Source organism: Moschus berezovskii, chromosome 7, assembly GCF_049115385.1.
Source record: "Moschus berezovskii isolate FMDL1 chromosome 7, NW_MosBer_1.0, whole genome shotgun sequence".
Taxonomy (NCBI): domain Eukaryota; kingdom Metazoa; phylum Chordata; class Mammalia; order Artiodactyla; family Moschidae; genus Moschus; species Moschus berezovskii.
The window spans coordinates 90,437,761-90,498,708 of NC_142466.1; the positions used below are offsets into that span (position 1 = coordinate 90,437,761).

At 41.3% G+C, this 60,948-nt stretch overlaps 1 protein-coding gene, 1 non-coding gene and 1 pseudogene across 2 annotated transcripts; 1 reads left to right on the forward strand and 2 right to left on the reverse strand.

Annotated features, from left to right (window-relative positions):
• Positions 1–17,353: 17,353 nt before the first annotated feature.
• Positions 17,354–60,283, reverse strand: HSD17B3 (hydroxysteroid 17-beta dehydrogenase 3). Its single transcript, XM_055427935.2, has 11 exons — positions 59,860–60,283; positions 54,931–54,977; positions 34,787–34,862; positions 32,917–33,024; positions 32,282–32,349; positions 30,952–30,987; positions 27,683–27,717; positions 26,272–26,353; positions 25,671–25,736; positions 22,334–22,483; positions 17,354–18,009 (listed from the first exon to the last, which is right to left on the reverse strand). The coding sequence occupies exons 1-11, from the start codon at positions 60,011–60,013 to the stop codon at positions 17,899–17,901; spliced, it is 933 nt and encodes a 310-aa protein (XP_055283910.2). The 5' UTR covers positions 60,014–60,283; the 3' UTR covers positions 17,354–17,898.
• Positions 35,634–43,751, forward strand: LOC148777398 (CDK5 and ABL1 enzyme substrate 2 pseudogene; annotated as a pseudogene).
• On the reverse strand, positions 36,540–36,642 carry LOC129557701 (U6 spliceosomal RNA). Its single transcript, XR_008686291.2, has one exon. It is a non-coding gene; the product is annotated as a U6 spliceosomal RNA (small nuclear RNA).
• Positions 60,284–60,948: the final 665 nt, after the last annotated feature.

Genomic DNA, 60,948 nt, shown 5'->3' on the forward strand with positions numbered 1-60,948 from the left:
AGAAGATATGGTACTTATACAATGGACCATTAATCAGACATGAAAAGGAACATAATTAGGTCATTTGTAGGGATGCAGATGAACCTAGAATCTGTTCCGTTCCGTCGCTCAGCCGTGTCCAACTCTTTGTGACCCCGTGGACTGTAGCCTACCAGGCTTCTCCATCCATGGGATTCTCCAGGCAAGAATACTGGAGTGGGTTACCGTTTCATTCTCCAGGGGATCTTCCCGACCCAGGGATCGAACCCGGGTCTCCCGCATTGGAGGCAGACCCTTTAACCTCTGAGCCACCAGGGAAGCCCCAGGATCCATTATACAAAGTGAAATAAGTCAAAATGAGAAAAGCAAATATTGTATAGTAATGCACATATATATATATATATATATAATCTAGAAAAAATGGTACAGATGAACCTATTTGCAGGGCAGGAATAAGGACATACACATAGAGAATGAACATGTGATTACAGGGGAAAGGGAGAGTGGAACGAATTGAGAGAGTAGTATTGACATGTATATACTTCCATGTGTAAAACAGATAACTAGTTGGAAGCTGATGTATATCTCAGGGAGCTCATCTTGGTGCTCTGTGATGACCTACAGGGGTAGGATGGGAGGTGGGTGGGAGGGAGATTCAAGAGGGAAGGGATAAATGTATACATATAGCTAATTCACTTTGTCATACAGCAGAAACAAACACACATTGTAAAGCAGTTATACTCCTATACATAAAATTCCTTGGGATTCATTTTAAAAAAATAATGGGCAAAATTATGATGAGAAGTAACAGGCTATTTGCATAGTCTCAAAGTATTTTTCTACAAGATAATTATTAACTACAATGAGAAAAATAGTGCTTTTATGGTTACCATCTTAACTACTGTTCAAACTTAACATCACCTATCATGAGATATTGTGGGTCTTCTGAATGCTGTCCCAAAAGCAAATATTTCTGTGGTTATTGATATTCAGTTGCTAAGTCATGTCCAAGTCTGCAACCCCATGGACTGCAGCACACCAGGCTTCCCTGTCCCTCACTATCTCCCAGGAATTTGCTAAAATTCATGTCCGTTGAGTTGGTGATGTGATCCAACCATCTCATCCTCTGATGCCCTCTTCTCCTTTTGTCCTCAATCTTTCCCAGCATCTGTACATGACTACTGGAAAAAACATAGCTTTGACGATACAGACTACGGTTGGCAAAGTGATATCTTTGCTTTTTAACATGCTGTCTAGGTTTGTCGTAGCTTTTCCTCCAAGGAGTAAGTGTCTTTTAATTTCAGGGCTGCAGTCATTTTGGAACCCAAGAAAGGAAAATCTGTCACTGCTTCCACTTTTTACCCTTCTATTTGCCATGAAGTGATAGGACCAGATGAGATGATCTTCATTCTTTGAATGTTGAGTTTTAAGCCAGCTTTTTCACTTTCCTCTTTCACCCTCCTCAAGAGGCTCTCATCACTTTCTGCCATCAGAGTGATATCATCTGCATATCTGAGGTTGTTAATATTTCTCCCAGCATCCTTGATTCCAGCTTGTGATTCATCCAGCCTGGCATTTCACACGGTGTACTCTTCATGTACAATTTCTGGCCTTTATCGAGCCCATATTTGCATGAAATGTTCCCTTGCTATCTCTAATTTTCTTGAAGAGATCTCTAGTCTTTCCTATTCTGTTGTTTTCCTCTATTTCTTTGCATTGATCGCTGAGGAAGGCTTTCTTATCTCTCCTTGCTGTTCTTTGGAACTCTGCATTCAGATGCTTATATCTTTCCTTTTCTCCTTTGCTTTTCACTTCTCTTCTTTTCACAGCTATTTGTAAGGCCTCCCCAGACAGTCATTTTGCTTTTTTGCATTTCTTTCCATGGGGATGGTCTTGATCCCTGTCTCCTGTACAATGTCACGAACCTCCGTCCATAGTTCATCAGGCACTCTATCAGATCTAGTCCCTTAAATCTATTTCTTACTTCCACTGTATAATCATAAGAGATTTGATTTAGGTCATACCTGAATGGTCTAGTGGTTTTCCCTACTTTCTTCAATTTAAGCCTGAATTTGGCAATAAGGAGTTCATGATCTGAGCCACAGTCAGCTCCCAGTCTTGTTTTTGTTATCTGTATAGAGCTTCTCCATCTTTGGCTGCAAACAATATAATCAATCTGATATCGGTGTTGACCATCTGGTGATGTCCATGTGTAGTGTCTTCCCTTGTATTGTTGGAAGAGGGTGTTTGCTATGACCAGTGCATTCTCTTGGCAAAACTCTATTGGCCTTTGCCCTGCTTCATTCTGTGTTCCAAGGCCAAATTTGCCTGTTACTCCAGGTGTTTCTTGACTTCCTACTTTTGCATTCCAGTCCCCTATAATGAAAAGGACATCTTTTTTGGGTGTTAGTTCTAAAAGGTCTTGAGGTCTTCATAGAACTGCTCAACTTTGGCTTCTTCAGCATTACTGGTTGGGGCATCGGCTTGGATTACTGTAATATTGAATGGTTTGCCTTGGAAACAAACAGAGATCATTCTGTTGTTTTTGACATTGCATCCAAGTACGGCATTTCAGACTCTTTTGTTGACCATGATGGCTACTCCATTTCTCCTAAGGGATTCCTGCCCACAGTAGTAGATATAATGGTCATCTGAGTTAAATTCACCCATTCCAGTCCATTTTAGTTCACTGATTCCTAGAATGTCGACATTCACTCTTGCCATCTCCTGTTTGACCACTTCCAATTTGTCTTGATTCATGGACCTAACATTCCAGGTTCCTATGGAATATTGCTCTTTAGAACATCGGACCTTGCTTCTATCACCAGTCACATCCACAGCTGGGTATTGTTTTTGCTTTGGCTCCTCCCTTCATTCTTTCTGGATTTATTTCTCCACTGATCTCCAGTAGCATATTGGGCACCTACTGACCTGAGGAATTCCTCATTCAATTTTGCCTGTTCATATTGTTCATGGGGTTCTCAAGGCAAGTATACTGAAGTGGTTTCCATTCCCTTCTCCAGTGGACCACATTCTGTCAGACCTCTCCACCATGACCCGGCCATCTTGGGTGGCCCCACCCGGCATGGCTTAGTTTCATTGAGTTAGACAAGGCTGTGGTCCATGTGATCAGATTGACTAGTTTTCTGTGATTATGATTTCAGTGTGTCTGCCCTCTGATGCCCTCTTCCAACACCTACCGTCTTACTTGGGTTTCTTTTAATTGGTCATGGGATATCTCTTCACAGCTGCTCCAGCAAAGTGCAGCTGCTGCTCCTTACTTTGGATGAGGGGTATCTCCTCATGGTCACCCCTCGTGACCTTGAATATGGAGTAGCTCCTCTCGGCCCTCCTGGCCTGTGCAGCCGCCACTACTTGGATGTGGGAATGGTATGGACCTAACAGAAGCAGAAGATATTAAGAAGAGGTGGCAAGAATACACAGAAGAACTATACAAAAAAGATCTTCACAACCAAGATAATCATGATGGTGTGATCACTCACCTAGAGCCAGACATCTTGGAATGTGAAGTCAAGTGGGCCTTAGAAAGCATCACTACGAACAAAGCTAGTGGAGGTGATGGAATTCCAGTTGAGCTATTTCAAATCCTGAAAGATGATGCTGTGAAAGTGCTGCACTCAATATGCCAACAAATTTGGAAAACTCAACAGTGGCCACAGGACTGGAAAAGGTCAGTGTTCATTCCAATCCCAAAGAAAGGCAATGCCAAAGAATGCTCAAACTACCACACAATTGCACTCATCTCACATGCTAGTAAAGAGATGCTTAAAATTCTCCAAGCCAGTCTTCAGCAATACGTGAACCGTGAAATTCCAGATGTTCAAGCAGGTTTTAGAAAAGGCAGAGGCAGTAGAGATCAAATTGCCAACATCCTCTGGATCATGGAAAAAGCAAGAGAGTTCCAGAAAAAAAATCTATTTCTGCTTTATTGACTATGCCAAAGCCTTTGACTGTGTGGATCACAATAAACTGTGGAAAATTCTTTAAGAGATGGGAATACCAGACCACCTGACCTGCTTCTTGAGAAATCTATATGCAGGTCAGGATGCAACAGTTAGAACTGGACATGGAACAACAGATTGGTTCCAAATAGGAAAAGGAGTACGTCAAGGCTGTATATTGTGACCCTGCTTACTTACTTATATGCAGAGTACATCATGAGGAACACTGGGCTGGAAGAAGCACAAGCTGGAATCAAGATTGCTGGGAGAAATATCAATAACCTCAGATATGCAGATGACACCACCCTTATGGCAGAAAGTGAAGAGGAACTCAAAAGCCTCTTGATGAAAGTGAAAGAGGAGAGTAAAAAAGTTGGCTTGAAGCTCAACATTCAGAAAACTAAGATCATGGCATCTGGTCCCTTCACTTCATGGGAAATAGATGGGGAAACAGTGGAAACAGTGTCAGACTTTATTTTTTTGGGCTCCAACATCACTACAGATGGTGATTGCAGCCATGAAATTAAAAGATGCTTACTCCTTGGAAGGAAACTTATGACCAACCTAGATAGCATATTAAAAAGCAGAGACATTACTTTGCTAACAAAGGTCCGTCTAGTCAAGGCTATGGTTTTTCCAGTGGTCATGTATGGATGTGAGAGTTGGACTGTGAAGAAAGCTGAGCACCAAAGAATTGATGCTTTTGAACTGTGGTGCTGGAGAAGACGCTTGAGTGTCCCTTGGACTGCAAGGAGTTCCAACCAGTCCATTCTAAAGGAGATCAGTCCTGGGTGTTTAATGAAGGACTCCTGCTAAAGCTGAAACTCTCCTCATGCAGAGAGTTGACTCATTGGAAAAGATTCTGATGCTGGGAGGGATAGTGGGCAGGAGGAGAAGGGGACGATAGAGAATGAGATGGCTGGATGGCATCACCGACTCGATGGACATGAGTTTGAGTGAACTCCAGGAGTTGGTGATGGACAGGGAGGCCTGGCGTGCTGTGATTCATGGGATCGCAAAGAGTCGGACATGACTGAGCGACTGAACTGAACTGTTCAGGTAAGTTAAATAAATAGGGTGAAAATATACAGAATTGTGTTATTCCTGTTTTTGTCTGTTTCATTTATCATTATAATTATTCAATGAATTAAAAATTATATAAACCAACAAAATCTTGTTATGAAAAGAAAGATGATTATTAATATTATGAAAACTAAGGTTAGTGCTTTGGCAAGACTCAATAATGGGAAATCAATAAAAAAAAATTATCACAGTAGAATTAGATGTGGACAAAACATCTGTGAAATATTGTTGGGTGTATTTTGAAACTTCAGAATGATTCTGCACTCAGATTGCTTCTAAATGTCAAGTTCTCATTCCCCTTTAAAGAAATAAAATCTATATGCTGTAACTGATGCATTATATGAGTGTGATTTATGTAAGAAAGACAAGTTGCAATTCCAATCAGCGTGACCATATTCAAAAGAAAAGACTTGGCCCTATGTCAAAAGATTGCCAAAGAAATATACTTTTACAAGTGTATTGGAAAACCAAACGTCCATCAGGAGAAGAATCGATAAACAAAATGTGATATGTTCTTATATGAAATAATATCCAAATTGAAAAGGAATGATTGAAAAAACATAGGTGAAACTCACAGATGTGATACTGAGTAGTCAGCCACAGAAGAACCAAGACTATATGATTCATTTATATAAAATTTTAGCACAGGCAAAACTAATCTATACTGATGGAACTCAGAAAATTTTCTGGGGTAATGAAAATGTTTGATAACTTGACAAGATCGTGGATCACACTTGTCATTTTCAAAACTGTACAGTTAAGTTTTGTATATTTTAATGTATGTAAATTTAACCTAAAGAAAATGGAATTTAAATATTCAAATGGAGGATTGGAAGAAGATGAAGTTATAGATGAAGCAAGAAGAGTATTGATCATTGTTGAAAAGTATAATGAGGGTGGCTTAAACTGTAGTGATTGCTTTGTGTTTGGAATTTTCCATAATAATTTTTTAAGTTAAAATGTTTAATGTATGTATTATCCTTCCTGATTCCCAGGTTTAACCAATGTTTCTGATGAGCTTCCCAACTCACTGTCCCACTTGGCGGCCTCTGTCACAGATTCCTGTGAGCTCTCTTCAAAGGGTGAGTCACAGTTCTGGCATGAGGTTGGCACATGGGAGCTTATAAGACCACAGCTAGAATGGCGGCCTACTGCTCTCTGACACATATTCTAACACTTTAAAAATATCTGCCTTGTTTTATAATTGATTCATGTCTTGGTATCTCATTAAAACTTTAAATGAAATGTGACGTGATATAATAGAAATAACATGAATTTTGTTATCAGAGAACTAGGGGCAAATCTCAGGTCCGGCATTTATAGATGTCCCTGAGGTTCCATGTCCTTATCTCTAAAAAGAGAGCAAAAACTATGCACAGACTGCTGTTCTCTCTCTATTTCTGTTATCCTTTTTTTCACGTAATAGAAGTCTTGAGATTTGCATGTGTTGTCACAGAATGTCATTCTCTTGCAGCTAGTTTCTACCCATGGGAAATAAAAGAATATAGCTTTTACTACGTAATAGGAATACAACTTCTATTATATAATAAGAATGTTTCTTAAAATAAAACTGGCATACACTCTTTGTTCCATTTTTGTCATCCCTTTCTTCCATTTTGCTACCAAAATGTAGATGGCATTTAAATGTGTGAGATTCAGCCACCAACTTGGACATCTTAGGAATAGAGTAGTAATAAGCTGTCAGGAACCTGGGTACACTGAGACAGACACTGCGGGGAAATTAACAAGATGGAGCCAGTTAGGCTCTCTCGCCCCAGCTCTCATGCTCTCTTGCCCCATGTTCTGTAAACAATGACTTTGCGTGGCTATGTAACAGCTGAGATCACTTACAGCATTGGGCATGCACATCATGAGGTACTCGCTTGGTCACGAGCTACCCTGTGCATTACACCTGTATGAGCTCCACCATGAAAGCCCTGGCTGCTGCTGCATTGGAGCTACACCGCAGCGACACCATGGTTACGTTATGTGAGGTTATGTCGTGGCGGCTGCTACAGCTGCTGCCACAACCAGGAAAGAGGCTGTGTTATGGCTGCCATGCCAGCCAGAAAGGAATAAGCATATCTGCCGTTCCTATGGCTCCTTGCATCTTCTTCCAGCCTCTTAGCTCGAGTCTTGCCTAACCTGGATTCAATGAACAGTGCAGACAGTGTGAACAGCAAGACAATTGGCTATAACTGTGCATTGTAGGATGCTTAGAAGCACGCTTGGCTTCTATTCATAAGAAATGCCAGTGGTATCCTCCTTCCCTGAGTTCAGATAACCAAAATATCTCCAAACATTGAAAAATGTCCCCAGGGAGAGAAAATCACACCCATGATTGAGGACCACTGCTAAAGATGGAGGTATAAATTTATGCAATTGTTCTGGAAACAATTGGTAATAAACATTAGGAGTTTGTATTTTGTTGTTGTTGTTTTTTAATGCTTAGACCTTTCCCTCTAGAAATCCTACTTCAAAAAATAACCAGGAATGTAGATTCATACACACATGAGATGCAAAGAGCTGACTCGCTGGAAAAGACTCTGATGCTGGGAAAGATAGAAGGCAGAAGGAGAAGGGGATGACAGACGGCAAGATGGTTGGATGGCATCACTGACTCAATGGACATGAGTTTGAGCAAGCTCTGGGAGATAGTGAAGGACAGAGAAGCCTGGAGTGCTACAGTCCATGGGGCCGCGAAGAGTCGGATATGACTGAGTGACTGAAAAACAACAACAACATTTAAAAATGAGCAAACAATCTGAGTAAACATTTCTCCAAAGAAAATAAAGAAATGGCCAATAAACACTTAAAAACTGCTTGATATCATTAACCACCAAGGAAATGAAAATCAAAACCACAATGAGATATCATTTTAAATCCACTAGATGGTTATAGTTAAAAAGATAGATAATAACAAGCACTGGTGAGGATGTGGAGGGCCCTTAATACTTAAACCCTTAAACACTGCTGGTGGTGATGTAAAAATGGTATTATCACTTTGGAAAACAGTCTGGCAGTTCTTCAAAATGTCAAACATAGAATTACCATACCACCCAGCAATTCCACTCCCAGGTATATACCCAAGAGAAATGAAAACACATGTCCACACAAAAATTTGTACAAAATGATCATACTATCATTATTTATAACAGCTAAGAAGTAGGAATAACCTAAATGTCCATCAAATGAGCTGACAAAAGGTGTTATTATTCATAAAATAGAATATTATTCAGCAATAAAAAGGAATGAGATACTGATATCTGCCACAAGATGGATAAACTTTGAAAACATTATGCTAAGTGAAAGAAGCCAATGAAAAAACCTACATTTTATATGACTCCAGTTATACCAAAAGTCTAAAATAGGTAAATCCATAGAGACAAAAAGTAGTTTAGTGGTTGCCTAGGGCTGGGGAGGGAGAAGGTAATGGCACCCCACTCCAGTACTCTTGCCTGGAAAATCCCATGGATGGAGGAGCCTGGTAGGCTACAGTCCATGGAGTCGGGAAGAGTCGGATACGACTGAGCGACTTCACTTTCACTTTTCCCTTTCATGCATTGGAGAAGGAAATGGCAACCCACTCCAGTGTTCTTGCCTGGAGAATCCCAGGCTCCTGGAGGAGCCTGGTGGGCTGCCGTCCATGGGGTCGCACAGAGTCGGACACAACTGAAGTGACTTAGCAGCAGCAGCAGGGCTGGGGAGGGGGCATGTGGATTAGAGAGTGACTGCTAATGGGTATGGGCTTCCTATGTGGGGTGATGAAATGTTCTAAAATTATTCTAAAATTAATTGTCAGCCACTGCTCATCTTTGTGAATGATTTACAGTCTAATAAATACCATCTTATGGAAAATCCCAGATGAACCTTTTGGCCAATCTATTATACAATCTAATATACAATATTGTTATAAGTTATTTATAAAATTTTAAAAATCAGAAAAATCTAAATGCAAAGCAAAAAAATGATAAAATAAATATGTTCAGTCATATTAAGTAACCATTATAAATCATCTTTTGAATACTGATTAACACAAGGAAATTCCATGCTATAATCTTAAAGGGAGATGCAGAATGTAAAGTCTGTGTCTCAGACACACACAGAAAGAAAGTGTAGAAAAGAAAATCCTTAACCAGTAAAGAATGGTTAATACTGGGTGATGGGATAAGTGGTGGTCTTTATTTTCTTCTCTTTCTTCTATAGTTTTTATATTTCCTACACTGCATATATTTTACAGTAAGGAAAATTGTCTTTTAAAGATTGAGAAAAAAGCTTATTTTCAAAACTTACTTGAGATGTATAGCCTATAAGAGCTGAATAGGAAATTATAGATCATGTAAGAAGATCTTTCTAATTTTATTATTGAAGTAATTTTACTGAAAAGGCTAAGTGCCTTAGCCCAGCGGTCTCCAGTCCCTGGGTGGGTAGACTGCTACTGGCCCTAGGCCTCTTAGGAACCTGGGCCCATGGCAGGAGATGAGCAGCGGGCAAGCGAGTGAACTCCCCATCGCTCGCATTAAAGCCTGAAGCACCCCCTTCACTCTCCTTCTCTCCCTTCTACCCGCTCTTTCTCTCTTGATGAAACCCTACACAGATACACAAGCACACACATTCACAAAACAGCTTAAAAAATAAATTGAGGGCTAGACCTTGAGGGCATTATGCTAAGACAAGCATGAGACAGAAAAGACAAACACAATATGATCTCATCTATATGTGGAATCTTTTTTCGAAAACCCACTTTCATAGATACAGAGAGCAGATTGCTGGTTAGCAGAGGCAGGGTACAGTGGGGGAATAGGTGGGGGAGGGTGGCCAAAAGGTAAAAACATCCAGTTATGATGTTATCATATCCACAGACAAGCAAGTCCTGGGGATATAATGTGAAGCATGGCAACTAAAGGTAACAGTGTGCACGCAGGCTCAGTTGCTTCAGTAGTGTCCAGCTCTATGCAACTGTACAGACTGTAGCCCCCCAAGCTCCTCTGTCCTTGGGATTCTCCGGCAAGAATACTGGAGTGAGTTGCCATGCCCTCAGGTTTGAAGGAGCGAACCTGCCACCCTTACATCTCCTGTATTGGCAGGCAGGTTCTTTACCACTAGCAGCACCTGAGAAGCCCAAAGGTGACAATGCTATGTTATATATTTGAAAGGGGCTTCATGGGAAATAGACAGGGAAACAGTGGAAACAGTGTCAGCCCTTATTTTGGGGGGCTCCAAAATCACTGTGGATGCTGATTGCAGCCATGAAATTAAAAGATGCTTACTCCTTGGAAGGAAAGTTATGACCAACCTAGATAGCATATTAAAAAGCAGAGACATTACTTTGCCAACCAAGGTACATCTAGTCAAGGCTATGGTGCTTCCCGTGGTCATGTATGGATGTGAGAGTTGGACTGTGAAGAAAGCTGATCGCCAAAGAATTGATGCTTTTGAACTGTGATGTTGGAGAAGACTCTTGAGAGTCCCTTGGACTGCAAGGAGATCCAACCAGTCCATTCTGGGGGAGATCAATCCTGGGTCTTCATTGGAAGGATTGATGCTAATGTTGAAACTCCAATACTTTGGCCAACTCATGCGACGAGTTGACTCACTGGCAAAGACTCTGATGCTGGGAGGGATTGGGGGTGGGAGGAGAAGGGGACGACAGAGAATGAGATGGCTGGATGGCATCACCGACTCGATGGACATGAGTTTGAGTGAACTGCCGGAGTTGGTGATGGACAGGGAGGCCTGGCGTGCTGTGATTCATGGGGTCACAAAGAGTCAGACACGACGGAGCGACTGAACTGAACTGAACTGAACTGAACTGAAGAGACTAGATCGAAAAAGTTCCCATCACTAGAAAAAAATGTTTGTGACCATGTGTGATGATGAATGTTAATGAAACTTATTGTGGTGAGGATTTTGCAATGTATATATGTATTGAATTATGTATAATGTTATTTCAAATATTTTTCATAATATGATGTTATATGTCAATTATGTGTGTGCATGCTAAGTCACTTCAGTTGTCTCTGACTCTTCGCAACCCTAGGGACTGTAGCCTGCCAGGTTCCTCTGTCCATGGGGATTCTTCAGGCAAGAATACTGAAGTGTGTTGCCATGCCCTCCTCCAGGGGATCTTCCCCACCCCTGTCTCTTATTTCTCCTGCACTGGCAGGCAGGTTCTTACCACTAGCACCACTTTGGAAGCCCCTAGGTCAATTATGGGAGAAGGCAATGGCGACCCACTCCAGTACTCTTGCCTGGAAAATCCCATGGGTGGAGGAGCCTGGTAGGCTGCAGTCCATGGGGTCGCGAAGAGTCGGACACAACTGAGCGACTTCACTTTCACTTTTCCCTTTCATGCATTGGAGAAGGCAATGGCAACCCACTCCAGTGTTCTTGCCTGGAGAATCCCAGGGACGGCAGAGCCTGGTGGACTGCCGTCTATGGGGTCGCACAGAGTCGGACACGACTGAAGCGACTTAGCAGCAGCAGCAGCAGCAGGTGCAGCAGGTCAATTATACCTCAATTTTTTAAAAAAAGAACTAAAAATAATCTGAGAGATTCCTTTCCCCAAATTGGATTCTGTTCTACAACTCCTACAGGATTATGGAGAAAAACCCAACAGTGCCTGTCCTAGACCATTAGAGGGCAGTCACAAGTTAAAACAGACTGAGTCCTCAGCACAGTGGATAAACTACAATGAGAATAATCATCATTTTTTGGCATCAGAAGCAGACAAACATGATTAAAATCATGCTGACCTTGGGATGACCGTCTTCAGCTTTCTTTGGCAAGCACTGGCTAAAAAATCTTTTTGAAGTAGGGCATTCTGGTTCCCATCCCACAAGAACAAGAAATGAATGATGCCTGAGGGAACTACCCCAGCGACAGCTCCCAACTTTTTCAGAGCAGCAGCCCATAATCACTTCATTTTCCTGCTCCAAGTGTTGTCAGAGAGATTCTTCCGCCTTTGGCATCTAGGGAGGTAATACAGATGGAAGGCTGGAAGGATGACCAGCTGCTAATGCTGTTCCTTGGGGTCCTAAGCCCTCCAAACAAAAAGAAACAAGAGTCCAGTACTACTCAGCGGAAACAAAAGTTCCATGAAATTTGGCAAGCCTCCCTGTTCCCAAATGATTCCCAGATGATGGTAAATTTGGAAAATGGTCAGTGTTGAAATCAAGACACGTGGGCCTGGTTGCAAAGCCTGATTCCGCCTCTCTCTCCACGACATGTGAAAGTGAAAAATACAGAGCTAGGGGCAATGTTCACTCCTTGCTATTAATTCAAGTTAAAGAATCTTATCCAGGCAGGAAGAGCTGTAGTGTTTTAGCTGTACTGTAGTGTTTTAGCCTACAGACATTGGAAGAGGACCCATTTCAAATCCCAGCTCTGTCACTAACTGATCAGGTGAATCTGTACAACTTACTCAACTTTTCTGTGGCTTACTTCACTGTGGCTCACAATTAACCTTCCTCATCTGTAAAATGAAGGTAATGATAATGTGATTTCTTACTATTTCCTAAGTTATTGCATAAGAAGAATTTACATAGTCCTGACACATTATGGCATCTGGTCCCATCACTTCATGGCAAATAGATGGGGAAACAATGGAAACAGTGACAGACTATACCTTTTTGGGCCCCAAAATCATTGCAGAGGGTGACTGCAGCTATGAAATTAAAAGATACTCGCTCCTTGGAAGAAAAGTTATGACCAACCTAGAGAGCATATTAAAAAGCAGAGACATTACTTTGCCAACCAAGGTCCGTCTAGTCAAGGCTATGGTTTTTCCAGTGGTCATGTATGGATATGAGAGTTGGACTGTGAAGAAAGTTGATCACCGAAGAATTGATGCTTTCGAACTGTGGTGTTGGAGAAGACTCTTGAGAGTCCCTTGGACTGCAAGGAGATCTAACCAGTCCATCCTAAAGGTAATCAGTCCTGAATATTTGTTGGAAGGACTGATGCTAAGGCTGAAACTCCAGTACTTTGTCCATTGATGTGAAGAACTGACTCATCTGAAAAGACCCTGATGATGGGAAAGATTGAAGGCTGGAGGAAAAGGGGACGACAGAGGATGAAATAGTTGGATGGCATCATCGACTCATTGGACATGAGTTTGAGTAAACCCTGGGAGTTGGTGATGGACAGGGAGGCCTGGCATGCTGCAGTCCATTGGTCACAAAGAATCAGACACGACTGAGAGACTGAACTGAACTGACACATTATTAGTACTCAACAAGTTATTATCTTGTGCTAGTGGTGATGGGAATAAAGATCTTAAAATACAGAATTTTTCTACCCTCATTTCATCTAGTCCAACATCTTAAGACTTTCCTATGAAGAAATTCTCTCTCAAAAACCCTCAAAAATCTCATTAGATAATCAGTCCTTCAAATCAACCCAGGATTAACACACCAGAAAAACCCCTATTTCACACAGCTAAAAATTACATCTAAAATCTGGCCCTGGTTTTATTAGCTGAACTGCATTCCTTTTTTCACCTAAGCTACTGGTTGTATAAGTTCTTCCCCAAAGGCAAATTTACCAGGGATTGAAATAAAGGTTTAGAAACACAATGTCTACACTTTTATAAGTTGCTCCATTGATAGTTGAAATGCCAAGTTATTTTCCATAATTGATACAGGCCAGGACAAACTTATAATAAAATTAATTAGTGTGGCTCATTTTCCAAAGATGGTCACAACAATATTTCCTATTACATGTGATACTTCTCCAATCAAGAGGTGGAGTTCATGTTCCCTCCCATTGAATCTGAGATGGCTTTCAAATAACGCCGTGTGACTTCCAAGGTTAAGTCTTATAAGACACTGTGGTTCCCTCCTAGTTTTCTTTGGGATGTTCATTCATAGAACCCAGCCACCATGCTGTGAGGAAAACCAAGTAGCATTTAGAGAAGCCATGTATGCATTTCCATCCCACAGCCCCATCTGGGGTCCCAGGTAACAACTCCCATCAGTTGTCAGACATGCAACCAAGCAACACTTCCAATGATGCCATCTCCAGAAACTGAATCATTTCCAGTCATTGAGTCTTTTCAGCTGAACTCCCAGACATCATGGAGCAAAATTAACCTTCTCATTGTGCCCTTTCTGACCCCCAAAATCCATAAGCACAAGGAAATGGTTGTCAGTTTATGCCACTAAGTTGGGAAGTCAGTTATTACATAGCAGTAATAACTGGTACAGCTAGCAAGAGAGATTGTCTCACATTTAAGTAGATGAGCATTTAATGTCTGTAAAATACCCCCCACTTTGCTGATACCATAAATTTCACAATGAGATACATAGTCTTTTGGCTTAAAGTTTTACCCCCTTTGAAACATAGAGTGAAGTAAAGTAAGAAAAGAAGTTTAATATCCCAATCTAGGTACTAGCAACTATTAATGGTATGACTTTGGGAAATCTTTTAATATGTTGGACATATATTGCAACCTTTTCCTCCAGATCCAGTCTCTACCCTTCTCCCTCCCACCCACACCTTGGTATCTAAGGAGATTGATCTTATGAAATACATCAATGAGTTTGCAGTTGGATATGTCCAGTGGGAGGCACTAGCTGGAGATTCAGAAGAGAATATCTGATATTTGGATATCATTCCAGTAAAGGAAAAACACCCCTGTTTTTCCATTTATCCTTCTCGCTACTCTCAAGTAATTCTGATCATCAGCTGTGTGGGGAGATTTTCCCACACCAGGCATTTCTTGGACACCTGCTGGATTTCCTACAAGTCAACTAAATTCTGACACTATCTGCCTGAAGATAGCATTAGATCCCACAGGTTCAGGTCTCAGTCCCTCAAGACTGCTTCCACTTCATATGGGAATTGAAGTTCAGGCTGTTACCTGGGCTTCTGACCAACTGGTTATAAATCAGGAGTTCCTACAACCCCCTCCTCAGGTGTGATCGTTTGCTAGAATAGGTCACAGTTCTAAGGAAAATAGATTACTTACTAAATTACCAGTTTATATACAAAGGAACACAACTCAGGATCAGCCAGATGAAAGAGATGCATAGGTCAAAGTATGTGGGAAGGCACTTGGAGCTTCCATGCCCACTGTGGGCACGATACCCTCCCAGCACCTGCACTTGTTCACCAACCTGGAAGTTCTCAAAACTCCATAATTATAGTTCATATTTTGTGGAGGCTTCATTACATAGTCATGATTGATTAAATCTTTGGTCATCGGTGATTGAACTCAATCTCCACCACTCATCTCTCCCCAAAATTTGAGGAGTGGGGCTGAAAGTTCCAACTCTTAGGTCCCTTGGCAAACAACTATCATCTTTAGGGGCTTTCTAAAAGCAACTTCATTAACTTAAATTCAAGTGCAGCTGAAAGGGGCTAACTATGAATAACAATTGACATATTTATAGATCTTAACATTTAGGAAATTCCAAGGAATGGGAATGAAAATGAAATATGTTTCCTACTGTAAATCACAACGCTGCAATTTGCCTCTGCCTCTCTATGGTGTGGCCACAGCCTAGTAGCATCTTTCAGTTGAGGTCACAGCTCCTCTGAGAAAGTGCCTCTTATACAATGCCCCTCTCTCTCTCCTCCCTCCTTCCCAATCTTCCTAATATTTCCTCCTTTCCTAGCCCTTTCAGACCTTGGGGTAGTAAAAGCACCCCTCAATCACTAGCTCAGGTGACTTACCTAACACTCTCCCCACACATTTGCAATTAATTCCACACATTTCTCAATCATGCCTTCTGTTTCCTCTTGGGATACTGGCTGATAAGGAGATCTGATGCTTCATCATAAAAAAAGAGATTCCACACAACCAGCCTGCCTCATAGATAGAGCAAGATAATCAATGTGACAAATTAGGTCAGGTCCATTCATAGGCTTCCCTGATAGCTCAGTTGGTAAAGAATCCACCTGCAATGCAGGAGACCCCGGTTCGATTCCTGGGTCAGGAAGATCTGCTGGAGAAGGGATAGGTTATCCACTCTAGTATTCTTGGGCTTCCCTCTTGGCTCAGCTGGTAAAGAATCCGCCTGCAATGTGGGAGACCTGGGTTCAATCCCTGGGTTGGGAAGATCCCTTGGAGAAGGGGACAACTACCCACTCCAGTATTCTGGCCTGGAGAATTCCATAGAGTGTGTAGTTCATGGGGTCACAAACAGTCGGACAGGACTGGGTGCCTTGCATTTTCAGTCACAGTTATGTCCAGTCACAAAAAACAAAAACACTGTTTCAAACAGAGAATTTAAGAGAGGGAATTGGAAACCCCAAAGCTGAAAGAGCCAAAAGAGGATACAAAGTAACTCAAATATCAGTAATTGCAGAGCTGGTGGACCCAAAAGGAAGAGGTGATGTTTCTGGGAACTGGATGCTCAGAGCAGGACCCCTGCAGGGTTAATGCTCAGATTCCTAAAGAGAGCTTTGTGGGGCTAGTGCTCAGATCCTTACAGGCTGCCCCTTGGTTGATGCTGAATCTGGCGAAAGCTGTTCTCTCTACAGAGTGATGGAAACAGAAGTGCAAACAGGAAGAAGTTTCCTTAGCCCCTTCTATCTTTTTCACTCTTCCAAATTTGCTTCCCCTAGGCAGAATCTAACACAAAGCCAGCTGGTGTGAGCATCTTAAGACTCAAGTTTGAGTCTTTCCCAGACCATCATCAGTGATCACAGTATAAAAGGTGGAGCCTAGGACTGAAAGACCCCAGGTTAATAATTAGTACATTAAAATGTTCTGTTTATAATTATTATTGTTATCCATAACAGAAAATATCTATAGATATCTATACTTTCAAATGAATAAACTTTCCCAGTCTTTTCCTCAGAGCAGATTTATAGTTCACTTTCTAAGTTTACCAAGGTTTTAAATGTTCTATCCTCTGCTTTCCTCCAAAACACCTAAATGTACCATAAATTCCAATCAAGTCTCCAAGACTCCTTTTATAACCAGAGAAGCAGCACATAATCTTTGCTCACACCACAAATGCAAATGACAGTCTCAGAAGAGATAGATGCCACCAAGCACTGTTAGTGCTTGGAGCATGATGATGTCTAAGGGGAGCACCCTTCATTAACGCCAGACAATACCAGCTCACCAGCTGGCATGCTCCTCCTTCAACTCCCTCAAGACTTGAATGAGTAATTCCCCAACATGCCACCCTATATACGTTGACAGTTGAAACCCTCAGTCCAGCACCCCAAGAACTGGTGACCTGTAAAAACCTCATTTCTGTAGATATCAACTCCTATACTAGAACAATGGTTTTTTAAACTGCTTTTATTTAGCAATGTATCATTTTTTATTGTTATAAACACAGTCTTACATGGAACTCCAAATAAAATTGAAATAGATAAATCTGGTGCAGCATTAGTTGAAACAAGGTGTTCCCAGAAACTGTCCTGAAGTAGCCATTGCTCCCACCTATTCTCCTAGACAGTTTCCTGGGTCTCTAAAGATGCCAGTTTGAGAACCAGTGACTACTCAAGAACTACTGCAATCTTGATAATGTTTAGTGACTTCAGATAGTCTATAATATAGCTATAAAAGTAGATTACTAGGTATAATTGTTTTCAATATTTGAAGAATCAGAAGCTTTCTTCTCACATTATATAATCCCAAACAGAAAATTTCCAGTATTACATACAGACACTCAACTTCTTTAATTATTAAAACCCCATTGCACAACACATGTTTTTATATCACAGCTCTCCCAAAGACTTGAGTAAAATTGCAAAAAAAAAAAAAAAAAGTTGAGTTTTATGTGCTGTATCTGTGACATGGGCCCTCTAGTTTCAGGGAGGTAAAAGGTACTGGTCTGTTCCTGGTTCCTCTGTGGCCAATGCAGAATCTGGTGAAGAAAGCAATGCTGGATGGCACACAAGTTCACCAGCACTATCTGATGTTGGCATTCTTCTTGAGGTAGTCCACGTAACGAGTCAGGAGCATCTTCTGAAACACACTGCTGTAGAAGGCCCACGATGGGATCAGGCTCAGAATGATAGCCTTGGATAGAAAAAAACATGAGTGTCTGGGAGAGAAGAGGAGCAAGGAAGATGCAATATAACATCTCAGTTTATATTCCTCATTTTTAAAAATATATATCTGATGAATGAGGTTAAGTACCAAAACTTTTAAGTAGTTGTTAAAGTTTCAATGTCTTATGACACTTTCTTAGCAAATGAGGTTTTCTCAGGAACCAAAGTTGTCACTTGTCAGATCAGTTGCGATATATTTCTAAATTAAGAGAACTCTGCCCATAGTAACACCCTCCCGATCTTCCTTCTCTTGGTGAGCACCTTTCTCTTGGTCCTTGATCTCCCAGTATCTTCATATTTATTCTACCAAGGTTCTACTAAAATGAGATTCCAGGAGAGAATCAGAAATGCTTTCCATCACCTGACACAATGCTGAGGCACACTGGTGTACCTGAATGCCTGAAAGAGTTAATGAACAGGAGAATGGCCAAGGTGGTGGAGTAGGAAGATGCTGAGCCCCTCTCCTCTCACAGGAACACCAAAATTACAGCCATTTACAGAACAACTATTAATGACAGAGACCTGAAATCTAGCAGAAAAAATCTCCTACAACTAAAGATAGGAAGAGGGAACCACAAAGAGATGAGTAAAAGTGATGGAATGTGGTATAGTCAAGGCCCTTTCCCCTGGGTAGGAGACCCACAAATGGGAAGATAATTACGAGTGCCGAGGTTTTTCCTAAGGAGCAGGTGTCTGAGACCCACACTGGGCTCCCTAGCCCAAGAGTCCTTTGTCAGGAAGATGAGACCACAGAATGTTTAGATTTGAAGGTCAGCAGGCTTACTTTCCGGAGAAGGCAATGGCAAGCCACTCTAGTACTATTGCCTAGAAAATCCCATGGATGGAGGAGCCTGGTTGGCTGTAGTCCGTGGGGTCGCTAAGGGTCGGACACGATTGAGTGACTTCACTTTCACTTTTCACTTTCACACATTGGAGAAGGAAATGGCAACCCACTCCAGTGTTCTTGCCTGGAGAATCCCAGGGACAGGGGAGCCTAGTGGGCTTCCGTCTATGGGGTCACACAGAGTCGGACACGACTGAAGTGACTTAGCAGCAGCAGCAGCAGGCTTACTTTCAGTAAAGCCAGAGGGTGTTAGGGAATAGAGACTCCACTTTTAAAGTGCTATGTGCTTAATCGCTCAGTCATGTCTGACTCTTTGTGACCCCCATGGACTATAGCCTGTCAGGCTCCTCTATCCATGCGGATTCTCCGGGCAAGAATGCTGGAATGGGTTGCCATGCCTTTCTCCAGGGGATCATCCCAACCCAGGGATTGAACTCAGGTCTCCCACATTGCAGGAAGATTCTTTACCAACTGAGCCACCAGGAAACTCCCACCTTTAAAGGGTGCACGCAAAATTTCACACACTCTGGGAACCAGGGCAGAAGCAGTAATTTCAAAAGAGCCTGGGTCAGACCCACCTGTTAATCTTAGAAAGCCTCCCAAAAAGGCAGGAGACAACTAGAGCTCACTCTGGAGACATAGACCCTTGGGAAGCCACTTGGAGAGCTCATTCTACCACAAGGACACTGATGCTGGTAAGCACCATTTTGTAATCCTCCAACTAGCTTGTTAGTGTCAGAACGTGGCCCCACCCACCACCCTGTCAGCACCAGTACTGGGACTCCTCAGGCTAAGCCACTAGCCAGGCAAGGACACAGTTCCACCCACCAGTAGGCTGGCTATCTTAGGACACCTTCCTGAACACCTAGCTTCCCCAGGATCCAGTCCCAACCACCAGTGTATTGGCACTGGCCCCAAGACCCTCAGGGTCCCATGGTCAGCTATCAGGCCCAAACCTGCCCATTAGCAAGCCAATACCAACTCCAGGACTCCCAGGGCCTGCAGTCAGAGACCCTGGGACTCAGTTCCATTCACTAGTGGGCTGTCACTAGCTCCAGGTGGAGCAACCTGTGGGAGGGAGATTCAAGAGGGAGGGGACATATGTACACCCATGGTTAATTCATGTTGATGTATGACAGAAATCAAACCAATATTGTAAACCAATCAATCAACTAAAAATAGATAAATATTATTTTCAAAAAATGAGCAGAAGCCAGAACATGGAAGCAACCTAAACATTCATCAACAGAGGAATGGATAAAGAAGATGTGGTGCATATATACAATGGAGTGTTACTTGGCCATAAAGAAGAATGAAATAATGCCATTTGCAGTGATATGGATGGACCTAGAAATTATCATGAGTGAAATTAGAGAAAGATAAATAGTATATAATATCACTTGTATGTGGACTCCAAAGGAATGGTACAGATGAACCTATTTACAAAACAGAAGTTGAGTCACAGATGATGTAGAAAACAAATTTGTGGTTACCAGAGGGAAAAGCAGGGGCAGGGGATAAGGATAAATTGGGAGACTGAGATTGACATATATACACTACTATGTATAGAATATATAACTAATAAGAACCTACTGAATAGCATGGGGAATTCTATTCAATACTCTGTAATGACCTATATGGGAAAATAATCTAAAAAAGAGTGGATACATGTATGTATAACTGACTTACTTTGTTGTACAGAAGAAACTAACGCAACATTGTAAATCAACTATACTCCAATTTAAAATTAATTAAAAAAGAAAAAATAGGCAGAGGATTTGAATAGACATTTTCCCAAAGAAGACATATAGATATCCAACAAGAACATGAAAAAGATGCTCAACATCACCAATCATCAGATAAATGCAAATCAAAATCACAATAAGATAGAACTTCACACCTGTCTGAATGACTATTGTCAAAAAGACAACAAAAAAGAAGTACTCATGAGGATATGAGAAAAGGGAACCCTCAGATATTATAGAAAACAGTATGAAGAGCTTTTAAAATATTAACAATAGACTACTAGAGCATCCAGCCATTTCATTCTTAGATATTTACCTGAAGAAAATGAAAATACTAATTTGAAAAATATATGCACCTTTATGTTCATTGCAGTATCATTTATAGTAGCCAAAATATGGTACAACTTAAGTGCCCATTAGTAGATGTATGGATAAAGAAGATGTGATATATATATAATATATATGATGCAATAATTTATATATTAATAATTAGTGTATGTAATAATTTATATATTTTATATAATTTACTCAGCCATAAAAGTAATAAAATTCTACATTACAAGAGACATTTTACAAGATTTTTACAAGAGACATTCAATATCTCTTGCCACAGCCTCTGCACTGAGGCTCAGAAGATAGCCGAATGCTTTGGGAGGATTCAGTGCACTGCCCTATGAATCCCTCTAGCATCAGAGCGAGAAAGAGATAATTCCCACAGCAGGAGGAGAAGGGAATGACAGAAGATGACATGGTTGGAGGGCATCACCGACTCAATGGACATGAGGCTGAGCAAGCTCCAGGAGTTGGTGATGGACAGGGAGGCTTGGTGTGCTGCAGTCCATGGGGTCGCAAAGAGTCGGACACAACTGAGCGACTGAACTGAACTGAATTCCCACAGTACAAAAGCATATGTGGTAGAGGAGAAAGTTGATGTATGAAGGAATAGTAAATATCTGGCTAAAATTCTTTGGTGATGCTGGAAACAGAACTGTCCTGGAGCTATTTGTTTGTTTTCAGCATTAGTATGCAACTCCTCTACCTTTGTTTCATGGTTGTTTTTTGTTTTTTTTTTTTTCTAAAAACAGCCCAGGGATGGCCAGAACTCCTCATGCCACATACTCCAGACTTTATTTCCATATTTGATGGAGTCCATAGTGTACAGGAACCGTCTTGTACTTGCTCATGAGAGCCAATTGGAGCTTCCTCCTGAATTCATGTGCAGTGACAACACACTGGTAGTTTCACATCAATCATGGTGATCAGTAAATGCTACAAATCAAAGTGTTTTGCTTTTTTGTTTTTTTCCTGGAAAGTTAAACATTTACTGGCACAGAAGGCCAAGAACATAGACAGCCCCTACAGGGAAGAAGCACCTTGTGTTTGGCCTGACCTTCACAAAGCTTCACAAAGCTTCACAAATCACTTTACTTTCTGAGGGGAGAGGTGAGGCACCCAAGGATGAGATAGGCCAACTTCGCAGTCATCTGTAGGTGGACATCCAGCCCTCCAGCTTCTCCTTGCCCTTGCTACATATGCCTTTTCATGGGCTGGATTACCCTCAGCAGTATACCTCTGGCATCACCACCCTTGTGTGACAGAGAACTACTGAAAGCTCCGACAGCAACGAAAAGCTGACTAATCCCTGCTGGGGCCACCTGCATGCCTGTCCTCCTTGCTTCAAGAAAGGAGAAGTTATCAATTACCAAGATTTCATGGGTGAGGCAGCCACAGGTTTCGTCTCCAATCGTGACATAATTCAGTGATTCTTTAACAAACTCATCAGCAGTCTTGGTTATCATGTTGGTATTTAGACACTTTGTCATTGGAGTTGAAATAGCATATGGGGTCAACACCTGCAACGGGAAATGAAAACCATGACACAGGAGCAATCTGCCCAGCCCTGAGAAATTAACACCCATGTTACCATCCCTTCATGTTCAAACACTGTTCTTCCCTTAAAAAGTCTCAGGACAATATATGATAATAGAATAGTTAAAGGTGTAGAACCAGCACAGAGCTGGGATCAGAAATGTTGATTTCTGGCTTAATTTAGCAACCAACTCCAGATGAGGCCTTAGTCACACTACATCAAGTGGTTCAAGTACACACAGTGTGAGTGAGAACATGAGCTCTGAGAACCCAGTTCCCCGACTTGGAAAGTGAAAATGCAGGACATCCAGCTATACTTGAAGTTCAGACAAACAATAGAAAAATTTTTAGTTTAATTATAAATCAAGTATTGATGGGATATACTTATTCTCAAAATATTATCTGTTATCTGAAATTCAAATTTAGCTAGATGTCCTATGTTTTATCTGTCAGAGATATCACAGAAGTTTATTTCTAACACATGTGACCAAAGTTGGAGCACTTTCAAGTACTTTAGATTCCCACTTTCACACTTCAGTTAGGAGCCAGCAATGGCACGTACCTCATAATCTTTCCTATTCTGGTAAGAAAAAAAAAACAGCACTCTGGACTCTGAAAACCCCCACCATGTTTCCACCGGTGGTCTCACCACATGTGGCCTGGCATGAGGTTTCATGATGGGGTTTCATAAATTCCCTGACATAGAGACCTTCGCATTTTTGCGGGGCGGGGGGGGTCCATGTTTGTTTTCTTTGTTTTCTTTTTCTTCACATTACTTTTGAAATTTTTGTCACATCACTTTTTTTTTCTAATCACACTTGAAATTACATTGTTTCACAGTTGAATCCAATGTGTGTCAGTCAATTCAATTTGTTCTCATGGAAATTGACACAGTTATTCATTTGTATAATACTTTTCTTCCAAAGATCTCTAAGTGTACTGTTAGAGAAATATAAGAAGTATGCATTTTCAAACTCAGTTTTCAGAGAGGGAAATAATAAAAGTGTTTCTATTCCCACAGTGAGTTTTGGTTGACAAAACACCTTTCTGTACAAAACAGGGCTCAATAAACATTGGTAAAAATTTGCATAATTACTAGATCTTCACAGTAACCCAGAGAAGTAAGCAACTATTATAAATCCCTTTTTACAGATGGGGAGACAAGCTCAGAGAGTTTAAGCAGGCTGTTCGAAATCACTCAGAGGATAAATGGCAGCACTGGGATTTGAAAATCAGACCCAAGTGTACAGTGCACACTTTCTCAGGAATTTTACAAACATTCATTGAGTACCAATTACATGCGTGTTTGGAGAGACCAGTTAGTTTTCAAAACATCATAGAGTCTTTTCCAGGACTTGTAGCAGCTCCAAGGCTTCTGCATGAGAGAAGGCACTCCCTCTTCCACCCCACCTCCCCCACAACTTCTGCTCCACAGAACCCACTGCCTTAGCAGCTACAGTATCTCTGGCCCACAGTTATCAAGCTCAAGATGATGCTGAGACTGTCACATGGCTAGGAAGCAAGTGGCTCTGGTAATCATTAGCACTGTTCACCAAGTATTTCTAATTCTTCTTTCTTCCAAATACATGATAGAATTGTACTTCCTGGGTCCCTATAGTTGGGTGGGACCATGTAATCAGATCTAACCAAAGAGTATGAGTAAAAGTGACAGGTGACCTGTCTGACCCAGAGCCCTTAATTATCAAAGGAAGTTCTCTTGAACTTGTACCACTTTTTCTTTGACATGTCAACTGACAATATTCAAGGTGGAGGCTGCTCCATCAGCCTAGGTACCCGTGTGACTACAATGAACTAATGCCCTCTGACAGTTCACAGTGAATATGCAGCATGAATGAGAAATACATCTTTGTGGTTTTAAATTAATGAAATTTTAGGAATTATTTTTTACTGCAGCAGAATTAGCTTATGCAGAGTAACACTGTTGCAAAAGGAATCTATCCTCAGCTAAGAGCTGGAGAATGGATAGAAGGGAAAAATCTTTGATAAATAAGACTTCAGTTCAGCAAGGCTGAGAATGGGACTATACTCACTATAACTGGGAAGATGCTTTTATTTACACAGTTCCTACTATTAACTCATACCTGCTTATTGAATAAGCTTCATCCCATAGCTGGTTAATTCATAGGAATGGCCACCTGAGTGTTTTAATTGAATATCGGTATGTATAGCACTAATTTAAAAAATATAACTATGAGTGTGACTTTTTCATATATAATGGTGGTGGTTTAGTTGCTAAGTGGTATTTGACTCTTGTGACCCCATGGACTGTAGCCTGCCAGGCTCCTCTGTCCATGGGATTCTCCAGGTAAGAATACTGGAGTAGGTTGCCATTTCCTTCTCCAGGGGATCTTCCTGACCCAGGAATTGAACTCAGGTCTCCTGCATCGCAGGCAGATTCTTTACTGACTGAGCTACATGGGAAGCCCTATTCATATATAATAGTATATCATCAAACTTCTCCACAAACAGCTAACAAAAAACCTCTCTAAACTGTTTATTCCAGCTTCCAGAAACCACTTAAGAGTTAACTGTGTTGCCAAAGAAAGTACACGGCATATTGTTCAGGCTAAAGACCGCAGTGATGACACAACTCTGTTTACACCTCAAACAAGGTCAACTCCACGACTGTGCTGTCTCTGTAGGAGAAAGAGAAAGCAGAGCAGCTCTTCCCCAACTGCTCAAGAACCAGAGAGTGGGAATCTCTGCGGCCCATCGCAGATGAACAGCAACCAAACACAGCACTCTCTCCCCTCTTCCAACATAGACCAAGTACCCGGTTTTCTTTTGCTTGTTCCCCACACATAGTTCCTCCCACATGAGCCTATCTTCTGGATCTAGGTCACAAAGTAAAGGATGGTTAGACAAGATCCTAATTTCTGTCCTGATGGCAGCATCAGGCAGGAAGTGTTTCTGAGCACGCACTCACCCCACCCCATTTCCTTCTCCGGCACTCAGGGCACGGATGAGGGCAGCAACAGGCAGAACCATGGTGGCCCCGCTGCCACCTCAAGGATCACAGGAATCCACGTGGTGTCATACAGACCCTCTCTCCCAATCACACATGCTCAGCCCGTCCTGCCGGAAGGAGTGGCCCTGGCTCCATGGGGTCCGGAGTTCCCATTCCCAAGGACTCAGAACTGTTGACCTCACCTGGATGATGATTCCCTTCTCCTTATATTCTGCTTGCAGGGCCTTGGAAAATGTGCACACAAAAGCCTGGAACAAGAAGGAGAAACACCTAAGGACTTGATTCTCTCTCGGAGCCAACTTGCTCAGATTTCAAAGGATACCAAGGGAGCTCACCTTGATGGGAGTTAGTTAGAACTTCATTTCCTGGTCTGGGAAGAGCTTCCTCAAAGAGCAGGAATATTCATTTTGTAATAAATACCTACTTAGGGGCACCTTGTGTAGATGCCATACTCAGGGAAGTCTCTGGGATGGAAAGAAACTATCAATACAATGTTACTTGCTGGCATGAAGAGTGCACCCGCTCCCAGGCAAGGCAGTGAAAGGGGCCTGGAATTAGAAGAGGGCTGCACTGCCTGGCTGTGCTACCGTGAGGCTTCATCAACCAAGGGGCAGATCTTTTTCAAATTTGCACCCAGATACTGGTGGGCTAGCTCCCTGTACCTAGAAGAGTGCCTCTAGGTAAATCTGCCTATCAGCTTGCCAGATGATCTGGAGGAAAGTGCTAAATGGGAAAACCAAGGGGAAGAAGGAGAAGGAAACTTGGACTACGTCTGTCACTCACCTTGGAAGCTGAATACGTGGAGTACAGAGGCCAGGGAAAGAGGGCCACCCCAGAAGATATGTTCAAGATGAGACCTTTCTGCCTAACAGGCAATGAAACAAAGTTTCAGTTACTTTCATACTTAATTACACCTTGCTGCTGCTGCTGCTAAGTCACTTCAGTTGTGTCCGACTCTGTGTGACCCCATAGACAGAAGCCCACCAGGCTCCCCCGTCCCTGGGATTCTCCAGGCAAGAACACTGGAGTGGAGTGGGTTGCATTTCCTTCTCCAATGTGTGAAAGTGGAAAGTGAAAAGTGAAAGTGAAGTCGCTCAGTCGTGTCCAACCCTTAGCGACCCCAAGGACTGCAGCCTACCAGGCTCCTCTTGAGAAGGAAGAAAATAAAGGACTCATGTGAACAGTAGGAAACTTCCATCCTCTCTAGGTTTCTGTGTGTGCGCTAAGCATTTTGCTTCCAAGAACTGAGTCCAACTTCACCTCCATCATGAACAATACTACCATACAGTGATGTCAATTGGTAGCCAGTTGACCTCAAGGGCTGGTGACAGGAAACAGGGGCTCAGCTACAGCAAAGATCCCCCATGAAAATGCAGAGACCCAACTCAGCTCAGACAAGACTCAAGGGGGAAGGGAGCCTTCTCTCTCAAGTGTGACCACATGAGCTCAAAATCCCTTCTGACTCATAAAAATGACCCACAACAGGAAATATGTCATATGTAGAATCCTGTCCTGGGTGGAACTTGACAGTCCATCATCAGCTTACACAGGCACTCCTACACAAGTCTCTGAGGTTCTTACCCTTTGGAAATTCAGTATTTTTAACCCTTTCCTAATAGATGGATTCAATCCAGAAAAACCAAGAAACTTCAAATTTGAATTCCGGGGCCAAGCCCCTTTTTTCTCTAGGGAAGATAAAACTATCAACCATTTGCTTTAATGAATACCACCTGAGAAAAACCAGTTCCCAAATGGGCACTGTACTAGGGTGATTTAAAATATGGAATAAATAGAGACACTGATGGGATAGTGATTTTTGCCCTAAGTTGGACTATTCATTCTGACAAGAGTTGAAATGCGTAATAACAAAGAAATGGTCTCTAGCCAACTTCTGAAATTTCTTTTAAGCTCATTGTGAGTTAGTTTTTTTTTAATACAAGGTCTGCTGGAATTGCTGTTTTCTTCCTCCCTCCAGTATATGTTACATTTGACCTTCAAATATGCTTATCTGTTGGCAAAGCTGGTCTGGTCCAGAATGTTAGGCTTTCACCCATAATCTCCATGTCCTCTCACCACAGTTTTATCATTTGTTAAAGCAGCAGCAGATGAATCCTATCCCCCTGATCCCCAAGTCAGCTCACTGCCAGGCCAGGCAGCACAGGCTGCTCCAAGCTTTCTCAAGAAAAGAACTTACCTTGATTTCATGTGTTTCAGAATCAGCTGTGTCATCTGTAAGAGAAGGCCAAAGTTAAGCCCTGACCTTTAAAGAAACAAAGTAGCAATGGGCAGTGGGAATTTGGGAAATAGGTGCTGGAAGAAACTGGAGAAAGAACTTCAGCTTTGGTGGGAGGGAGGCTCAGGAAGGGGAACTCATGTGCACCCGGGGCGGATTCATGTCAATGTATGGCAAAACCAACCAATATAATATTGTAAAATAATTAGCCTCCAATAAAAAAAAGAAAAGAAAAAAAAAAAAAAAAGAACCTCAGCTTCTCAAATGGCCTTGAAAATCTGCTGACACTCATTGGAGGTAATTTTGGCAACACTAAAGTCTGCTGGAACCTACAGAAGGCATCGTAAATAAATGGCAAACAGTTTCCTCTAGTTTCTTCTTCTTAAAACTGAAATCTTTGTGGAAAATGAAGTGAAAAGCTATGGAATTGGCTTATGGCTATGGGACCAACCAACATTGAGACTCCCAGATACCCTTCATTCTGGCAGAGAGGTAAAAGTAGGTTGGCCATTATAAAACTCACACAGGAGTTAGAATTAGGGAACCATCAGGAAAACTAACAAGTGTCCATCTCACATACCAAGTATGAGATAAAGAAGGACAACTCTTCAGTTCAACAGCAGCCTTGTTAACCTGCATATGGTCTATGAAATAACTCCCTAGAAACACGTCTGCTGGTCTGCTGGAGTTACAACAGGATTGAAAAATTCCTTCCCCACTCCAATTTACTGCCCCTGGAAGAGGTCTTCCCTGCCAGTTCTGGAGCAACACCCTTGCCTTGATTTTCCCAACTTCATTAAGGCGGAGCACTGTTGGACAGCATTTCTCAAAGTCTCCCAAAAGCCTGATTGGGTGAATGATCCCAATTAGAGAGACAACACTGAATTTTGTGGGTCCCTGTCTCAAAGGTTCCAGTATTTAGTCTCATATCCTACCTTCCCTTTGCCCTCAAACTCATTCTCCAATTTTGCCCTTGATAGAGAACTCTAGTGTTTCCAGATGGTTCCTTTGGAATAACTAAATGATACTAGTCAACATTCAGAAAACTAAGATCATGGATCTGGTCTCATCACTCAATGGCAAATGGATGGGGAAACAATGGAAACAGTGACAGATTTCATCTTTTTGGGCTCCAAAATCACTGGAGATGGTGACTGCAGCCATGAAATTATAAGATGCTTGCTCCTTGGAAGAAAAGTTATAACCAACCTAGACAGCATATTATAAAGCAGAGACATTACTTTGCCAACAAAGGTCCATCTAGTCAAAGCCATGGTTTTTCCAGTAGTCATGTATGGATTTGAGAGTTGGATTATAAAGAAAGTTGAGCCCTGAAGAACTGATGCTTTTGAATTGTGGCATTGAAAAAGACTCTCGAGAGTCCCATGGACAGCAAGGAGACCCAACCAGTCCATCCTTAAGGAAATCAGTCCTGAATATTCATTGGAAGGACTGATGCTGAAGCTGAAACTCCAATACTTTGGCCACCTGATGCAAAGAACTGACTCATTGGAAAAGACCCTTATGCTGGGAAAGATTGAAGGTGGGAGGAGAAGGGGATGACAGAGGATGAGATGGGTGGATGGTATCACCAGCTCGATAGACATGAGTTTGAGCAAGCTCCAGGAGTTGGTGATAGACAGGAAGGCCTGGCATACTGCAGTCCATGGGTCATGAAGAGTTGGACACAACTGAGCAACTGAACTGAACTGAACTGAGTCATGTTGCCAACCAGCATGGCCATCTTGGGCATGACATACTCAGAAGCTAACCTTCAATTTATTTTCTTTGTTACTTAAGGAAGTTAGTGTCTACCAATGTATAAAATATTTTTTTTTAGAAAATCAAAGCATTTTTCTGCTAAAAGAGTAAGAAGGTTGTCAAATACATTTGGGAAACCCTGTGATCAAATGGACCAAGACTAAAAGAGCAATGAATACATTAATGGAAAAGTTTTAGTGTTAAGGTTGCAGAGAACAATGGGACATATAAAACTTTTAGTTATATGGGCTGGGGATTTTTAAAAGCCATTGATTGCTCAGCATAAAAAGAATGTATATTTACCAAAACAAACAAACAAACCAATGGTGAAAATATTTTTTGTCAGCTCAACCTCATCCACCTGAAAAAAATTTATATATATATATATATATATATTTGGTCTACTCAGCATCTGCCCCCCTTTCCTCTGGAAAGCAGTCTTCTGCTGCCAGTGCATGTTGTAAAGATGAGACTGCACTTCCCACTGCTCTCCAACAAGGGTCCCAGTTTCATGAAATCAGTCAGCCTGATTCATTGCTGATGTTTCTCTGAACAGAGTAGTTATGAGGGCTTCCGTGCACAGTTGGGAATTTTGTGTGCCCAACAGGATGCCCAGCTATGGGAGTGAGTATGGGCTAAAAGTCCAGGGTTCTCTCAAGCCATTTAGATGGCTTTCATCATTCAGAGGTAAAGGAAACATTGTTTTCACACAAAAGCATCATTTACTCATCAAGCAGAAGGCTATGTCCACTCTCAGGCAGCACCTTTCTCCAAACTGTCTGCCCAGAAAATTTGTCTACCTTTCTTTTAGTCACACAAAGGTACATCATAGGATAGCTTTGTGGTAGTCATGCCTATAAATGCTTATGCAGTAAATCCTAATAGAAGGACCTGAGTGCTGAATGGCACTTGACATACCATTTAGTTCAACCCTCAATACATTAATAGCAGATTAAGAATATGAAGTTCAAGGGAGCTAAATAGCATGCCCAATGCTGTCTACTTAACTAGTAACTGATCTGGAATCAGAATACATATGCACTTGAACTTCAATTCAACAAATATTTTTTTATCAAGAGTCTATAAAATTCAAACCACAGTCTCTGTCCTTTTTTCAAACAGTGAACTTTCCTCTATTTACAAAGAGTAAATTCAGAGGAAGGTACTAATTTTTATAAGTTGCTTTGGAATCCTGAATAAGTTTCATCATCATCAGGCCTCATATGTTCTGACATGTGACAAAACTGAATGCAGAAAAAAGATTCAGATGCTAGGGAGAGTGAATCCACTATATTTTCTTGATGAAAAAAGAATAAGACAATTAAAAGGCTACTACATAGTCTTTCAATCAAGTACAGTTCAATTTTAAAGAATTCTACATTTACAGGGAAGGGGCCATTTCTCTTGAGTTGCCAAATTCCAACAGCTACTACATTTTAATGCATTGAGCACATACATTGATCACATACCTTCACAACTGAGGTGATGTTACAGTGGATGAGGCTCTGTAATAAATAATCACAATCATGATTTAGCTGGATCATTTGAGAAATTCTCTTGAGAAATATTCAGTGCTAAAGAACTACAAAGTGGGCAAAAGTGTGTGCCTAAATGGTTGTATCGCTTAGTCTGCAAACTACGCTCCATGTTGATATTCAGCAACAATGCACTAGAACTGGGAAAAATCTGACATCTACACTATGAGTCTCCAAGAACGTGATCTTGAATAGAAGTCAATTAAGAATTTCCTTGAAAATTTAGGGAGGAATATGGACACTGTTTCTCAAAGGGAGATGGTTAATTTCCAGCTGAAGAAAGGGAGGTTAGTATATGTGGGTCTAGAAGACACTAACATAAAGATTATAAAGATGAATGGTTGTATAATACAAGGTAGAGGTTCTGGGCTAGAGAAGCCAGATAAAGAAAGTACTAGAAGCATCTGAGACACACAAAGAGGGAAAGAGGGACACACAGACAAGTGCAAATGCAGACATGAATAAAGAGAAGCAGGAAAGAATGAGCTTAATGAAAAGACACACAGACTTATGCCAGAAACAGGGAACATGGAGTTAGACATGTGGCCAGAAGAGGTTTGGTGAGGAGGCTCAGCAGTGTCCAAGCAATCTGGCATTATTCATCCATGCAGGACACTTGGGGTTTACACAGAACCTTAAAACTACTTGCAGGATTGGGAAATAGAAGCATCATCAGTTCAAGCCTGTTCAAAATTGGTATAACCCTTTGATTTCAAAGGTCAAAGCCTGGAGAAGAGTCAAAATACAGTGCCTTCAAAGACTGTTAATGCATAATAAATTTACTCAAGACCAACAATGGCAGTCATGGGTCTGAGTTAAGCTTGTTGAACTTACAACACCCTCAGCCACAAAGTCTGTTTTATGGACTTCCCTCACACTGAAAGTTGAGTGAATCTTATGACCTTGAAAGGCAAAGAAAGCCAAAGAGCTGGCTTTCTCCCACTGAACCCAGAGCTATGAATTTGTTAGGCAGCATTACCTCCCTTATAAAGCACAGTGTAGAGCCCCCAAAACCCTGGGACAAGTGAATTTTGATGTGTGGAGAAGAGGGAAGATGTTCTTTTCCTAGAGATAGTCTGGAACCGTGATACCTTTCACTATGTATCAAGTACTCAGGTGAGGACTTGAAGGGGACACCTCCAGTCACCCACCTGGATTGCAGAAGTTTGGCCACACTCCATCACCCCTCCCAGCCCTGGTATTACCCAGCTGGGGGCTCAGGACTGGGGGAGAGGAAAACATCGACAGAACAGTACAAGCCTACCTGGATGTCATCTGGCGTGTTAAGGAAATGGCTTGGGAGAAGGTTTGGAAGCATTCCAACATTGTTGACTGACCGAGAAAGGCAAAACAAAAAGATATCAGAAGAGTTCACAGCAAATGTCTATTGAAAGCCTTTAAAAATGCCATATTCAACCCAGAAATTCTTCTCTTGAGAAGTTTTCCAAGAAAGTATATACAAAAAGACGTATATAAAAGGCTGGTCACTGCAACATAACTCAGTAACAGTGAGGAAATTGGAAGGGGAAAAATTGTGGTCCAATAATACAATGCAGATAAAATAAAGCATGGTGCAGCCATACAGTGGGATGCAATGCAGTCATTCAAAACTATGACTGCTCAGAGTTTTAAAAACCTGGGAGAACATTTGTGATGTATAATTTTTTTAAATGTTGCATAACAGTATGTAAATTTAATCCTCATTTTGAAAATGTGCATGTATGTATCTGGAAAGATATGTACCAAGATGCTATCTCAGGCTGTTAAAGATTTTAAGGAACTCATAATTCTTTTATGTGTTCATCTGCTCTTTCTAGTTTTCCTACAGTATATTTTACATTATTATTAGTAAACATGCAATTATTTTGAAAATCAAAACCCTCCTTCTCTCTTACTTACCTAAAATTCCAATTTCTAAGCCTTTAAGTTTTTCTTTAATATACTCATAGATGTCATCTTTGGCAAAATCTGCTTGTATTATCTTCACGGTACTTCCTATCGTCCACTCTGCATTAGAGGCAACAGTTATTTTTCAGTGAATAGGTGTCCAAATCCCCCTCTTGCCCCTATTCCCCGAATACTCCCTGAGTATTACCTGAACAGAACAGACACATAAGAGCACAAGTCCATCATCTTAATTAGAAATAAGAAATAGCCTCAGATAAATGCTGGGATGTGTTAAAAGATTTGTGAATGATATTTCTGTGTGATTCTAAGAGTCACTGCAGTGACAAGTAAAGGCATTATAACAGATTTAATACAATAGTTCTCAAAGCAATGTCCGCAGACCACAGCACCAGCATCACCGGGAACTTGTTAGAAATAAAATCTCGGCCTCCACCCAGACCTACTGAACCAGGAAACCCTGGGAGTGGGCCTGGTGATCTGTTTTCACACGCACTGGGGATGACTGTGGTGCATGGTCAAGTTTCAGACCCATGGGCTAAGGGCTGTTAGAGCAAAGTGTGATCCTTGTGCTCAGTGAGTATCAGGTCTTCTCCACGTACACTCAGAAACCCTTTGCATTTGTCCAACACTTTAGCATTTATAAAAACATTTATACGCACAGTATATATTTTTTTTAATATTCTCAAGAACGAAGTAGGTATTGTCTCCACTTTCTGGAGGAGAAAATTAAGGCTCTAAGAAGCTAACTAGCTTGACCAAGGACACCCACACCCTGCTCCCTCCAAGTTCAATCCTCTTTCTACTATTCTATGTGAACTTGCCTTCTGCGGGAGTTTTTTCTTAGATATAAAAAACACAGGCAGATTTCACTAGCTGCTGCCCACTCAGCTTTGGAGTTAGACCCAATATTTCTGGGGCAAGTGACCTTAAGGCATAGCCTGGGGACACTTCAAAGACACTACTTGTTTTTCAAAAAGACAATAAAAAGTGCACAGTAAGGAAAATACTGAAGAGCATCCTAGTCCTGGTCGAAGTTATTCCAGATATCCAGTCAGAGAACAAAAGCAGAATTCACTGGTTCAAGGGCACTGAGCCTCCTCATCGTGACTGTTCAGCCACATACTCCCCCACGGTCTTCTCTTATCCCAAATTTCTTCCAGGGAAATAAGAGTGTCCCCAGACAGCCTGCTATGGTCTTCATGAGTCTTCATAGTTGAAAACTCATTCCTTTGCATTGAGTTTATTAATCACTAAGTTAATAATTAATTATTAAAATTCAAATGCTCAGAAGGGGATATGATGATCATTATTGACTAAAAACACTTCAGAATAGATCATCAAAATATATTATAATATAAATTCTATCTCTTAAAGTTGTATATATAACCCTCACACCATATATGGCAGCCCTGAATCAAATCTTTTTTTTCTTTTTTTTAAATCCAACAACTAACAATGAACATTGTCTCTCATCCCTCTGCAAGGAGCACAGCACAGACATAGGGAAGGGAAGTCCCTGCTTTTGAAGGAAGTAACTGAAGCATTCAGATAGCTGAGGCCTCTGGATGAGGGGATCTGATTCTAGAGATAGACACTAGACACAAGAAAGGAGTGGATCTATTTGTGGGGTGAATGTGTTTCTGCTTCATGAAGCCCAAAGAATCACTGATGAACTAAAGTGAGCTAAAGCCACTTATGTCTTGCACTTAACTTTGTAAACTGGGCTCCCCAAAGGAGCCTGGTACCCCAGGCACCAGAGAGCAAGTGTAGGGATGCTGACAGATGCCTCTACGGGCAGGATGTGAGCAGACCTGGCTAGTGGGCTCGACAAACATCTCCCTTATTCCTTGGAGTCACTCACCAATCTCCGCAGCAATGGCCTGTAGTTTTTCCAGTGTCCGGCTGATAAGCACGACATTGAATCCCTGTCTTGCTAACTGAAGGTAGGGATGGAAAAACGGAAAAAGAGATGATAAGCAGACAAGGAAAGCTTGTTATATTAAAGTGAGTTGGGGCATCACCCATTTGGTCATAGGGTGATATGCTTGATCTTCCTAAGCACAATGTGACAATGGTTTCTGGGCTAAGTAAAACAGCCACACTGGGCCAGGCTAAACGTGACATAATATCAGTAGTTTATTTGCGTATGTTTATTATATGTCAAGGCTTCCCTCGTGATCAGCAGTAAGAATCCACCTACAATGCAGGAGATGCAGGTTCAGTCCCTGAGTTGGGAAGATGCCCTGGAGCAGGGCATGGCAACCTACTCGAGTATTCTTGCCTGGAGAATCCCATGGACAGAGGAGCCTGGAGGGCTACAGACCACAGGGTCTCAAAGAGTCGGACAAGACGGAAGCAACTGAGCACACATTACATACCTGGAACTATTATTCTAAGTGCTTTTCTGTACAGATCCACAATCTGAATGCCCTCTACCTGAAGCATTTATGGTCAGATGTGTGTTGGAATTCAGAACTGGGAAGATTTTATACTATAATTTATGTAACAAGGTCTAGGGCAGCAACTTTTGAGCTGCCTCCTATTCACGAGGACGTTCTTCTTGTGGTTCTCGTCACTCAGGCACAGTCATGAACCTGAGCCCTCTCTTTCCGTTCTCTGGCTCCCAACATGATAGAAAATGAAATAGGGAATTGGAGAGTAAATGGATGTTTTCCTGAGATCAGAAGGAACTCTCTTCAGAATGGACGATGCCTCGACTCACAGGGGCAGAACAACAATGCACAGAAGTGGTGTGCATTAATATGGCCCAGAGGACGCGTGTGCTGGGCGGTCACAGACAGGCCCAGACTCCTCACACCTAAAAAATGCTACAAGCGAGAAAAGACAGAGCTTTGCCTGAACAAAAGTGGGGAAAACGTTCATCTGGAGAGGAACAGACAATATTTGAGTTAGTGACAAAGGACTTACAGAGTCCTATCTCGAGCCCACAGGTGCAAGGCTGCACACCAAGGCCACAGAGGCGGAGCCCAGAGCCAAGGTCATCTCCAGAAATGACTGAGCCCCTTTGTAACCGCTGCCAAAAGCCCCCGCTCCTCATTGGCCAGTTCCTGACCCCATATTAGGCAAAAATGCCCACCCCGCTGTTCACCCTATAGTGCCCTAACCAATCACTTAATGCTACCCTTCCAGCAAGAATTTTCTGTCTTGAGGCTCCAAAAGTTGGCTACTAACCCAGGCGGAGGCATCTTTCCCTGGTCTGTCAGGAAGTCAGCCTGTTGTATTTGCAGCTTCCCTCACTATTTATTCAGAAGGATCTATTCACTCAGAACTATCTATTCAGAAGTATCTATTACTTCCGTGAGCTCTCCCTTGAGCCAGCCTGCTGTTCTAATAGCTTCCTGTGGACTCTCCCCTGGTCTGTCAGGAGGTCAGCCCACTGTGCTTGCAGCACCTTCATTATCTCTGCTCTTTGTTCTTAATAAACTCACTCTTTTCTGAAATACTCTGTGTCGGAAATTCTTTTCCAACCCAAGCTCAGACTATGGTGACATGGCTCAATTAACTGAAACCCTTCTTAATGTTTTTAATTAAACGAAACTGTTACAATTTTAAACCATGGTAAATACACATGACATAAAATTTGCCATCCTAACAACTATACGGAATGTTTCACAAATTTGCGTGTCACCCTTGCATGGGGCCCATGCTAATCTTCTCTGCATCACTTCAGTGTCAGCGTGTATGCTGCCAAAGCAAACACTATGCCAACTGTTAACAAGTTGTATTATAAAAACACTTAAGCTGAATTGAGGACTTTACCAGATAGTCTCCAATAGCCAATATTCAAGCCTGTGGTCTCAGAATCACCCAGGAAGACATCAAACAAACAAGCAAACAAAACAATTCCCACCAAAAACGTCCAGGTAACAATCTCCGAGGGCAGTGGTCAAAGCATGTGCAGCACCCCGCTCATTCCCAGGCCCATACCCAGCCACACTGCCAGGGCCACCCAGCAGGTGCTGCAGAGGCAAGGGGACTCAAGATGCAACCAGGCTGCAATCTTCTCCCTCGACGGGCAGCCCCAGATTCAGGGCCTGCGAGGCAAGAAGTACCTGCTGCCCCTGCCACAGCCATCTGTTGCTGGAACCCCCTGGCAAGGCCTTGACACCCCAGGCCCTGCTCAGCCCTCAGACTGGGCCAGAGTCTGGACAGGCAGTACCACAGAAGGCTTGTGGCCTGCCCTCAAAAGACGCAGCGGGATGTGCCTCATTCAAAGAACCAAACACATCTGGATCCCCAGACCCAAAGGCGTGGAGGAGACCCATTTCATCAAGGACACAAGGCAGTATGACTCCAAGAGCAGCAGGACTGCGCTGATTTGCGCCAAGTGGTCCCTGTGTGCAGCCTTCTCAGGCCCACCCTGCAGAGGAGGCTGCGGGTCAGTGACCTGAGGGTGGACAGCCAGAAGCAGACGCATCCCTCCAGTGGCCCTTCTGAGACAGTCTTCTAGTTGGGGTCAAATGGAAAGGTTGTGTCTTACATCAAGTTCCTGTACTCCACCAACACCCTGGTCACACTCAGCCCTGGTCCAGCATCCCCACACTCTACCAGCTCAAAACTAGGGGACAACACAGGGATGCTCTAGAGTACAACCCCAACCTCCTGGATGACTCTTAGGGGCCCTGTGGCAAGCACAAGTGCTGTCCTCATGTTCATCTGCTACATTACCGCAGTGATAGGGTACATGAAGCCCTCCAACCTCAAGAAGGACATAGATAAAACTTTCCCAGAGAAGTCCCTGCATGTCGAGCTAATGCTAAGCAGATCTAGAACTTTAAAACCAGAAATGCAGAACCTGTCCAGAAAGTGTGGTTTGGAGCCATGACGGTGTCCATGTCTACCTGTACTTGGAGAAGTTGGTCTTGCAGGATGAGCTCAACAAGCAGAACTGCAGGCTCTGCACCGAGACCAGCAGCGACCTCCACAAGTGTGACATGGAGCAGCTCATTATCAAGTTAAAAGAAAGGTTTCAGTTCAACAGATGCGATCTAACTGGATTTGAGTTCATGGTGCCTGTGGTCTTGGAACTTGTTCTCCACCTTCCCAAGAACCAAGTGTTACCTCATTACAGATGCTTCATTGGAGCTTCCCTGGTAGCTCAGCTGGTAAAGAATCCACCTGCAATGCAGGAGACTCCGGTTCGATTCCTGGATCGGGAAGTTCCACTGGAGAAAGGAACTCACTCCAGTATTCTTGGGCTTCCCTGCTGGCTCAGTTGGTAAAGAATCTGCCTGCAATGTGGGAGACCTGGGTTCGATCCCTGGGTTGGGAAGATCCCCTGGAGAATGGAACAGCTACCCACTCGTCTCTGGCCTGGAGAATCCCATGGACTGTAAACTCCATGAGGTCACAAAGAGTCAGACACTACGGAACGACTTTCACTTTCACTTTCTTTCATGCAGCAGTCCTAGTCCTGCCAGCCTCCATGGCGTACTTCATGAGTCCGAACGTGGGCTTCCAGGACTGGAATGTCGATGGGGGCCTTCCCTGACTGGTACCGCTGCTTTGCCACACCCTTGTTTCCTTGGAGAGACATTACTTCCATTCCAAAGCACAGCACACTGCTACAATATTTCTAGGACTCCCCTCCTATGTTCTTCTGTGAACAAAATGTGGAATTTTGTTATGGTTTCTTTTTTTCCTGTGCCTGGGACTGATTTGGCATCAGGACTTTGATTTACAATGTGAAGTGGTGAGTCCTGACTTCACAGCATTTCTCATCTCTGCATCACCCAGCCTTCTACTACCATCATTGCCACTGCACTAGCATCTGGGAAGACCGTGGTCTCCAGATCTCGCTGCAAATGATGGATTTCTGGAGTTGACCTGTAAGAGCATTAATCTAGGCTACTTACGGTTTTCTGACATGGAAAGGTACATCATTTCTAAATTTTCACAATATTGCTAAAATGCCCTACTTTAAAACTGTACCATCAAAAATAGTTATAGATACTTCTCCACATTCTGGCCTATATCCTATATTAGAAAGTTTTTCTATCTTTTTCAACCTAAAAGTCAAAAAATCAAATCCCTTTACTGTTTTGCTTTGCACTTTTCCAACTATCAGTGGGACTGAATATTTTTGTATGTTTATATGTGAATTACCAGCATCTGAGACTTCCCAGGTGGCTCAGTGGTAAAGAATCCGCCTGCCAAAGCAGGAGATGCAAGTTTTGTACCTGGATCAGGAAGATCCCCTGGAGGAGAAAATGGCAATCCACTCCAGTATTCTTGTCAGGGGAAATCCCATGAACAGAGGAGCCTGCGGGGCTACAATCCATGGGGTTGCAAAGAGTCAAATGTGTGACTGAGCAATTGAACACCCACACACATGTACCAGCATATACCCTTTTTTTTTTTTTTTTATCATTTTGTATTGAAGTATAATTGATTTAAAAGGTACTTTTAATTTCTGCTGTTATTTGTTGTACTTCAGTTGCTAAGCTGTGTCCAACTCTTTTGTGACCCCATGGACTGTAGCCCACCACGCTCCTCTGTCCAGGGGATTTCCCAGGCAAGAATATTGGAGTGGGTTGCCATGTCCTTCTCCAAGGAATTTCTCTTGTACAGTGATGTCATTCAGTTATACATATATATACATTCAATTTTTAATATTATTTTCCATTATGGTTTATCATAGAATATTTTATTTGTTTTTCTCTTTTTGTGACTGGTTTATTTTACTAAGCATGTCCATCAAGATTTATCCACATTGTAGGGTATGTCAGAATTTCCTTCCTTTTCAAGGCTAAAAAATACTACGTTATATCACATTTTATTTGCCCATCATCAATGAACTGTTAAGTGAAACTTTTTTGAAAAATTTTCCCACTATGTTTATATTTTTAATTTTTATTGGGGTATGGTTGATTTACAATGTTGTGTTAGTTTCTGCTGTACAGCATAGTGAATGAGTTATCCATTCCTTTTTCAGATTCTTTTCCCATTAGGTCATGACAAATTATTAAGTAGAGTTCCCTGTGCAATATAGCAGGTTCTTATTAGTTATCTATTTTAAATATATTATTGTGTATATGTCAATCACAATCTCCCCTTGTAACCATAAGCTTTTTTTCTACAACTGTGACACTATTTCTGTTTTGTAAATAAGTTCATTTGTACCATTTCTTTTAGATTCCACATATAAGCGATATCATATGATATTTGTCTTTCTGGCTGACTTCACTCAGTATGAAAATTTCTAGGTCCATCCATGTTGCTGCAAATGGCATTATTTCATTCTTTTTTATGGTTGAGTAGTATTCTGTTGTATATATCCCCATCAACAGAGGAATGGATAAAGAAGATGTGGGACATATCGTAGAATATTGAATATGGTTCTCTGTACTATAAAGTAGGACCTTGTTGTTTATCCATTCTCTGTATAAAAGCTAATATCTGATAACCCCAACCTAATAATACATCCCTTTCCTAATCCTCTCCCCCTTGGCAATTTCCAGCCTGTTGTGTTTCATAGATAGTTTCATTTATGTCATATTTTAGATTGTATGATATTTGTGTTTTTCTGACTTACTTCACTTAGTATGATAATCTCTAGTTTCATCTGTGTTGCTGCAAATGGCATTATTTAGTTCTTTTTATGGCTGAGTAGTATTCCACTGTATGTATGTACCACATCTTCTTTATCCATTCATCTGTCAATGGACATTTAGGTTGCTTCCATGCCTTGGCTATTGTGAATAGCACTGCTATGAACATAGGCGTACACTTATCTTTGTGAATTACAGGTTTGTCTAGATATAACCAGAATATACCCTTTGCCCATTCTACACTTTGGGTTTTCATTTTCTTATCAATTTGTAGGAATTTTATTTTTATATATTCTTGGTATTAATTATTTGCCTATTATTAACTATTTTCTGTGATTCATGGGGTCGCAAAGAGTTGGACATGACTGAGCGACTGAACTGAACTGAACTGAACTATTTTCTCCTTTGTTTATGGTGCCATTTCCATACATTATATTAATATAATATTAATTTAATATTATCAAGTTTGTTAATATTTTTCTTATTTTTTGGAATTTCTTTTATGATTTTCCCTAACCTCAAGGATATAAATACATTTTCTTATAACCCTTTGTAGTTTGTTGATTTTTGTTGCTGTTGTTTATTTTTTGAGAATAGTGTGAGGTTGAAATCATCCAGGTAATATTTTTTTTCAAAATGGGTGGCTAATTGTCTTGGCAACATTTTTCTATTTATCCATTTTTTTCCTGATTTGAAATACTTAGTCGTATGCCCAGTTCTCATATGTATGTGGGTCTGTCTTTGACCTATTGTTCTGTTGCACTGGACTGTTTGTTAATTCCTGTGTCAGTGCCACTTCTGATCATCTTATAGTAGGCTTTGACATCTGGTGTCTGAGGAAGTCTCTACTATTTGTTATTTTCTTTCAAAATGTTTTTGTGTTTTCTTCTTTGCTTTCCCAAGTAAATGATAAAATTGTATTTTTAATGTATTATTTTGAAATTAGAGATATTTAAGGAGAAAGTTATATCTTTGTAGCAATCAGTTATCTCATCCATAACATGCTATTTATTCAGATCTTCTGTATTCTTCTAAAACTTTTAGAAGTTTCTACATAAACATCTTGGACATTTCTTGCTAGTTTGCATTAGTTAGGATAACTTAAGCTTCTATAACAAATAAGTCCAAAATTTCAGTGGCTTCATACAATGAAGTTTGGTTTTTATCTTATATAACAGATTCTATTACACACAATTCTTTAGGACCCACAGCTGAGAAAGGCATTGCCATCTTCAACTTTAGGTTTCCAAGGTTGCCCTGGCCAGTGAGAGGATTGAAAGAGGGTGGAAAAGATACAACCCTTCCCTTAACCTCCTTGACCAAGTGACACACATCGTTTCTACTTGATTTCACTGGGCAAATGTCACAAAACTCCAGCTAGATTTGAGGGAGTCTGGGAAATTCCCTGGCTGGATAGCTAACTACCAGCTACAACTTTATACAATGGAAGAATAGGGATTGGGGGACACTTAGCTGTTCCAGCCACCAATATCTTATGTTTATCTGTGGCCATTGTGAATTAAATTATTATGAATAGCTAAATTGGGTCAATTTATATAATGGAATACCATAAATACTGAAAATGAATGAACCAAGTTCTACACACACCAGCCTGGATGAATTTCAAATAGCACAGTATCGATCAGAAGCAGAAACAGATTCCAAAAGACATATGGATCAATTTACATTAAGTTCAAACCAAATAATGCGACCAAATGTATTGGGAGACACACACATGATACAGAACTTTTTTAGAGTAAGGAAATTATTAACACAGTGTTCATGATAGTGTTTATATCTACGGGGGTGAGGGAGGGGAAACACAAAGGCATGACACATGTGCCTGTATGACAAGCCTCAGGGGAACTGGTGAGGCTGTATTTCTTAAGCTTGGTGATAAGGGATACTGCACTCGTTTTAATTTTTGTAATCACATTTAGACATTATATGAAGAAGGAAATGGCAACCCACTCCAGTATTCTTGCCTGGAGAATTCCATGGACTGAGGAGCCTACAGTTCAAGCTACAAGTTACAGTTCAAGGGGTCACAAAGAGTCAGACGCAACGGAGTGACTTTCACTTAGACATTATATACATTCCTGTCTGGTCCATCTCCCCCCCTCCACACACATACACATGCACACAGCCACAACACACTACTGTGAATTTAGGATATTCAAAGCCTGAATCAGAAATTATAGGGTTGAAGTCAAGCCACACGGGAACAAAGCAATGAATCCAAGAAAATATAAAGATAATTAAAAGCTGCTGCTTTCATTTAAGGCAAGATGAAAGCAAATAAGCTTACAGTGTAGCTGGAGTAATTTAGACTAGAATAAATTAGACACTGGGAAGAAGAAACTCCTTGCTGAGACAGCATAAGACACCATCATATATTGCCAGTACATGTAGAATAATATTCAAGAATAGAGAAAAGCAGTTGTTGTTCTTGGGTTGGGCTGAGCCAAGGGATTTTAACTGAAGAGGCAACTCTGTGCCATTACCTGTATCTGTCAGGATCACTGAATTGAGAAGAATTCTAATAGCTTGTCTGACACACTGGAGCTTGTAGCATTTTTACCATCCCAGATGTTGGGGGGTGGCACTAGAACTGCCCAGGTATGAAGATATTAAACCAGACAATCTTTAGTCATATATTTTGCTTCTAGCACTCTGTGCGCATTAACAGCCAAGAATGCATGTTTACATATATTAGACTGATGAAAGGTAAATCTTATAATGTTTAAATATATATTAAACATATTATATGTATATTAAATTTTATAGTAGTAGAAGGTCAGTTAAAATTGGTTCAGTAGTATAGAGGACAATCTGGCAATGGTATCTAGTACTTGAGTGCACACACCCATTGATCCAGCAATCTTTCTGATAGGGATGTAATCTTGGATATATGTAGCTTTATCTTCAAAGATGTGTCTTGAAACATTATTGTAAATACAAAAATACAAGGCAAGCCCATCCCAATAAAAGAAGCACAGTGCATTTCTGGGATAGGATAACCTGAAATCATTAAAAGGAATGAAGGCCATCTGTTTGCCTTTGTTATGGCAAGATCTCCCTGTTACATTATTAAATGAACAAGCAAAGTTTAAACAAGGATTTAGGGTTGTGGGACTCAGGATCCCGTTTGTGCTCATGTGGGTAAAATGTAAACATATAGGTGTAATTTCTGCTAAGAGACTGCTAGCGGGCCAGTAAAACTTGTCCCCCTCTTCTTCCCAGGCATGTGACTAGATGACACTCCTGGTCTTTATTCTGGTTACAGGACTGAGTACTGTCAATGGGCTCCAGGATACAGACATGCTTATGACCCAGCTCCAATCTTGAAGAGTAGCACAAAAGCTTATAGGATAGATGAAGAAGCAAGACAGAAGGAACTAGACAGAGCCACTCGCCAATCAGGAAAGTCTCTGGATTGTTATGCTGAAATTACTCTGTACTATCAACCTCCATATCAACATGTAAGTATGGATATAGCCATGGTTTTCCTTTACCTATTCTGAAAGGAATCTCAAGACATTATGAACGCTGGTGACCTTTAAAGAGAAGGGCCAGATAAGGGCAGGAGTGAGGAGAGTCCTTTATTTCTCTTTCTATGCCTTTCTGTGCTGCTTGAGTTTTCTAATTTTATACCTGTATTATTTTATCTTTAATAGGAATTATCTAGGCAAAGAGATAACAACCTTTTTTCTCTTTTCTTCCTTACACTTCTTTGAATTAAAAACATAAATATTCTATGAAGACCTTCTAGAACTAATGCCCAAAAAAGATGTCCATTTCATTATAGGGGACAGGAATACAAAAGTAGGAAGTTAAGAAATACTAGAGTAACAGGCAAATTTGGCCTTGGAGACAGAATGAAGCAGGGCAAAGGCTAATAGAGTTTTGCCAAGAGAATGCACTGGTCAGAGCAAACACCCTCTTCCAACAACACAAGAGAAGACTCTACACATGGACATCACCAGATGGTCAACACCAAAATCAGACTGATTATATTCTTTTCAGCCAAAGATGGAGAAGCTCTATACAGTCAGCAAAAACAAGACTGGGAGCTGACTGTGGCACAGACCATGAACTCCTTATTGCCAAATTCAGGCTTAAATTGAAGAAAGTAGGGAAAACCACTAGACCATTCAGGTATGACCTAAATCAAATCCCTTATGATTATACAGTGGAAGTGAGAAATAGATTGGAGGGATTAGATCTGATAGAGAGCCTGAAGGACTATGGATGGAGGTTTGTGACATTGTACAGGAGACAGGGATCAAGACCATCCCCAAGGAAAAGAAATGCAAAAAGACAAGATGGTTGTCTGAGGAGGGCTTACAAATAGCTGTGAATAGAAGAGAAGCAAAAGGCAAAGGAGAAAAGGAAAGATATACCCATTTGAATGCAGAATTCCAAAGAATGGCAAGGAGAGATAAGAAAGTCTTCCTCAACAATCAGTGCAAAGAAATAGAGGAAAACAATACAATGGGAAAGACTAGAGATCTCTTCAAGAAAATTAGAGCTACAAGGGAACATTTCATACAAAGATGGGCTCAATAAAGGACAGAAACGGTATGGACCTAGAACAGAAGCAGAAGATATTTAGAAAAGGTGTCAAGAAGAACACCTCTTAGAAGAATACTCAGAAGAAATATACAAAAGAGAAGATCTTCATGACCCAGACAATCACAATGGTGTGATCACTCACCTAGAGCCAGACATCCTGAAATGCGAAGTCAAGTGGGCCTTAGGAAGTATCACTATGAACAAAGCTAGTGGAAGAGATGGAATTCCAGTTGATTTATTTTAAATCCTAAAAGATGATGTTGTGAAAGTTCTGCACTTAATATGCCAGCAAATTTGGAAAACTCAGCAGTGGCCACAGGATTCGAAAAGGTCAGTTTTCATTCCAATTCCAAAGAAAGGCAGTGCCAAAGAGTGCTCAAACTACCGCATAATTGCCCTCATCTCACATGCTAGTAAAGTAATGCTCAAAATTCTCTAAGCCAGTTTTCAACAGTACATGAACCATGAACGTCCAGATGTTCAAGCTGGATTTAGAAAAGGCAGAGGAACCAGAGATCAAATTGCCAACATCAAATTTGCAACATCAAATTGCCAACATCAAATTTGCAACATCAAATTGCCAACAATGTTTTTCATCCAACAATGAAAAAGCAAGAGAGTTCCAGAAAATCTACTTCTGCTTATTGACTATGCCAAAGCCTTTGACTGTGTGGATCACAATAAACTGGAACATTCTGAAAGAGATGGGAATATGAGAGCACCTGATCTGCCTCTTGAGAAATTTGTATGCAGGTCAGGAAGCAAGACTGAGAACTGGACATGGAACAACAGACTGGTTCCAAATAGGGAAAGGAGTACGTCAAGGCTGTATATTGTCACCCTGCTTATTTAAGTTATATGCAGAGTACATCATGAGAAATGCTGGGCTGGATGAAGCACTAGTTGGAATCAAGATTGCCAGGAGAAATATCAATAACCTCAGATATGCAGATGACACCACCCTTATGGCAGAAAGTGAAGAAGAAATAAACAGCCTCTTGATGAAAGTGAAAGAGGAGGGTGAAAAAGTTGGCTTAAAGCTCAACATTCAGAAGACTAAGATCATGGCATCTGGTCCCATCACTTCATGGCAAATAGATGGGGAAACAGTGACAGACTTTATTTTGTGGGGCTCCAAAATCACTGCAGATGGTGACTGTAGCCTTGAAATTAAAAGATGCTTGCTCCTTGAAAAGAAAGTTATGACCAACCTAGACAGCATATTAAAAAGCAGAGATATTACTCTGGCAACAAAGGTCCATCTAGTCAAAGCTATGGTTTTTCCAGTAGTCTTGTACGGATGTGAGAGTTGGACTATAAAGAAAGCTGAGCACAAAATAACTGATACTTTTGCACTGTGGTGTTGGAGAAGACTCTTGAGAGTCCCTTGGACAGCATGGAGATCCAACCAGTCTATCCTAAAGGAACAATTCTGAATATTCATTGAAAGAGCTGATGTTGAAGCTGAAGCTCCAATACTTTGGCCACCTGATGTGAAGAACTGACTCATTTGAGAAGACCCTGATGCTGGAAAAGATTGAAGGCAGGAGGAGAAGGGTACGACAGAGGATGAGATGACTGGATTGCATCACTGACTCAATGGTCATGAATTTGAGTAAACTCTGGGAGTTGGTGATAGACAGGGAAGCCTGGTGTGCTTCAGTCCATGGGGTTGCAAAGAGTCAGACACGACTGAGTGACTGAACTGAACTGACATAAACATGATCGGCCATCAGGGAAGTGCAATTCTAAACCACAATGATGTGTTACTGCACAGCTCTCAGAATGGTTAAAATAAAGAAAAAAAAAAAAGCAACACCAAATGCTGGTGAGAATGTTGAGAAAATGAACCACTCACACAGTGCTGTTGAAAATGGTACAATCTGGGAAATGGTTTGGCAATTTCTTAAAAAACTAAACATGCAGCTACCATGCTGTGCTGTCCTTAATCACTCGGTAGTATCCCACTCTTTATGACCCCATAGACTGTAGCCTGCCAGGCTCCTCTGTCCATGGGGATTCTACCATACCACCCAGCAACTGCACTCCTGAGTCTTTATTTCAGAAAAAAATAGTCTTATGTTCACACAAAACTTACATATAAATGTTCATAGAAGCTTTATTTGTGTTGCCAAAAGACAGAAACAAATGTCCTTCAGTGGATGAATGGTTAAATGAACTTTGTAACCTCCATACCATGGAATTCTACTTAGTACTGAAAAGGAACAAAATATTGGGACACCCTGGATGAATCTGCAGAAAATTATGCTGGGCAGAAAAAAAAAAACAATTCAAAAAGGCTACAAAGTATATGATTCCATTTATATAGCTTTTTTAAAATGATCATGTTATAGAATTGGAGTCCAGATAAGCATTTGCCACAGGTTAAGAAGGAACTGAGAGACATAGAGAACATATTCATGATTGCCAGGGGAGTGGAGAGGTGGGGGAGGAAAGGATTTGGAGTTTGGGGTTAGCAGATACAAACTATTTTGTAAAGGCTGGATAAACAAGGTCCTACTGTAGCACCGGAAACTATATTCAATATCCTGTAATAAGCCATAATGAAAAGAATATAAAAAAGACTATATATATAACTGATCATTTTGCTGTGCAGCAGAAATTAACACAACATTATAAATCAACTATACTTCAAGAAAGAAATAACAGCCACATAAGGGCTCCTTATGCTGATGAAAATAGTCTGTATCTTGACTGTACTGATGTTGATACCTGACTTATATGATACTTTGCAAGATTGGGTAAAGTGTACATGGGGTCGCTTTGTATTCTTTCTTACAGCTACTTATGAACCTATAAATATCTCAAAATTAAAAAGTTAGTTTAAAAAAAATGTTAAAGGAGAACTAAATAAATACAGGAAAATTAGGTAACAGTGCATATGCTCCCTAAGGACTGGGCAGAGCTGACTAGAACTCTGAATGACTGGAACCCTGGGAGGCATTAAATATGCCTATTGACCTAATCTATTTGACTGTTCACAATCACTGGGTTTTCTTGTAGTCTCCAGTGATTAGAGGTAGATTTTGGCTACGGATCTCCCCCCTGCCCAACAACTAGCCAGCAGATGGTATGTTGCAAAATGCAAACAAGTCTCAGACCAAATCCTACCAACAAAAACATCTGTCAGTAAGCAGGCATCAAAGCAATTATGAACCTGTTCTCATAGCTTAGTGGAGTCCCAGCCATCTGTCCCTTAGACACTCTGCGAAGGCTCATCCCAGGTAGATACGATCATGTTCTGGGAGCAGGGTGCAGTCAAACTTCTGGCAGGGTTAGGTGACAGAATCCTCCACTCTAGGTAGGACACAGGGCCAAATCCATTCAAGGTCAAGAACACCACTCTGCCATGCTCACAGATACCACATCCTTGTTCACAGGAGGGTAAAAGTGCATGTATAATACTTCTAGCAAATCCACACATCTTGGAAGATGCTTCCTCAGGAAAATTATTGATAACATTTCTTAGGCTAAGGGGTAAACTCTCTAATGAAAGTCAAGTTAGCTGAAGCACAGATGTTGATGAATTCTGATTTAGCATCTTTAAAAATTAGCTGAAACCTGGATTTAGCCAAAGTCTTGGCAAAAACAGCACACTCTCTGGGTAACTTGCAGAGAGTTTAATAAAAAGCTGATTTACAAAGTGTGAGTAGTGTGTGAAAAACCCATGATAATCTGGAGCTATTAACAACAGCAGCTATGAACCTGCAAGGGTTGGGGGATGAGCAGGTACCAGAACCAGAGGGTGGAGAGGGCTGCTCAACAGAGCTACGGACTTCAGCAGAGGGACACAGCCCTCCCTGATCTACAGAAAGAGAGCAGAAAGAAACCCAACTTTGTGTTCCTGACTCCCTCTTACCTGTTGCCAGTGTCTCCTAACCCCCACAAACCCTGCTGAAACCAGAGGCCAATTGAGGTCCTTGGTGCAAGTCAGCCTCCTGGGGCACAGAGGAAGGTAAAGAAGGGCAGAGTGAATCCTCAGGGGGCAAGTAGAAGAAACTCAACACACACCACCTCTGGACATTATCTTCAACTGTTAACCCATGGCAGAAATGTGGACTCGCTAATCTTAAATACAAATTTACCGTACAACCCAGTGAGTCCATTCCTAGGTAATCTACCCAAGAGAAATGGAAATATACGTCCATGCAAAACAGCACATAAGAATATTCACAGCAGCATATTATATAGCTCCTATGTGGGAACAACCCACATATTCATCAGCTAATAAATGAATAAACAAACTGGTACATCCATATGATAGAATATTATTCTGCAAGAAAAACTAAAGAACCAGTGGCACATGCTACAACATGGATGAACCTCAAAAATACTCTGAAGCAAATCAGGCACAAAAGACTGCATACCGTGTGGTGGCATTTGTATGAAATGTTCAGAAAAGATGAGCGGCAGCCTAGGACTAGGGGTAGGAATGGGGGATTAACCACGGCCAGTTGTCAGTGATCTCATTAGGGTCATTAGGATGATGGAAATGTGCTAAAACTGGATAGTCATGATGGTGAACTCTTTGGTCAATTTACTAAAAAGTATTGCACTGTACACTTAGGTGAATTTTATGGTACATGAATTATACTCAAGAAACTGTTTAAAATAACTGACTCACATATATATATCCTCTTATACATGCTGAAGTATTATAAAGCAAACTATACTCAGTCTAACAGCTGATCTTCAGTCATAAAGTATTATTACAAGTCCCACCCCTGGCCTGGAATCTGTATAGTGAGGTTTCACTTTGTAAAAAGACATATATGTATATATATAATTATATATAATTAGGAGTGATATTCTGGGTTTGATCCCTGGGCCAGGAAGACCCCCTGGAGAAGGGAAAGGCTATCACTCCAGTATTCTTGCCAGGATCATTCCATGGACAGAGGAGACTGGCAGGCTACAGTCCATGGTGTCGAAGAGTCAGACACGACTGAGTGACTAACACCTTCCCTTTTTTTTTCATTCTGCATCTGTTCTTTCTTTAAACAGTTGATTTCCTAGTATATTTTTAAATGACATGCAAAGAAATTTACTCACAGACAGTTTGGCTGGAACATAGCTATGGAAAGGAAATAAGCCATGGAAAATCTCTCAGACTTCTGTGTCAATTTTGACTGACCTGAGACAGAGAAAGCTTCATTCAGACCAGATTGAACAAAGGAGAGGGTAGGAAGAGAGTCCCTAAGAGAAACACATTTTCAGCTGTGCCCATACCACACTTGCCTCTGAAAAACAACCACCATGGAAAAACTCAAGCAAGAAGCGTGAACCCCAAGGTAAACTATGGACTCTGGGTGATAATGATGTGTTAGTGTATGTTCGCCAATTGTAGCAAACTTGCCACTCTGGAGTGTGTATGGGGACAGGGGTATATGTGAACTCGCTGCACCTCCTGCAAGAGTCTGCAGTCAGTCTAGAACTGCTCGAAAAAGTTGTCTATTTTAAAACTTTCAAAATAAATAGAAAATTAAAAGTAAGAACTGTCCAATTTTAAGGCTAGTGATATCATGAAGTCTTCTCTTTCTCTCTTGGAAAATCCCCCACCTCCCACCCACCACCAGCCCTCATTTTCAGTCTGGGAATCTAGCAAAGTATGGCTAAAAATTAAGCACCTTCGTCTCACAATTCACTTAATCAACCTCCTGAAAAGGAAACTGTCCATTAAATGGAAAACAATTTGCATTTTCAGCACAAAGAACTCTCTGCCTTGTGGGCTTCCAGCCTCTCCTGAATTGTGCCATTTCTCTTAAGAGCCATAGACTTTTTAAAGGTTCCATGTGAAGTGGTCAGAGCCAGGAGTGGGGCATGGAGAACACTTGATTGTCTGGGCCAACCTTGTTCCCTTTGTTCATTTGAGCAGAGCTCAATCTTATTTCTAGAATGTCCAGGCTGACAGGCTCCATACATGGGCTTTACCACTCCCCTGCTTCAGGGAGTTAAGCCCCAGAAGCACTCACTCTCCCAGAATTCCCTGCTGGGAACTGTACTAAAGAAGAATGGCTGCTGCCATGATGAATAGGCTGTTTTCCTTCTGCTGTGTGTTAGGGCCTGGGTTTAGGAAGGTGCTTGTCACCGCTAATCTTTAACAGGTGGTGGGAATGCCAGGGAAGACAGGGCTTCTTCTGTGAGGCAGTAAATAGAAAAGCTTGAATTCAGGAGCCAAAGGAACAGAAATGGTGTGAAATACGAGTGAAGCAGAGGCTTCAGAGGTGTGAAGAGCAGGCTCATTCTTGTCCTCCTCCCTCCATGCCATCCCTCTCAACAACTTTTTTCATCTGCTTCCAGTAATGGTTGACATTCCTTTAAAAGGAGACAAAGTCTCTCTTGCTTCTCTAATTATAAATACAGACTAGGTTAAAATGCAATATAGAATAGACTTCCAGAAAGATGGAGTGAAAATACTTTTCCCTATTTCTACTATGAAATGCAACTAAAACAGGCAACGTGGACATAATACATAAAACAAACATAAGAAGACTCCAAAAGAGAGTGAGAAGCGTAGCTACGGGCCTTGAAACCTGAGGAAACCAGCCATGAGTTTCCTGGGTTTTATTTTTGCCTCACATATCCCAGACTTATTGCTGGAGAAGCTGGATATTTAGAAACACCAACAGATATGGACATAAAAAGTGCCAACAAGAGTTTGCTGTCTCTAACAAAAGGACTAGAAAAGGGGCACCCTAGCAAGGCTGAAAACTTTAGAAAATAACTGCTTTGCTGCAGGTAAACAACTCAGATAAGCTCCTACTGCCGCCCTCGCCTCCAAAGGTTGAGGGTGGAGCTAACACTTCCACCCTGAGGAGGCTGCTCTAACAAGGATTCCAACCCCTGTCAGGTTGGCATCAGATAAGGCTGAGCAGGATGCCAGGACTTTCATCCCAGCCATCCTACCCCTCATGTCAGCTGAGACTTGAGCTTCCACTTCTACCTGACAGTGCCAGAGCACCCCCTCAGCTCTCTCCCCTCTTCCGTCCCCTGGGATCATGTCAGAGGAAGCCTAGTAGAGATTCAGGACTTATACCATCACTGCAGAAACAGTGAGACCACTGCCTTCAAGTACCACTTGTGGAGAGCAGTAAGGATGCACTCTTTCCCCCCAAAATCCAGAGTAGCCTGTGAGGAACCAGAACTCCTACCCAAATTCAGCAACCCCAAGTGGAGGCCAAGTGGAAAACCTGATAGAAAAATGTCAGCACCCTCTCCTACCCCTTCTGAAGCAATGTCCATACACACCTAAATAGGAAAATTTAAATATGATTCAGAGTCTCACAACTTAAAACCAAAAATATCTAAGATTCTATTAAAAAAAAAAAAAACACGCCAAGAACCAAGAAGATCTCGGTTTGAGTAAGATAAAAGCAATCAACAAATACCAACATTGACATGACATAGGTATTAGAATTATCTGATTAGAATTTTTAAAAAGCTACCATAAAAACACTTCAGAGAGCAATCACAGACCCAAGTAAAACAAAAGAAAAATAGAATGTTTCAGCGAATAAATAGAATATATAAAAAAATCAAATGGAAATTTTAGAACTGAAAAGTACAGAAAGTGAAATTAAAAACTCATTCGATGGGCTCAATAGCAGAAAGGAGAGACCAAGGAAAGAATCCATGAACTTAAAGATAAAACAATAGGAATTATCCAATCTAAACAGTGGGGAAGGAAATGGCAACCCACTCCAGTATTCTTGTCTGGAGAATCCCATGGACAGAGGAGCCTGGCAGGCTATAGTACATGGGGTCTTAAGACTCAGACATGACTGAGCAACTAAACTGCAATCTAAACAGAGAAAAAATACACTAAAAAAAATGCACAGCATCTCAGAGACCTACAAGGAAGGACCACAAGAAAAGTCTCACGTTTGTGTCACCAGAGTCCCAGAAGAAGAGAAGAAGGAAGAAGGAATATTTGCAGAAAGTATGAATGAAAAATTCTCAAATCTGTGAAAATGTATAAGCTTACAGATTCAAGAGGCTAAGTGAATCTCGAAGAAGATAAACTCAAATAAACCCACACCAAGAAACATAACTAAACTCCTGAAAACCGAACACAAAGAAAAATGTCTTGAAGGCAAAGAAAGAGAAACAACACTTTACCTATGAGAAAAATTATTTGAATGACATGAGACTCACCAGAAACCAGAGAGGCCAGAAGGAAGTGGCACAACAATTCCCAAGTGCTGAAAGGAAAGGATTGTCAACTATAAATCCTCTATTCAGTGAAATCATCCTTCTGGAGTGGAGAGGAAATTGAGACATTCTCTGATGAAGAAAAGCAATGAGAATGTGCCACCAGCAGAACTGCTATAAAAGAACAGCTAAAGGAACTTCTCTAAACAGGTAGGAAATTAGAACAGAAAAATCTTGGAATATCAGGGAAGAAGAAAGAACAATAAAAAGAGTAAAAATGTGGGTAAGTACCACACATTTTCTTTCTCAAAAAGAAAAGCAATATATGGGAGAGAAAAGGAAACTTATACATCCAATAATAATAGTGGCTAAACTTGGAGAGCTTACTCTATGCAAAGCATTTTGCCCACCTCATCTATTTAACTTTTACAAAAGCCCAGATGGAATTATCATCTCCTCCAGTTTATTGATGTGGAAATTCTGCAGTAAGCATATTGGAGGCAGAGTTTGAACAAACAGTGATCAAATTAATTTTCAACCTCAAATTCTTAACTATTACAGTCCATAGGATTCCAGACACTGAACTGCTTTCCTTGAAGCAGCAATTAGCAGGGAGACAAGAACACGTTCTCTGGAAGAGAGAAAATCTTGCATGGAAGAAAGATCCCAGAAAATTGTTTAACAGAGCCTTAGAAAAGAATGAAAGGAAACAAAGAATAAGATTCTACAAGAGCAAGAATTAGTCTAGAACAGAAACAGAATTTGAAAGCTCTTAGGTGATATCTTTTGTGCTAGTAAAGACCTGGGAGCCCAGAAAGGATATGAAATTTGTCCAAAATCTGCAGACCGTGTCTGAGTGAGGACTAGAATACATAACTACTGACCCCTAGACCACTGCCTAGTCGCTAAGTTGTGTCCGACTTTTTATGATCCCCATTGACTGTAGCCTGTCAGACTCCTCTATCCAAGGAATTTTCCAGGCAAGAATACTGGAGTGGGTTACTATTTCCTACTCCAGAAAATCTTCCCAGGGATCAAACCCACGTCTGCTGTGTCTCCTGAATTGGTAGGCAGATTCTTTACCACTGTACCACATGGGAAGCCCAATAATAGCTTACCAAACTACATATCCTATAAACGCATTTTTAGAAAAGTGTTACTACCTGCTATCTCTCTATCTACAGAGAAACAAAAAGCCTAGAAGGAAACACTCAAAGACATCATACACCAGTGACCCTCAACCCTATCAGATTCTCTCTTTATATTATTTTTTAATGCTCATTAATCTTCTTGAAATGAAAGTTTTATATATAAATGATTTTTAAATTAACATATGCCCTGGCTATGATGTAAAGGATAAACACAAGGAAAGTAGTTTATAATTTTTTATTGTTTTAAGTATAATAAATGCTTATGGTACAATTACCCTAGAAAATAACAGTGCCCCCATAAATTTCTAAAACAATTCCTAAGGAGAGATACTGCCACCTTTGAATATCATTCTATTTTTTTAAGGTAACGAGGGGGTGAGATTATGATTTTTAAATTTCCTTTTCAATAGAAAATGGTTTTCTTCGTAAAGGAATGTCTATTGCTTTTATAATCAGAAAAGTAGTGTTTGCGGTGACACACGACCATGGTATGTTTACTACAAGGAGAGGAGAAAGTCTCCAAGAACACAACCTACCTCAAATGAGTAAGCTTTCCCAATCCCATCTCCTGCTCCAGTGATCACTGAAAAAAGCAGAAATGGTTTTAAAGGATAGAATTAATTAATCTTTAAGATCTTCTTTCTTGCTGGCTACATTTGACTGCAGGCTTGCTCTCTAAGATACAATATAATATTCCAAAGCAATGCCCTCCTACTCTCTAACCCAACTCTGTTCAACTGTGACCAACTTTGCTTAACTGAGAATGTTCCAGCCTTTTTCCTTCACTAAATTGGAAGGACGGATGCTAAAGCTGAAACTCCAATACTTTGGCCACCTCATGCGAAGAGTTGACTCACTGGAAAAGATTCTGATGTTGGGAGGGATTGGGGGGCAGGATGAGAAGGGGACAACAGAGAATGAGATGGCTGGATGGCATCACCGACTCGATGGACATGGGTTTGAGTGAACTCCGGGAGTTGGTGATGGACAGGGAGGCCTGGCGTGCTGTGATTCGTGGGGTCGCAAAGATTTGGACACGACTGAGCAACTGAACTGAACTGAACTGAACTTCAAAATGAAGCTTTTTTTTTTTGGATGGGGTTGGGGAGAAGAGTTGGTGAGGCTATGGAAAACATGGTCCAAAATGAAACAAAGTGCCTCAGCCAGAGAACGCTTTATTCAGACCCCATAAGGGTTTACAGTTCTAGACCTTAACTCATCAAGGACAAGCAGTGTACTCTGTTATCTCTCTACCCACACACCCAGTTGTCACTGTAAGCATGTTTCAAGGTTCCTAGTGAAAGTCAGCGTCTCCCCATTTCCTATCCTCACCCTCATGAGACAGCAGAAATCAAAACCCATGGAAGATAACTTTTAACAAGAAGCAAAATACAGAAATGAAAAAAGAGGATGGAACCTAAGAATGGTTGGAACCTCAAGAATTTGTGCTCATTAGATCAACTGATTAACAGATGACAGTGAGATGTGCCATCTAGTCCTTTTATAGTCCATAGCCCATAGATTTAATTTTTTTTAATTGGAAGAATATTGCTTTATAGTGTTGTGTTGGTTTCTGCCATATAACAATGGAAATTGGTCATAATTATATATTCCCTGCCCCCAGCCCACCCCTCTAGGTCATCACAGAGCACCAGGCTTGGCTCCCTGTGTTATACAGCAGCTCCCCACTAGCTATCTATGTTACACATAATAGTGTATATATGTGAATTCTACTTTTTCCAGTTCTTGCCACCCACTCCTTCCTTTGCTGTGTCCACAAGTCCATTCTCTACATCTGCATCTCCATTCCTTCCCTGCAAATAGGTTCTTCGGTACCATTTTTCTAGATACCATATATATGTGTTGATGTATGATTTTTTTCTCTTTCTGACTTACTTCGCTCTGTGTTACAGACTCTATGTTCATCTACCTCACTGCAACTGACTCAATTTCTTTCCTTTTAGAACTGAGTAATTTTCCATTGTATAATAGCACATAGATATTTAATGACTGAGCTCTAGAGTAAAACTTAATTGTGTGAATGTCATAGTTTCAAGATAAACTACAATTCAGTGTATACCTATCTGCAATTTACCTTTGCAGCAACAATCGAAGGATGTGCTTTTCACAAGTGTGTACGAAAGCTGTGTGTGCGTTTAGTTTACTTGAGAGGGAGAGCGGACCAAGCTAAACAAACTTCAAGCAGCACACTGGCAGAAGCACCCTCATTCTAATAATTACCAATTATTTTATGTGTTTATTGGATACTTTTAAGTGACTCCATGCATATGACCTATTTTACTTGGTAGAGGTACTATGCTCAGGGTTCTGCTGTCTTCTGCTCCATCTTCCCCTTCCTTACAGGCATCCTCCAAATCACCAAGTACCAGGCCTGACCTGTAGAGTCAAGATGCTGTCACTAAGTGGCTGGCATCTACTGAGTGTTTACTTTCTGCCGTGCAGTTTATTTGGGGGATTTGTTTGTTATTCACTTAGACCTAATCATTTACCAACTAAATTACACAGCATGAGATGGGACAGGGGACAGAAGAGAGGAGGCGGCTGGCTTCCGAGGTTCCTGGCTGCCTCTCCTCCCGCTCCTGTGTGTAGCAGTGAAGTCTTCGGTGCCGCCTCCGTCCCCATTCCCAGATCAGCCCTGGGACACAGGTTAAATTAGGTCCAGGCTCTAACATTCCACAGCCACCTGAGCTCCCACTAGCAGCTTCTTCACGGGAGTTGGGGGTGAGGGTGACAGATGAGGCTGTTTGAATTTAGGGAGAAGGTGGAACAGTGATCGTAGGTCCAGTAAAGCTCTTCCTTGTCAGGCTTACAGAAACACAGAAAGCTCATGTGGCTGGGCAGCCCCACAGCCACCATCTCATCTAACATTCAAAACAAGCCTGTAATGTGGGGACCATCATTTCCCTTATAAATGAGGAAGCTAAGGGAAAGTTCTTAACCCAATCAAGGCCGCAGTGCTAAAGATGATGGCAGCAGGATCTGAACCCAGGCTCTGATCTTGGCCCCACACCTCTGTAGAGGATACCAGTGACAAAATTAGGAAATTGGCCACATATGGCTGCATATGAATTTCTTTTGGAATGCTTGTTCCTAGAAGGGTCGAGTTCTAACTCCTCAGAGCACGGCATTTAAATCTGTGTGGAGTCAGACTTAAAGGATCCAGAACACTCAAGTTCAGACTGCTCAGCAAGTACATTGGGAACTTCCTACTGACCTGAGAGGAAGGAGTTCTCACACATACATATTCTCTCTCTCTCTCTCTCTCTCCAGATATAACAAGCGACAGTTAAAAACACATTTTTTCATGCCAAACAATTTTCATGTAATAACTTTTTAATTTCCAATGCTGATGGTATGAGGTTGCCAGCTTTTGCAAATAAGGACACAGGATGCCCAGTTAAATTTGAATTTCAGGTAAACAACAAATAATTTTTTAGTATAAGAATGTCCCACGTAATAACTGGAGTATCATATATTAAAAATTACTTATCACTAAATAAGAAGTTCAAATATAACTTGAGTATCCTGTATTTTATCTGGCATCCCTACAAAGTTGTTTACAATCTCTCCTATTTAGCCTGGGATTGTAGTCCTAAAACCACTTAAATTCTTTTTTTTTTTTTAAGTCACTGGATTTCTTACTACCATATTGTAGCATAAAACCTGACAGTTGGGTTTCTGTTTTTGTTTTTTCCTTTTTCATAATGCAGGTGCTTAGCTTATGCTTTGATTGCCAGTTAGGCATCAATTTCAAAAAGGCATCTACTTTAAAGATGGTGATCACTAATAAAAGTTATGTTGGCCACAGGATAACGTAAAGAGCCAGGCAACCTCCCCCAAACGAGGTCTCTTTTTAAAAAATTTTGTTCTTCAGTTGCTAAGTCGTGTCCAATTCCTTGCAACCCCACAAAACTGCAGCACACCAGGCTTCCCTGTTCTTCACTATCTCCCAGAGTTTGCTCAGACTCATGTCCATTGAGTCAGTGATGCTATCTCACCCTCTGTCACCCCCTTCTCCTCTTGCCCTCAGTCTTTCCCAGCATCAGGGTCTTTTCCAATGAGTCAGCTTTTCACATCAGGTGCCCAAAGTATTAGAGCTTCATCATCAGTCCTTTCAATGAAAATTCAGGGTTCATTTCTTTAGGATTGACTGGTTTGATCTCCTTGCTGTCCAAGGGACTCTCAAGAGTCTTCTCCAGCACCACAATTCAAAAGTATCAATTCTTCGGCACTCAGCCTTCTTTATAGTCCAACTCTCACATCTGTACATGACTACTAGAAAAACCATAGCTTTGACTATACGGACCTTTGTAAAAAAAAAAACAAAACAAAACTGATGTCTCTCCTTTTTAATACGCTGTCTAGTTTTGTCATAGCTTTTCTTCCAAGGAGCAAGCATCTTTTAAAAACCTTGGTTGGTTTCAATAACTGACCATTTTGACCACATGTTTTTTTCTCTTCCTGCACTTTAAATTCCCTCCCTTATGTTTTACATTCACTATGAAAGAAAGAGTTCTTGAAACCCTAGGCGCCCAATCCAGAGTAAAATAAAAGCAGAAGCCCAGGCCCGTTCACTCTCTCCCTCTCTTTCTACACACAACCTTGTTGTGGCACCAAGTGTGCTATATAATTTACAGGTCCTGTAAGTAATAAACCTTTATTTTTTCCTAAGATTCCTCATGGAGCTGAAAGGCATTTTGCAATCATAGTAAGATTCACAAGGGCCAGCCAGGTCACAGCATTGGTTATTGATAGACTGACACCAACACATAATACCAACTTTGAAATGCAAACCTGGCACTTCATTCAAGGAGATGCTGAAACCATAGCCTCATGTTCTTCACCTTAAACTCAGTATAGCGCTGAAATTCTGCATGACAGTTTCAGAAGCTAAATCCTATTGAGAGGCAGTGATTAATCAATCTACTTGGGACATACACCAGACCCAGATTCTGAATATAACCATTTAAAAACATGTCTCCATAGAGATCTTTATTGCCTTGATTTTGCATTACCCTCACTTCGTGAAAGGTCTCTGAGAAATTATTATAATAAAATGGATTTAAATTATTATTGGATTTCAGAATTTTGAAGCTCCGTTTAAGAAAATGAAAGCACTCTGGGTTTTTGAAACTCTGGGGAAGAGGATACATAATTTTCTGCCTCATCCATGATTTGTATCATCAGAAACTCCAAAAATAAGAAAACCCAACTAGTGAGGATGAGAGGAAAAGCACGCAGGAAAGCACTGAGCCACATTCTTCCTGAATGATTCTCCTGACACCTCACATCACCCTGCTCAGTTTCATCTGTACTTTCCAACCCTGCAAATTAACCCAAAGGAATTACATCTTTGCTCTCAAAAGGAAAAGATGCAACATATAATTGAGACCTAAATAATAATAAAAACAACAACAAAAAAAAAGATGGAAAGCTTTCTTTACCTGCCCACTCTCCCATTGACTTCAAGAAAGATCTTGGCAAAACTTTCCTTAAGTGCAGGAAAATACATTTAGAGAATCTCACGCATTTCATCAGGTAGACCAAGCAAACCAGCAACCCTACGAAGATGAAGAACTGCTCCAGAACCTCCCCCATGATGGCACCACGGCAGATGCTGTTTCAGACCTGGTCCAGTCCCTCACAGCCTTCGAAGTGAGCGTGGCTGCTCTGCAGGAGCATCAGTCCCCTTCTGGAGTCACTGGGAACAATCCAATGAGTTACTGTGTCGAGGCATTCAGATTAGAGTAACTTCTTTACACAATCCTCTGATTCACGGGCTTTGGAATAAAATATTCTTTCTAATATCTTTATAGCACTGTTGGGCTTTTGTGAGGGAGGGGAGTGTTGAAGAAGTCAAAGGCGAACATAAAGATAAAGACTGGACCAAGGAAAATGGCAGCCCAGCATTCCCTCCCTAAATCTGGAAGCTAAAAAAGATACTAAAAAGTATGCAAAATTCTAGAAGTCATTCATTCACTTAGCCAACAACTATCTATTGACTGCCTACCAGGTGGCAATCACTGTTCGAAGCCTTGGGAATAGAGAATAGAAAACACGGCCAGTCACTGCCAGGGGGAGCTGAGATTAAGAGTCAATATGCAAATAAATAAGATAATGTCACATATCAGCGCCATAAAAAAGTGCTGTGGAGTGACAGGAAAAAAATCTGTGAAAAGGTGGTATTTTGAGCTGAAATTTGCATGGAAAGAAGATAGCCCTGCAAAGATAAGTTTCCCCCTCCAGGCTGAGGGAACAGCTAGCACAAGTGCCCTGAAATGAGAAAGATGCATGTATTTGAGGAACGAATAGCACTACATAGAGGATCTGGTGTGTTTACAGGACAGAAGGAAAGAATACAGTAGGATGGAGGCATGCGGAGTTGCCAGATACCCCTGGTGAGGAGTCTGGACTCTACTCAAGTGAGAGAAGCCACCAAAGACACTCAGATAACTGGTAGTGGTTGTTCAGTCACTCAGTCGTGTCCGACTCTTTGCGACCCCACGGACTGCAGCACACCAAGCTTCCCTGTC

Coding starts and splice junctions, on each gene's coding strand:
- HSD17B3 (XM_055427935.2), bottom strand. CDS start 60,013: ATGGGGGAGGTTCTGGAGCAGTTCTTCATCTTCGTAGGGTTGCTGGTT. Junction 32,350..32,916: donor CTTAGAAATTGGAATTTTAG/GTAAGTAAGAGA, acceptor TTTCTCGGTCAG/TCAACAATGTTGGAATGCTT. Junction 30,988..32,281: donor ACACGCCAGATGACATCCAG/GTAGGCTTGTAC, acceptor TATTTATTACAG/AGCCTCATCCACTGTAACAT.